Source organism: Filicampus tigris, chromosome 16, assembly GCF_054856515.1.
Source record: "Filicampus tigris isolate MCC_2025a chromosome 16, RoL_Ftig_1.0, whole genome shotgun sequence".
Taxonomy (NCBI): domain Eukaryota; kingdom Metazoa; phylum Chordata; class Actinopteri; order Syngnathiformes; family Syngnathidae; genus Filicampus; species Filicampus tigris.
Window position 1 is genome coordinate 16,506,349 of NC_141232.1, and position 72,089 is coordinate 16,578,437.

A 72,089-nucleotide genomic window follows, 5' to 3' on the forward strand; every position below is an offset into this window, starting at 1 on the left:
AAGGCTTCAAAGTAGGTACGCTTAAAAGTAACCGTATGTGTCGTCGTGTACCACGTGTTTACTCACTTCAAACACTTGAGCGGTCGTCATAAGGGCTGCATAATAACAGTAATACTAACAATAGTAACAATAATAAATGAATAATAATCATACAACGGTAATTACGAAACAAAATTCTAGACCAGACATTATCTTTCAAAGCACCCAGAAATACAAGCCTAATATAAAACTGTACTTTACTGTCTTTTACGAACCTATTCTACCCCACTCTGCGATACACGGTAAGAATCGATATCTAGTGGAAGAGCTTTGTCAGTCACTTTAATCAACACAATCTGAGGTGTGGTGTACATTGATGTGTACACTGAAAGGCGTTACAAATATTTTAGTTGCCTTAAAGCAGAGATGTGATTAAGTCACGTGAAATTAAGTCTTTGGCAAGTGATCAGTCATAGTGTTTTACCTGCAGGTTCTGGTCTTAAAGCAGATCAATGTGGTGAAATATCATTGGCTAATTTATCTGACCGAAACAAACTGAATTTCATTTTAAAACAATGCATTCAAATTTAACAGCACTTCAAAAAAAAAGTATATCTGTGAAAATCGATTTGTTTTACACAATTTTAGCTTGCCCCCCCCCCAACAAAAACTGTCATCGAGACTCCAAAACATATCACATATTACAATCCGAGGTCAGGTCACAGACACGGGCAAGGCGTAAGTAGGGTAGCTCAGACTTCTCTCTCCCGAGCAACTTTCAGCTTTCATACTGGATCGCGAGGAGTTCTTAGGCCAGTATCTTCTGTGGGAAATGCCCAGAACACCTCTCCAGGAAGGCATCCTAACCAGATGCTCGAGCCAAGTCATGATGTGATGGGGAGGAGCAACAGCTGTCATTTTTCATGCGGGTCAATGTCTAAATGTCAGTAAACCCTGAGCTTTGTGTCAAGCTCATCAGCAAACTGCTGGTGAACAGAGATAAATAGATGAGAATTAGTCCTTTGAATTTCCTCAGTATGAACTTGTACATTGATTGCACATAAAATGTGGTAAAATGTGAACGTCCTCTCCTTGAAAATAGTCAGTTTACCACATTCTTATCATGTGCAATGTACAATTTCAATTTAAGTAAATTCAAAGGACTTTGATAGGTTGGAAATAATGACTTGTGCTGTATAATGAAACAATTAGGAAATGTAATATTTACAAAAGATTGAGTAGTGTACTCCTGTGTGTGTGATGCAGTACAGCAATACACTGGCATGCCTGCATATGTATGATCAGGTTTGGAGTGTGCAATTTGAAAGTATGCGAGTTGAGTTTCCCATTCAGTCATTATAATAAGTATCAGAGCTGGGCAATCCGCCTATGTGACGGACCGGTCCGTTTATCCGCCTATGACAGATGCCCATTTTGTAGGTGACAAAATACACTAACCTTAAAAAAACCCAACATTTTTTCAGTCTATGTAAACGTCTGTTTTCCCGGTGAGGCTTGAATGGCCACGGCGAAGCTTTTGTTTACCGTTGGCCGCGGCTTTTGGGTCCTAAAAAGAGAAATACTTTGTCCGGCCGCGGTGAGGCTTTTGTTTTAAAAAAAAAAAAAAAAAAAAAAAAAAAAAATGTTGTTAGCCAGAAACGGTAACAGAGGCCCATTCAAAATGGTAAGCCAGGTTTCGGCAATCTTCTACACTCCAAGAGCCATTTTGACCCGGTTTCCACGGAAAATAAAGCTCTGGGACCCGCAAACACTTTTTGACATTAACCTCCAAAATACGCCAGCTTTTTTGAGTTCCCAGGCAGGCACTGCTAATTGCTATTGCACACTCACGTCCACATAATACTACCTACAAAATACATTCAATCGATAATTTGACACTTGAATTGATTAAAAGTACAAAAACCAAGCCGTGTAGCGACATCCGAGTACTTCAAAGTCCGCGCTCATGAAAAGTCCCCCATCGTGCCCCCAGCCTTTGAAACGTCACACCAGCAAACACACCTGCCCAATATAATACATTTTCATTATGGCTCCAACGCCTTCACAAAATGCCTTCTTTCAGGTTTGAAGCCAATTGTATAAAAAATACAGACAAAGTAGGGAAGTACCATTAGAATTGATTTGCAATTTTAAAAAATAATAATAATTTGACCATTTGGATGTCCGAAATGTTTGGCAACACTGACTATATAATTTTATTTTAATATTTTGAGGTCAAAATAATCTTACAATTTACAACTCCAATTAAACAAACTAACCCACACAAATAAAATACTTTGTTCAGATATTGTGAAGTCTTGGTGTCGCTAGCAGCAGGTGTGTCATGCCGGCTGTTTCCTGTGCGGTCAAACGTCTCTGAGGAAGGCGAATGATGATCACCGAAATTGCACAATGTCTGAAGAAAGAAGTTTAAAACTTTGACTTAAGACATGATACATGTTTTTGAGACAAATAAAATACTGTAACATATGGATGTGGGTTTTGCTAAGAAGTTGTGTTGTTTCCGAGGTTCCTGAATGCATCACGCGACCCGCTGTATGGGATAGCGGTGTGCGAGTGAGAGGGGCGATCATTCGACGAAGGACCAGAGATCCGTGTCTACTTATGAGGAAATGTTGCGCTGTAGTTGGCGTCGACTACGGCCCGCAGTAGCCGTGTTGTCATAATAAAAAGGGAGATAACCAAGATACGTCTGACGTCGTGTCTTTGGAAGACATTACAATACACTTCAATCGGACACTTCTAATTTAACTTCCCAAGCCACACAGAGCTGCAACATAAGGATGAAAGAGCCGCATGCGGCTCCGGAGCCGCGGGTTGCCAATCCCTACGCAAGGCGGACCGGCCTACAGGCGATTACTATATGGTCCGAAAAAGGCGGATAGACGGATAGCGGAAGGGTACCCCAGCTGCAGGGAGAAGGCCATAAACGGACCCGGAAATTTTAGTAAAATGCCCAGCTCTGATAAGTATAATAAAGCACACGAAGAGGCGTTCTTATTGGAGGATGTATAACCCTTAAGTTTCATCCACACTAAGAACATGTTACTCTAGGATTATAAGACTACAGCACAAATACTACTTCTAAATCAACACACACATTAAGACTAGGATGGAAACATTACAATAAGGGTTTCTAAACAAAAGGCTAAAACGCAAACTAAACAAGTTTGTTCGAACCATTTATTTAAGATATTTTTCAACTGAAATGGTCTTCAAGAAAAACGTGTACAGAACATAAAAATGTATACTGAGGTGCATCAGCCTCAACTCTTTAACTTCGGTTGATTGGAATGGCCCATCAGCGCTTTTAGAGTTCCTGTTCTGGAACATCCCCATTCCCTCCGTTGGATGGAGGGAAGGTAACTTCGAGGGAGAGGTGATGAGAAAGGTGTAAAAGGAAGCTGAAGATATGAGTGTTTCTAGATTTACATGGCAAACAGAATAAGGAATGCCACCATCAGACAGAAGAGACCCATAGCCTCAGATAGAGCGAAGCCCAGGATGGCGTAGGAGAAAAGTTGCTGCTTTAGGGAGGGGTTCCTGCAGAGAACAGAGGAGATATTTTGTGTCAGGGTTACAATCAACCAAATTACATTTATGCTCATATTCCATATAACAGGGCTGGACGATTAATTGAAAGGTAATTTTGATTTCTCTCGGCCTTTAAAAAGTAATGAATCGAAGCAAAACTATTAAAAAGAGGAAAATCAACTCAAACATTTTTTTTTTCAAGAATATGCTCCCAGCAGGCCCACTAGTTGAAACACTGCATTCTGATTAATATAGTCTTTGTGGAATATGAGTTATGCAGCAAATCCACCCCTTTTTAGCCATCTGTGGGGGCAGCCATTTTGTCACTTCTGTTTACTGAAAATGACATCACAACTGCTCAGGGCTCAGGTAACGACCAATCACGGCTCAGCTTCAGGAAATAGGTCAGCCGTGATTGGTCGTTATCTGTGCCCTGAGCAGTTGTGATGTCATTTTCAGTCCACAGAAGTGACAAAATGGCTGCCCCCACAGACGGCGAAAAACGGGTGGATTAAAACTCTTATTCCACAAACGCAATATTCATCAGAATGCCTTGTTTCAACTAGGGGGTTTGCATAGAACATATTCTTGAAAAAATATGTTTGGGTTGAATTCCACTTTAATGTGCAGAACAGCATGGTGCTTTTACAAGTTCCACACCCCAATAATACACCATTGATATGCTAATGTATATAAGCATCAACTTCAGGAGTAATATTCCTTCACACAACGAATATTCACCCACAAAAGCGGGGGAAACACACATATATACACACACACACACACACAGGTAAGAGAACTACTCAAATGCATAAATTCTTCACAATCTCTGTAAAACAAGTTCTATTAATGGAGTTTAATCGCAACTTTTTAAATTCTAAGTGTGTATTCCATCCATGCACAGCACCACACTGCCCCCAAGAGGCCAAAAAAACATGCAGGAACATCTGGTATTTAATTATTTTGGTATATTTTTAGTTTATTCCCAATTTTCTCGTCATTTCTAGTTATATTTTAAATTCAGTTCAAAGAACATTTCCTCAAAATTCAAGGAAAAAAAGAGCCAATGACTTTTTTTAATTGACATGCCAACACACATTTCCACATGACATGGCACGAAATACAATCCCCGAGGTCCCAGGTTAGCCCAGTAAGCCTCAAGATCAAAAAATAAGACAAAATATATATATGATAGAGATGAGGATAATTGAAGGATTCACTGTGTAAAGATGCAACGTATCAAAGGTGTGGACATAGTAGAATGAAAATGCAAGTGAGGCTTGAGTTTCACATGTTTACAAGGTAATTTTGTACTTGACAAAAAGAATAGCATTCAAGCGTAACGTTTTCAACGTGCAGGGATGAATGGGTATGAGACTATGATGATAGTTTTGTAGGGGAGTTTTTGTAGTTTTAGGTTTTTAAATTTAATGAATAATCATTTTCTTAATCATTATTTCAACCCTCCCGTGTAAAAGTTTGGCCTCCAACGTGACATTTTATTTTGACTCCATTCGCCTTTGAGTGCTTTTCTCTGTAAAAAGTTACAAGCAGTGACCTAAAGTACTTCTGTTTTAGATGGTCCTTCAAGATTCATGTACTTGCTCATCTCATGTCAGGTTGGTAATTCAGGGCTTCAGACTAATTTTTATGATTTCTCAGTTAGGTTTACATTTTGTGAAATAGTTCACAAAAAAAAAAAAAAAAAACTGAAAAAATAAAATAAAGTTGAAATTGTTCTCCTACATGTGCATTAGTTTGTTAAAAAGTATGTAGCTGTTTTACTTTTAAATCTGGTCAGCCACACCACTTTAAAACATCCATTGTGGAGTGGCAAGAGTTAAATCAAATGTTTACTCTTTACTTCTCTCCCACAAACAAAAACATCTTAATCAGTCTATAAAACAAATAAGGAAGGTGGGCATTCTTCCGCTATCAACACCTGTCCCCTCACTGATGACTGCTTTTCCGATGGGTAAGTCCGTCTCCAACCGCATGTTTGCATCAACACACCTTCGCACGCTACTGAATGTGCACGTGATATAATAACACAAATGGCTATTTGATTTGCGGCAGGTAGATTAGATCAGTTAAAATTGGCTTTCATTTCATGAATACGAAAAGGCCTCCAATAGATATTGACTATTTTATTTGTAATAAGTATAACTAAGCCTGAACCAAACACCTTTTTTCAGAGTTCAGAATACTTTTGCTACGAAAATAAATTACAATTGCACATTTTTTGTTGCAGCTCATTGAGTTCAATAACGCACCTTTTTTCATACATACAGGTACTAAAAAAAGGAATTAAAAAAAAAAAAAATTGCGTCATAGTCACTTTTTATATCAAAAGGGTTTTGTAGCTCCCAGTGAATATTATCCTGTGCAAGACGGTCCAAATGACTGAGTATTTAAAGTTGCCCCTGATCTACAATGAAAACGTTTTTTGTTGAATTTACTCCATTTTTTTTTTTCATCAATTGGTTGCACAAAGTTAAATCATCTGGATACAGATACATATAAATTGACTATACATCTACTTAAAAAAAAAATGCAAGTTGACTATACATCTACTTAAAAATTATCTGGATCTAGCTGATTTTTTTTGGGTGCAACCACTTGACAAAATAAAATTGAGTCAATTCAACACCATTTTCATTGTATGTGAAGACATTGATCAAGTTAATGATTTCTCACAATAATTATCAATTATTTGACAGGGTGGTAAACAATTTAACACCTTCTATACACATTTTAAAGTGTTAAGATTTTCAAAAGCTCATTTCTACTACATTCTGAGAAATCAGGTCAAATCTAACCTTTAGGCCACCTTTCTTGGATTAAGTCATCAGGTCAAGGGAATATGAAAAGGTGCTTTCTTTCCAACATAGGAAAATGGAGCTGGAATTAGTTTAAAAAAGTGCTTTCCTTTGCTAACTGACATCATTGCGCAATGGCTCATATTATGACGCAAGACTCTAGCTTGCGGACGCTACTTGCAAAATAGCTTAAAGGAAGTCAACCCAAACATATTTTTTCCAGAATATGTTCTATGCAGGCCCACTAGTTGAGACGAGGCATTCTGATTAATATTGTGTTTGTGGAATATGAGTTAAGCAACAAAATGTACCCACTTTTAGCCATCTCAGGGGGCGGCCATTTTGTCACTTCAGTCAACTGAAAATGGCCAGAGAAAGAGTGGGCTGTCCGCCTGGGTCCACTATTGACAGGGAAGGCACGCAGATCCTTCGTTTTGATGGATATTTGTGACTGACTATGATAAGGTTAATTCTTGCTGGATATGAAAAACTGATGAGATCCATCCTTGACGATTCAGGTCACTGAAAATTGAGCCAAATGAAACACCGCGGAGGCTTTATGTGCAATTGAAAGACTTGTTTAACCGATGGCTCGATCCTGACAAGGCAGGGAAGTCAGACATTTTGGAGAAGCTGATCCTGGAGCAGTTTCTCTGCATGGTCGCTCCAGAGCTCAAGGTGTGGATCAGGAACCATGCTCCTGGCAGTGCAGAGGAAGCAGCTCGTCTGGCGAAGGCCTTCCTGTCGGCGCAAAGAGGGTCCAGGGCTGGCTACTTTGGACAGAAGCCTCGCTTCACCCAGTCAAGTAAATCCTTTGGGGGCTCCTTTGGGCTCAGTGCCTGGTGGTAATGTCAGTAAGTCATCTCTATAAATCCAGTCACGCTAAAAACCCTCAAATAGGATGCCGACTCAGGATGTTCGATACTATAATTGCAACAACTTAGGCCATACACCACTTTTGCCCAGCACAAAAATCTAAACCATTTTTATATGCTGTACCAAGTCCAGCTGCGGTACCACATTTTAATATAAGAGGGAGTACAGCACCTGCGCATGTTAATGGCCAAAAAGCGGAAGCATTGTTAGACTCGGGTTGTCTTGTCGATTCTAGTTCCAGAAGAAAGGTGGTCTAGGTATAAAACGCCAATGACTTGTATTCATGGGGATGAGTGTTTGACTTTGCTGCTGCCTACTTGGACGATGTGGTGGTGTACAGCAGCTCATGGGAACAACATCTACACCAACTCCGGGTGGTTTTGCAGAAGGTCATAGAATCTGGGCTGACTATTAATCCAGGAAAGTGCTCTGTGGCCCACCTAGATGTGCAGTGCCTGGGATTCATCATCAGTTTCGGGAGACTCAGACCACAGGTTGGGAAGATAGATGCCATTCCCTCATTTCCAGTCCCCACCACAAAAAGGAAGGTGAAAGGATTTAACAGACATGTTAGCTGGTACAGAACATTTGTGCGAATTTTTTCTGATTGCCATCCTAACTTGACTAAGACTACAGCACCTAATCGGGGGCACTGGACACAGGGAATGCGAGCAGACCTTCAAGGATCTGAAGAGGCCATCTGTACAGTGCTGACTTCAGTCAGCCCTTTATCCTTCAGACTGACGCCTCACAAATGGTGCTGGGGGCCGTCAATCCAGGAGGAGGAGGCCAGATGTTTTCCCTCAGTCGGAGGCTGTTGGATCGTGAAACCGGGTACTAGACAGTTGAAAAGGAGTGCTTGGTCGTAAACTGGGCAGTCGACTCTGTTCGAATGTCACTGTGTTGGAGACAGGCCATCATGCTCTTCAATGGTTGGACAGAATGAAAGACTCCAATAATCTAATCACCGCATGGTAGAGGTGGGCGATATATATCGTTATCATCGTCAATCGTGCTTTCACGATGTGTAATTTTACATTATTGAGTATTATTACTGCCCCTGACACAAGTCAGTCGACGTCCGCAAAGTATGAGGAAATGCTGAAAAATCAGCGCGCATTGACGGCAGCGGAGGAGGAAGTGATAATCATTTGCCGAATCAGCTGGCAGGACCCGGTCACGTGACACTGTCCGCAATGCAGCCAAGCTACGTTTCAAGTATGTAGGAGTGTCCAGCGGGGAATAATAGCAAGGCGCGAGTCTACGTCGTCCGTAGTCTGTAAATGGTTTGGGGTTGACAAGACTGACGTCGGTGGGAGTAACGTTGTTAGATGTGCCAAAACGGTCACCGTGAAGCGCAATTCTATTGCACCACGAGCCATATGGATTACACGGAAAACTTTGCGACCGCGCAAGCACGCTAAACAAAAGCTTAACCAAAAACACACACACACACACAGAAAAGATTTGCCGAGTTCAACCAACAAATATAAACGCATGCACGCACATACATAGTCAAACGTGACATCCTGGATGATCAGGTAACATTCAGTTTACACACTTTTAGTCCGCATCATTCATAATTAGCCTGTATTCCCGAGGCATGTTGCACAAACTAAGACGGTTTATTAGTGTGACGCCAGCATACACCCTAACATGAATAATGTGACAAGTCTACATATCACAGCGATGAATCAATGGGAAAATGCACTTTTCGGTAAATTGCAGTTTTGTTATTCAACTTTATTCTGAATATGTTGGGCAATGTATGAATATGGGTGTTGTCATGACGTTTTTTTTCTGTGAAGCAAGTGCAGATTTAAAATATTTTTTGTAGAATATCATCAAATTATCATTACAGAGTTTTTGGGAAAAAATAGAGATATTTTTTTTTTTGCCCAAATCGCCCACCCCTACCGCATGGTATCTCTCACTGCAACCATATGACTTCATTGTCCAATACTGTCCCAGAAAGTCAAATGTGGAAGCGGACAGTCCCTCCAGAAGGAAGGAAGATGGCGGCTTCAACTTAGGGAGGAGGAAGTGTAACAAGCACACCTGTGGCGGTCAGATTCCCCGAGAGGACCAGACACTGGGACGGGACCATGGAGAGGAACATGTGGGGGATGGTCACTGGGGCTTTTATTCAATTTGAGTATTTGGTTTATTGTTTAGATAGTTTGGGGATACAGGCTTTAATGTATTAGCTTTTCTTTATTTTTGGGTTATGGTTGAGTGTTGGAGGGTTTTAACTTAGTTAACGAGCTAATGTTTTACACCTAGGGAGTTACAATGGTCTTACCCAATTGACTAACATATTTAAGGTCCCAAATAACAGTCTTAAAGCAACTGCCGGAGAAGCCATACTCCATTTTAATCCTCAAATGCACTTTGTGTTTTTGCATATTTGAAAAATAAAGGGGAACAAGAAAATTGACCACCACCTGATGAAAACTGCCTCTGCCCCTCTGTACGTACTATCAACCACTCATGCCTGTCCTGGTCACACTGCAGTAAAGAATTGTGGGCAATATCCTTTCCTAAAGGTTGGTCAGGTGTAACCTATGCCAAAGAGTGGTTAAAGGGGAAGTCAATCCCAAAAATTCTTTACAATATTATGTTCCAAATAGCCCCGCTAGTCTGAAGAATGTATTCTGATATTTGAACAAGTCAAGCAGTAAAATCCACCCGTTTTTGTCCATCTTGACACTTTCTGGCGTCTGGAAATGACATCACAGTTGCTCAGGTATCAATCAATCATGGCACAGCTTCAGAAAACAGGTGAGCCATGATTGGTCATTACCTGAGCCCTGAACAACTGATGCCATTTTCAGATGATAGAAAGTGACAAATGGCCACCCCCTGAGACGGATAAACTGTGGCTTTTGCTGCTTAACTCATATTTCACAAACACAATACTAATCAAAATCCAGTCTTTAGACTAGTGGAGGCACATAGAACATATTGTCAAGAGAACTTTGGGGTTGACTTCTACTTTAAGGTTGCATCCAGGACCCTTCATAAGAATTTGAACAATCCTATCTTCCAAGTACTATCTTCCACTGCATTGCTAAGGAGGTTACACACTTGTTGTCATTCTACTTGAGCTCAACAATCCCCTCTGAAGATCTGTAGTCAAATTCTCCTCAGCCTTTCTTGTTCAGCTCATTGTCCTTCATCAAGGGAACTCCACCAGTGCAATTTTCATGAGCTGTGCTGATGCATTTCACACCAAAACTTGATTCCAGATCCTTGAACAGGCTGTAACTCGTGAAGAAGTTGTCGCAAAAGACAACAGACAGTCTTGGCTTAGGGATGGTCTTGCAGAGAGTCCGCACCACTTTGGCTCCCAGCAGAAGCTTCTTTTCTTCCCCAGTGTGACGTTGAAGAAGGTGAAGGCTCCTTGGTAGAGTAGCGGGTCGTGGATGATTCCAGAGGTGCTGGCTCGACTGTAGATGTTGAAGTCAAAACGATGAGGTTTGTTTCGGATGAACTGACGCAGATTTCCTGCTCTGGTGCCTTTGTAAGGAACTATGACCTCATCCACTGACTGCTTGAAAGTAGATGGGATTTCGAGGCACTGCTTTTGCAACATGTCAAACAGTGAGCGGATCTTGTAGAAACGATCAGGGCTCTCTGCAACTTGCTGGTTGACATTGAAATGGATGAAACAACGTAGCATCTTGAAGCGGTTCCGTGGCATGATTTCCACAGTCACGGGGAATGTGAGTCTATAGCCCAGTAGTCTTCAATGGCAGGAAATTCAAAAACTCCCATGAATAGTAACATAGCCAGGAAGTGTTCCATCTCTGCAAATGCTTGTGTTGATTGGATTTCCCATTTGTTGAGCAGAATAGATATTGGTGTGGTAGACAATGTGCCTGATCAACTAATTCGTGAAAATTAGAAGTTGGCGAAAGGTGTCTTTACTTCTTTAGGGAGGTCAAATATTTTTTCTGGAACCAGGAATGACTCAACTAGATACTTGATCTACAGGCAAAATGTGTTGTTGATATTCAACAAGGCCCATCAAATTGCCTTTGTCTACAGAAGTCAGAAAGGTTCAGTGACTAATTTACACAAGCCATGCTTTGGTTTAGACAAGACAATAAGGCTCGCTACAAGGCTTGCATTTGAATGGTTGAACATTTATGTCAACAACTGGATACTGCATCTAGATGCAAAGGAGTTGTTGATATTCAACAAGGTCCATCAATTTGTCTTTGTTTACAGAAAATCTGAAAAGTTCAGTGACCAAGTCACACATGCCATTCTTTGGTTCAGACAAGACAATAAGACTCGCTACAAGGCTTGCATTTGAATGGTGGGACAATCATGAGTCTTTAGAGTCACTGAAACACAAGAAATGAATGCTGACGCTACTTTGTGTCTGCAAATGCACCTATTGACTGAAATAACCATGCACAGAATGTTTGCAGAGGCAGACAACGTGTATGTCCTGTTGCTACATTCTAATGGCCAACTCGTCCAGAGTATCCGTTTGGCACAACTTGTTTTTGAAAAATTATCGCTTCCCTATTATTTATTTTTTTCTTCAACAAGTTACCTGATTATGTTCAGTAGTCATTCATAAACCACAATATAACTAAAAAACATTCCAACCTTTGAAAAACCAACCAGAAATATGTTATAAGCGAGGGGTGGGTTTAGGAAAATGTCCATCTTGCTGGGAACCCTAATTAAAGTGCATAATGCCTATACCCAAAATGTCTTTAAGTGTTCTTTTTGTGCATAACCCATGTATACCAAGTATAAGAGAAGGCTTAATGATTTAATGTTCACTTCCAAGCAAATGTCTACATTTTAAAACAATCTAAAGTTAGTGTGCCAAACGGATACGATGGCCATTAAAGGGTTAAATAAAAGATGAACATTGTCAGGTGGTTGCATGCATTTTAAAACTCTGATTTAGTGTGCATATAAATGCACCAGGTTTATTTACATTATCAGAGGACATGGGCTGTTACCAAGAACACAATGTTGACTTTTGAAAAAATTACCTAGCATAGCCAATGATGAGGCTACCAAAAACTGTTCCAATTCCAGCTCCAGAACCAGCAACTCCCACTGTGGCAGCACCGGCACCAATGAACTTTGCAGCAGTGTCGATGTCCCGAGAGACCGCGCTGGTCTGGAAAGAGCGAGTCAGGACTGCTGACTGACGTATTGGCAACAGAGCCTGGAGAGGACAGAAGGGAGTAAGTGGGTGTATCAAAAAAAAAAAAAAAAAAATCTCAGTTACCAATTTAAGGGACGAAGACTTTTTTTTTTTTTTTTTTTACTAAAATTGTGTCATTCAGTAGGCTTTGGAGAAGTCAGAAAATCATGCATAACATTCAGCCACAAATTTCCTCTCAAGGAATGAGACTAAATAGAAGTTAGCTTTAATCAAATACTGTAATGTGCTTCACCATTTTAGGACAAATGGTAAATCTGACAATACAGTACATGAATAACATTTTCGACACCGGTTATCCATTCAGGGTTGTGTTGCTCAGTTTGCGTCGAGCAATAAGGAACACTACACCTGGCTGGACGGTCACCATTCAAGGCTGACATATATGGCTCTGCTATTTAAAGTGATAAAACTGGAAAATGGGGGGATTTCCTGCACCACACCGCTACATTAATTGACAAGTGTAATTCAGTGGCTCTGATTAAATGTTTCATCTCCTAGTGACAATACAATTAAATTGATATGCACCTTCTCTTTAAAGTGGAAATCAACACAAAAATGTTCTTTACAATACTAATGTATGTTCTACGCACCTCCACTAGTCTAAAATAGGCTTGGAAAAAATAGATACTTCGGTACTTACTCAATACTAAACATTTTGAACGGATACAATACTAGCTTGCTGTGGCATCGATATTACCGATACCAAACCAAAAGTGTGCGCGCACGGCACGGCGCGCACGGCACGGCGCGGCGCGCAGCCCTGGGCTCCTGCCGCCGAAGCAGATTCGCAATAGCACGGACGCTCGCCCCCACTCGAGCTGCCGTGGTCCTCTCGGTCAGCCCCGGAATTGCGAATCGGAATTGCGAATCGTTAGGAACCAGAATTGAATCAAAACGTCGGAACCGGAATCGTCCATATTCAAACGATGCCCAACCCTACCTGCTACTGTTATGGATAGCCAATAACTGAAAGTATTTTAAATTATTTTCTTTTTTTTATTATTACTATTGTTATTATTATCTGTGACTTGTTGGCTTGCCTTGATAAACATGTGGGTCTAGATACTCAGACAACTTACAGATTTTGTTGTCAATTTATGTTACTGTAAGTGGTGGGTGTTATTCTTTTTCACTACCTCAAACAATTTGAAAATGATGTGCCATTGGTGTTGCACAGTATGGTTATTACTTTGCACTACCTCTTGAAAAAAAAACTATTGTATTAATGATCATTTAAGTTTTGGGCGATTGAAAAAGTTTTACAGTAAAAAAAAAAAAAAAAAAGCCTGTGCTTTAATTTGTTCTGTGTGGTATCGAAATGGTATCGAGTCTTGATACTGAACTGGGTATCGGTATCGAAGTTGAAATTCTAGTATCGTGACAAGCCTAGTCTAGACACAGCATTCTGATTAATATTGCGTTTGTGGAATATGAGTTAAGCAGCGTTTTTATCTCAGGGAACGGTAATTTTGCCATTTTTTGTCAACTGAAAATTACATAATGTAAGAACCAAACATGGCTAACTCATATTCCACAAACACACTATTAATTAGAATGCTGTGTTTAGAGTAGTGGTGGCACATAGAAATTATTATTGTCAAGAAAATTTTGGGGTTGACTTCCTCTTAAACAAGGTAATTTTCCCACAACTAGAAATTTGATGCAAAAACATGTATACTACTTGATCCTTGGGTATTTTGACGAAGCATGTCGGTGTGCTGACATACCATGTAAAATTGGTAAATTAAGATTTAGTAAATAGGTGTGCATGATTACTGGTTCTTACCTGCTGCTGCTCCACTGTAGCTTCGGGTCTGTTAAAAATGGAAACAGAGACTGGCCGGGCAAAGACTCTGGACCCCCCACGCAGCTGCATCACATTTAATAGAAGTTAAAGTCATACACTCAGAAATCATGACCATTTAATTAGTACATTATCAACAATTGTACTTGATAAAGAACAAATGTGATGTCTAATCTGAGATCTGTAATCAATGAGTCTAGATTTTCCCACGACCTGTCAGCAACCACGTAGGGCACTATTAATTCAGATGCAAAAAGTTTGCAGTCTTCAAAATATGCCAATCCAGAAAAACCTAACATGAGAACAACATGATTTTTTTTTTTTAATCCATTTGACACTACTTTCAACAACTGGCCTGACTGTCCTTATTTGCATATTGCCACTAAGCAGTTTGACATGCTAAAACATCATAGTAGTCTGTATTTAAATGTGAAGAAATTTAGCTAGGAGGTTCCCATATCTGATCTCACATTGTCATATTTAGACGCAAACTTGTTGAAATCAAATTAACACCCCCTCTGTTGGTTGCAGCAAGTAGCGCACTCAATTTGGCACCTTAATCGTAATTAACTTTTCAACAATTGAGTAGCCCTCTCTTTAGTGTATTGAAGAGTCCCATCATCACTTTTTTTGTTTAAACAATGCAGTTTACAAGGTTTGTTTGAATGCAATTTCTTATTGGAATAAATGTCTTTGAAGAAACCTATTCCACCATATTTTTAGAATGCATCAACAGAAACTAATACAACATTTGATAACTTACAATGATCATTTTGGGGAAAGGTCTCCAAAGCACCAATTTTTATTTTGACGACCATGAGCCAAGTAACCGTGACAGATGGAAAAAAATTAAGTGGATTACAGTATCGTTTTAATCTGTAATAGATTATTAATCCTGGCAGACAAAAAAAGGTACTGTTGTGCCTGACTATGTTAAACATGGCTATACTAAAGCCTGAGTCAGGTTTACACATCTCAGGCAAAAATATGGAACTTTGCCCATGACAGTGTCCTGCTGCAAAATCAGATGACATTGAAATAACCACAGGCCAAACATCTGCCATTCACACTACAACTACAAAAACAACTATTTTGTCTGTGAGGTTGGTTAAATAAATTATATATATATATATACATATATATACATATATATACATATATATACATATATATACACATATATATACACATATATATACACATATATATACACATATATATACATATATACATATATACATATATACATATATACATATATACATACATACATATATACATATATACATACACACACACACACACACACACACACACACACACACACACACACACACACACACACACACACACACACACACACACACACACACACACACACACACACACACACACACACACACACACACACACACACACACACACACACACACACAATGTATTCTTGCAACTTACCAAAGCAGGAGAAGTGACAAACTTTGCACAGGAATACATGGCTAGAACCTAAGAGAATGAGACAATTTGCAGTTTTAGTCAATATATGCAGGGCCTCAGCATGGAATTTACAACATTGCGTTACGCCCAAAGTTAAGTTTATTACCATATTTTTAAGGTAATATATATGAACATAAATACTTGTGCATGCATGGGTTTGCACGGTCATTCTGATCAAATACCCGAATGACATTTTGCAAACAATTCATAAAACTAATGACGCCAATAAGTAAAGCAAAGTAAGGAGGACGAAAATAAGTGTGGAGAACCACATGAACATGTTGCAAGTCAAGTCAGCGAAGAGTTGCACGTTGCTAGCCAGTTCGTCCAGGTTTTGGGTAATACAATTGTCAACAGACGACTGTTGGTATCAACTGGAGATTAAACTGGAGCTCTAAAGTCTACCGATGAAGCGTGATGAAAGGGCTGCAACTCCCCTTGCTCACAGGCGCCATTTCCTGAAGCCTGGAAGACACTTTAGCCCAGGCTATCATCGGGAATTTTGATTGGAATACAAGCCGTAAAATAATACTATATTCAAAACACTAATCCGACGTTAAATCGGAACACTGACTCATTTGCTGGTCTATAAATCACAACTGGTTGTCCGGGCACAGGGAGTGGAACACACCGCCGGAGCTAGCCAGTCCTAATATCAAGTTGCTAAGCTAACCACCGTACCTGAAGGTCAAAATGAATTACTGATGAACAGACACGGCCAAGAAATCGGTTACAGCGCAAATCCATCAAAACCAAACCTTCCGCGCAATGCAATGCCAGCAAATCTGATGATGAATTTGTAGTTTAACTTGGAACAGCAGGGTCGTTGCAGGAGCTGCCTGAACGAAGCACGGAAGGCCCGCAGACGGAATCAGACATCTTACATCCAGGCCATGACAGTCAGTGCAAATCGGGCCGCGCAGTTGCGTACGTGTGACCGATAAGATCATGGAGAAACAAGAAAACTATTTTGTATGTGTGCACAATAGGTAACTAATGATAAAACGTTATACGCATTAACACAACTGACATGCGAATCAAGTGACATCCATTGGCCGTCATTGGTATGGTGCTACTACACGGCGTAGTCCAGAAGCGATTCCTGACAGATCACACAGAACTAATGCCATACAGTGTATACATGCATGCATTATAAATGGGATTACACCCAGTGTCTACACGGAAGAATAATATACGGCATTTATTACCGGTTAGTTACGGTTTCGGGAGGGTCCGGGATTAGCTTCTCTGGCACCCTGCGGTATTCAATGAACGTAGAACGCAAAAGACTGTCACCTTGTCATTTATAAGAAATGTGCGTACGTCCTAATCGCCCATTGGACAGAGGCTCTCGGCAGCCCAAGCAATATCATACGTCATTAAGTAGTTTCCGTTATTGTAGCCTATTGGAGAGGCGTTTGTTGCTTTAGTAAGTATTTAATTGGTTAAACTCAGTGTAGGTGGAACCAGTAAACCGCGTGAGCATTAACTATTACTATTGGACAGCCTGGTTGGGTGACGAGGGCGACCTTTCAAACACATCCCGTGTCCTATACGGCTATTGGATACTCGAGAGGAAGTCCGGCCCACAAAAGAACGTTACAATAGATATGACTAATAAATACACACCACTGTAGACCAGTGATTTGAATTAAAAAACTAGATGTACCTACGTGCCTAGTGGCAGCTACGTTTTTTTTTCATTTTTTATTTTTTATTATTATTCAGAACATTTACATACAAACCAATGAGGCACATATTGAACTATAAATCCGAACGGTTGAAATGGCATACAAGAAAATAAAGTAGTAATAAAAATGAATAAAATTAAAATAAAATGAAAATAAATAAATTGTTAGGGTTTCAATCAAGAGAGCAAAAAGGTCCATCAAAGAAAATAGTCTCTGGACATTTTTGTTTGACATGTAATACAAGGATTTTTTGAAAAGCATGAGATCATTCTTCCAACTGTTGATGTGAGGCTTCGTTTTGAGGAATTTACACCTATGAATAAAATGTTTCGCAAGAGAAAGCAAATTGTTCATCAAAAAAGTCCTTCACCTTTAACTGAACTCCCACTTTAAAGGGACGGTGGGGCCAGGATGGTCATGTTTTCACTAACAAGTTCATTTTATGTATTTTTAGATCAGGAAAATGAAAAGAGTTGTCATTTTCTATTTCATCAATAAATTTGGGAGAAATGAGGAAATAAGTGACTCCATGAATAACGCCTCATTTTAATGAGGAGACTGGCCGCGCCCCCTACCGTTCTATCCTTGTTTGGTCGGAGTCACTGGAGGAACCGATTACAAATTCTCCATTGGAAATCATTTTACTTTCATTGCTTATAACGTCAAAAAACAGTGATCATTTGGCACCAAAATTGATGTGGACATCCTTACTAATGACCACTTCAACATATCAAAAGGGTTAACCTCTCCGTGGCTTATTTATATGAGAATGAGGAAATGTGGAAGTGAGCAGAGCTACATAGATTTATGCTGGGACGAGCGCACACTGCTTCTTTGCTAAAAAGAAAAAAAACACTGCTTCTTTGCTGATCACAGTTAGGACTGAAGTGGGAATGAGTGGACATGCACATTTATTTGGATGAGGAATGCCCCAGTTTTTCGACTGACAACACGCCATCCAATGGAACGTAACAGCCGAAATGGTGCGTTCCAATGCGGCCACACTCGGTTGTGGAGTCGGATGCGCACTTCAAGACACTCCTGGTGTTCGATGAGGTCTTACCTCACTCTGACGCCGCTTCACTCTCGCGGCTGCAAGCGGTGTCGGACAACGTACGCGACTGCTTGGGAGGCAACCCCGCGACATGAAGACGCAGGCTCATGATCACCTCCACACGCAGCGCGGACAGTAAGGAGCTAATGTTGTTTTAATGGCCTGAAGCTAGTTGTTGCTATTAGCTGTACCGTTATTCTACTGTTAGCCGGGGACGGAAGGGGGTGGGGAAATAAAGATCCATGCTTGCCTGATTGCTTGCCCGCCGCCAGTCGGCAGCTGCCTCCCGAGAGTTGACACGAGTTTAGCGTCGCTAAATGTCCGAAATTAACCAGTCGGGGTTCGTGTGCGCATTCATGCTCTTGTAATCTCTTGTATTTTTGATTTTGTGGAGGTGATCATGATGAGATCACGTTTTATGTCAATAAATCCAAACTATTGTGCAGAACACTTTTATACTTTCACAGGTTAAAGTGGACAAGAGTAGTAATGTGCATTTGCATTTTGGTGGCGATCGGTCGCGGCTTTAGACAACAGAACTGACAAAGCGAGCAATATTACCACGCTTGGCTCCACCCGTGACGTAGACCGCTGAGACCGAAAACATAACATAAGCCACGCCCCAAAAGGGGGCCGGGCAGTTTGTCGTAAATCTAGTCACAAAAAAAGACCTTAAATCACGACAGAGTCTTTTAAGGGGGTGGGGGGGGGGGCACTTTAGTACTGATGTAATTTTTACATGCAAACCTATTATATAAGTGCTATTATGTATGTTAAGCTCACCCAAGTGTCTATTGGACATCCAATTTAAAGGGAGCAACACAATTTGTTTGGATACCAAACAGCTCTGTAAGGCTAACCAAAATTCTGACACAAGTTTGCATTCAAAGAAAACATGGTCCACTGTTTCCACATCATTTTCACAAAATCTGCACAAGTCATTGTCCCAATTACATCTTATGCGTAAGAAATGCTTAGATGGATAAATATCATTCAAAATGTAAAAAGAGACTTCTTTAGCTTTGTGAGGAATCGGATAAGAAAAATAACGTTTTCAAATTATTTTAACTTCATCAGGACTGAAATCACATAGCAAATATTTTCTTTTTAACAAGAAAGGAAAGTATGTTTTAGTTAAAACACCCCTAATTAACTTATTACAAAAATTGTGACTGTCGAAGTTGAATCCTTCCACACAGAGTGAACTAATTTGTGGAGCATTAGAATGAACAGTGGCAGCTACCTTGGTGGGGGCAACTTCATCATCTTCCAAACCGCTTATCCTATACAGGGTTGCGGGGAGTTGCTGGAGCCTGGGGGCAACTTTCCAATTAAAAAAAAACAAAACAAAACATGAGATTTACTTTTGCATGTGCTGGTTTGAATATATATATATGTGCAGAGGTTTGTCTTTGTGTGCCCTGCGATTGGCTGGCAACCAATTCAGGGTGTCCCGCGCCTACTGCCTGAAGACAGCTGGGATAGGCTCCAGCACACCCCGCGACCTTTGTGAGGATAAGCGGTATAGATAATGGATGGATGGATGTATATATATATACACCGTTCAAAAATGTCCTTATTTTGAAAAGAAAAGTAGTTTTTTTTCAATGAAGATAACTTTAAACTAATCAGAAATACACTCTCTACATTATTTATGTGGTAAATGACAATTTTAGCTGCAAATGTCTGTTTTTTGGTGCAATATCTACATAGGTGTATAGAGGCCCATTTCCAGCAACTATCATGCCAGTGTTCTAAAGGTACAAGGTGTTTGTCCATTGAGTCAGAAGGCTCAAAGATTTAAAACATTGAAAGAGTCCGGTTTTAACATTATGTTAAAGCAGGACACCACCCTACCGACGACAAATGTTGGCTACTTGCCTCCTGTCATTGATGCCAGAACATCAGATCTCAACAGTGTTCATTCTCTCTTGGTACTCAAGTACTCTGGAATGCCCTACCTGAGGAAACTAGAACGGCTTCCTCTGTAGAAATGTTTACATCATCACTTGAGATGCTATACTTCTACACCAACCAAGCTACCAGCCTAGTATGCAGCAGGGCTGTACAATTAATCAAAATTCAGTTACAATTGCTATTATTACACTCCACGATTACAAAATTGGCATAATCGTAATAAACAATTATTAATATGCATTTATATCCAATGCACTGTTTGTTTGGACAAGGAATTCATACTTGAATTTGCTTTTGCAATTTCCTTGCACCTTTTTTATCAAAAAGAATGTTATTAATTTTGTTTGGTCCAAAAGGAACTGACATAATTAGAGTGTTTCAAAGAAAGGTCATGTCATGTCATCTTCCAAACCGCTTATCCTGTACAGGGTCGGGGGGAGGTGCTGGAGCCTATCCCAGCCATCAACGGGCGAAGGCAGACTACACCCCAAACTGGTCGCTAGCCAGTCGCAGGGCACACACAGACACCGTCACTGAGCAGGAATCGATCCCACGCTGCCCGCACACAAATCAGGCGTGTGTACCACTACACTATCAGTGACCGTCAAAGAAAGGTATTTGTCATAATTTTTTTTACGTTTGAACATGTTCTTGTTTTGTACCAAAAAATAAATGATTGTTTGAATAATCGTGATTTCAATATTACTCAAATTATCGTGTTTAATATTTTTTTTCATAATCGAGCTGCCCTAGTATGCAGCTTGTTTCTCGCCTTGTACTCTTCTAGTCTTGACCCTCTGAAACACTTTGGTTACTGATAGCAAGGGCGTGTACAGTTTAAAATATAATATAAACAGATCAATCACTTGAACTCATTTGTATTTTACGCACATATCTTTTGGTATGTGGACATTGTGCATGTATGCCTGTGTTTGTTTAGATGCTTGATATTGCTGGGTTCTGTTTGTATGTGCGTATGTACATGGACTTGTGTGTGTTGTTCCATTTCATTTGTATGTGCATGGGAGTGGCTATGATAATTTCACAAGCAATCTCATAATTACTTTGTGTGGTACACCAGCTTTTACAAGCCTTCCACAGTAGGAAACAATGAGACTACATACTCACTCATACAGCTCCAGTAAGGACGTTAGAAGGATATGAGTGGAGCATTGTATTTTCTTTGTATCACTATATGAGGGAACAGCACTGAATGTAGCGTTGGAGAATAAAAGTGATTACATTAATTGTAGTCAGGTTCAAGTCGCATGTCACTTAGATACTACGTGCAAAAGGTCCAACCAATCCTTATACGATCAGTAATTTTTAAAATGGGATGAACAGTTTGAGCAGGGTGGTTTCTATTGGTTGACATTAGAAATGATAAAGGTATGCTCTACTACTGGAATATACCCTAGGCAGAATTTATTTCCTGAACCTAGCCAAGAGCTATGTTAGCCTCACAATAATTAAATGTGAAACTGAGTTAAATTAATAGTAATAATAATAATAAATAAATTAAAATGTGCATTTGCCCAAAATGTCATGTAAAGACTACTAGCATATCTGAACTTTATTTGGGGCTAATCATGGCACTTTAAATGGGGGCAGATGTGTGCAGACTACCATTTAATATGAGTTTGAATATTACTGTTTATTTCCATTTGAATAGGTTGTGCGCACTTGTGCAACCCCCTTATCTCATTTGTTTATTTTTTAGCTCCCCTCCTGAAAATGCCTTTTTTTCTTCAAATTGAGGTACATAGGTCACATTATGATGGAAAGCTTTTCCATCATAATGTGACCTGTACAACTTGAAATATGTCATAACCATTGATTTTTCTTGACACAGAAACTTGACATCTTGGAGATGAGGCTCGTTGGGCCAAAGGGGTCGGGTGCCCTGTGAACTGGGCAGCGGTAAAAAGCAGGGACCTTGGCGCTACGATCCGCGGCTACAGAAACCTACTCTTGGGACATGGAATGTCACCTCTCTGGCAGGGAAGGAGCCTGAGCTGGTGTGTGAGGCTGAGAAGTTTAGATTCCAACTAGACATAGTCGGGCTCACCTCCACACACAGCTTGGGCTCTGGTACCATTCCTCTTGAGAGGGGTTGGATACACTTCCACTCTGGAGTTGCCCAGTGAGAGAGGCGCCGAGCAGGTGTGGGCATACTTTTTGCCCCCCAGCTTGGCGCCTGTACATTGGGGTTTACACCGGTGGACAAGAGGGTAGCCTCCTCCTTGTGTGGGGGCTCGGGTTCTGACTGTTGTTTGTGCCTATGCACCAAACAGCAGTGCAGAGTACCCACCCTTTTTGGAGTCGTCGGAGGGTGTGCTGGAGAGCGCCCCCACTGAGGACTCTATCGTTCTGCTGGGGGACTTCAATGCTCACGTGGGTAACGACAGTGAGACCTGGAAGGGCGTGATTGGGAGGAATGTCCCCCCGATCTGAACCCAAGAGGTGTTCTGTTATTGGACTTCTGTGGTCATGACGGATTGTCCATAATGAACACCATGTTCAAACATAAGGGTGTCCATATGTGCACTTGGCACCAGGACACCCTAGACCGCAGTTCGATGATCGACTTTGAAGTCGTATCATCAGATTTGCGGCCGCATGTTTTGGACACTCGGGTAAAGAGAGGGGCAGAGCTGTCAACTGATCACCACCCGGTAGTGTGTTGGCTCCAATGGTGGGGGAAGATGCTGGTCCGATCTGGTAGACCCAAATGTATTGTGAGGGTTTTTTGGGAATATCTGGCAGAATGCCCTGTCAGAAGGAGTTTCAACTCCCATGTCCCAGGGGAGGCGGGGGAAATTGAGTCCGAGTGGACCATGTTTCGTGCCTCCAATGTAGAGGCGGCCGATCGGATTTCGGTCTGTGGTGAAGAAGGAGCTGAGCTGAACGGCGAAGCTCTCAATTTATCGGTCCATCTACGTTCCTGCCCTCATCTATGGTCACGAGCTGTGGGTCATGACTGAAAGAACAAGATCTCAGATACAAGCAGCTGAAATGGGTTTCCTTCGCGGGGTGTCCAGGCTCTCCCTTAGAGATAGGGTGATAAGTTCGGCCATGCGGGTGGAACTCAAAGCCGAGCCGCTGCTCCTCCACCTTGAGAGAAGCCAGTTGAGGTGGCTCGGTTATCTTATTAGGATGCCTCCTGGATGCCTCCCCGGTGAGGTGTTCTGGGCATGTCGCACCGGCAGGAAGCTCCAAGGACGACTCAGAACACGCTGGAGACACTACGTCTCCCGGCTTGCCTGGGAACGCCTTGGGATCCCTCCGGAAGAGCTGGAAGACGTGGCTGGGGGGAGTCTGGGCTTCCCTGCTGAAGCTGCTGCCTCCGACCCAACCTCTTGACATTTGTACGTGTCTCACAAAAGCATTTCATTCATTGTCTACCTTATCTTTCAAACCTCAGCCATAAAAAGGCTGCCTAATTATGGTCTTATAATTTATTCCACAGTGTATGTTGACAAAAGATACCTTGTTCCCTTAATTTAACCTCGCCCTTTATCCGTGCTCTACTATTACACAAAGCCTCATTCTGAAGTTGATACTGCAGAAGACAGCACAAGTATCGCTGCCTTGATGAACACCTGTTGAGATCCATGCAGAGTCTGATCTTTAAAGACCTGCTAGCTCCCAAGCTTATTCATTTTTGGACACATGTCGCCATGTGGTCTAAGATGCAACAGCACCTGAATTTTAAGATCACTTATAAAGTAGAAGTGAGTGTGAAGTGTGTTCTTAGAAGATGACTTAGTTCATCAAATGCTAGTGGTAGTTTATCAAATTGGTTAGTCAGAATCGCTAACGGGAGCCTGTTTAAGACATTTCAGACCCTCTTTTACTGTCACATTTCAAAAAATTTGAAAAGAATATAAATCAATTCCTGGGATTGAATGGCTGCATTGTGAAAAGACAGATACATATGTCTGTGGCAGTGAATGAGTTAAAATGATAGTCGGACCGGCCTATAGGCGATTTCCATCCATCCATCATCTATACCGCTTATCCTCACAAGGGTCGCGGGCATGCTGGAGCCTATCCCAGTTGTCTTTGGGCAGTAGGCGGGGGACACTCTGAATTGGTTGCCAGCCAATCGCAGGGCACACAGAGACAAACAAACATCCACACTCACAATCACACCTAGGGGCAATTTCGAGTGTCCAATCAACTTACCATGCATGTTTTGGAATGTGGGAGGAAACTCACGCAGGCACGGGGAGAACATGCAAACTCCACACAGGGAGGCCGGAGCCAGGATCGAACCCATGACCTCTGAACTGTGAGGCGGACGTGCTAAGCAGTTGACCACCGTGCCGCCCTAGGCGATTTCCATTTGGTAAAAAATCATTAAAAATTCAAATTTCATTATACCACAAGCAGACCAGTTGTAGGGTACACTAGACAAACCCAGATATCCAACCAAAGTACTTTCGTTGAGATCTGATGTTACATTTAAAAATAAAACTTCTCTGAATTCTGCAATTTCTACCATTATCAAAAAATCATTAAAAACTAAAATTTTGTTATCCCGCAACCAGACCAGTTCAACAGGACACTAGGCCACCCCAGTACTCCAGCCAGTGTACTCTCTCAAATCTGATGTTGCATTTCAAAAGAAAATTTCTCTGAAATCTGAAATTAAAACCATTACACAGATTAAATTAAAAAAAGAGTCATCAAAAAGTCAAATTTCGTTATCCCACAATCAGACCAATTGTAGGACGCACAAGACAACATGTGGGATTGGTAACCAAAAATGCTTGTAATATCTCAACGTTTTTAAAAAGTGAAGACAATTTGCAATTTTGGTATTTTAGCAAGAAACACAAAGTCAATGTGCATAATTTGCTTTGGTGGGCCTCATAAAATTCTGTTGCAAGCCAGATCTGGCCCCAGATCTGGTCTTGAATTGACGCCTGTGTTCAACAGTATAGCACTTGTCCATCTCCCCAAATCTTTGCAGATCACTGTTGTTGCATTGACCTAATTTTTCCGTTGACATCTTTTTAACCATATATCAAGATCAACTGGTTCCACTGGTTCAAAGTCCACAAGCACGTCATCTACAGTACCTGAATATCACGATTGTCACTTATTTCAGAGCTCCGGCGACTGTCTTCATCCGCCATTACTGCTCAAACAAATTCCAGGACATCCTACAAAGGCTCATGATACGTCACGTGTATAATTTGATGCCCTTTATTGGTTAAGAGACAGAGAATTGGTTAAATTATTATTTTAAAGACAAGACAATTTCCAATTCTCTCTCTCTCTCTCTCTCTCTCTCTCTCTCTCTCTCTCTCTCTCTCTCTCTCTCTCTCTCTCTCTCTCTCTCTCTCTCGCTCTCTCAATACCAGCTTTTACCAGTCCTGGAAGACTGCACTTCTAAAATATCTTATGGCAGCCTTTATAAGACCTCACCTCACGTTCCTTCTCTTTCATAAATGACCCTGAGGTAGTTGACAGAAAGGTGGGCACATTTACTGCGTATTAAATTTGCTGCCTTGGGCTTCTGGGCCTCAGCTCAGACTCTGGGCAATGATAAACCTGTCACTCTTCAAGCTTTCATGATGATTTTTAACTACAGGGGCAGAGAGAAAAGGAAAAGTCAATCTCAATTTGACTTGCACTTCAACTTGCTTTTAGGTTTTGAATGAGGTATATGAGATAAATACCAGTTCTGCAAGGGATTCACTCTTCACTGAGGGTTATGCATAGGGTTGCCAACCGTCCCTTGAAAAACGGAATCGTCCCGTATTTAGAAATGTAAGTATGCGTCCCGTATTGAGTTGTAAACTTTGTCCCGTAATATCGTGAGAGTCAAAAATAGTCTGTAAAATGTCAATGGAATTAATGAACAAAAGTTCCCTATATATGACAACTTACGGTAACGGTCGTAGGACATCCCCTGCACTGTGACCAAAGAGCTGACAGCACATTCATACACGAGTATGACGATACAGATTCCACTTATCTTATTGGTCGAGGTACTGTCGCAAGCTCTGCAGCCGCCCCCCGATTCTGCTTTGGCGCCACAAGCTCTTAGTAGCAAAAATACAGAGAGGACTGGAAAGCAGAAAACAACACATAGGTCGAAAAAGTGTGAGAATTTGCCCCTAGACAAATTTGTTGTCCACCAGGTAATGCCAGAGCTAGGTATGGTGTGTTAAGAATGATGTTTTTTTCAGAGCTGTCCCTGCGCTGGAAGGGTCGGACCCTCCAGCCCGGCCTGATGCCCATTTTTGGGGCGGAGCGGAGGGGGGAGACAAATTTAAAAAAATGGCTGGACTAAGCATGGCCGGAAGTGGATTTTAGTCCGGCCCACTAATAGGCCCTCATGCGTGTGACGTGCTCGCGAGGCGGCCAAATTTCATCTCAGCCTACTTGGTGAAAGGCTTCTTTTTAGCCTCTTTCAAAACAATTTGTGTCCAGGAGTATATTCAAGCTGCGCGCAGCACTCAAGTATGGCACATCATGCACTTTCCTACTTCCGGAAATACGCCGTAGCAAAACTGCTGTGTAGTGGTTTGCTGGTATGCTTTTATTTTGAAGGCCGGGAAGTGTGAAGGAGGGGAAGTGTGGAAAATAAGTAACTTGTTGAATGCTTACAGACTTGCCGTCTTTTGGACGGTGAAACAATCGCACACCACACACCACTCCGCTTGGCCCGGCACTTCACAGCACGGCTTCCGTTACTTTTACAACAGGCGTGCGGCGGGATGGAAGTGTGCGCGTTAACAACACGCTAAACATGTGAGCAAACGTGTAGCCTAGCAAGCGCTCTCGCTTTGCATCCACATCGCCTCCTCCTATCGTTATGCCGTTTGCGTCTCCTCTTCCAAGAGATGGTAAACCACAGGGCACTGGGGATCCTGCCAATGTCTACTGGGGTGTCGCGAGAGTGAAAAAAACTCCACTCCACTCCAACCTTTACTAGATTGTCTCAAGGATTTTGTGATTCCCCTACCATTTTTTCCAAGGCCATCACACGCTGTCTAGCCTCCTTCCTTGCCCCACAGAATATTCAGGTTCTGTCTTATGTGGATGACATTTTGGTGGCTTCCATGTCTAAAGAGCAATATAAGACTGATACTTTGGCATTGCTCCTTTACCTGTGTGAAAAGGGAAATAAAGTGTCAAAAGATAAAATGCAACTTTGGAAAAACAAGTGGTGTACCTAGGTCACACTCTCTGAGCTGGGGCGCGTTGTATGGACAAACAAAAGGAAGCAGTCGCTAAGGCCCCAAAACCACAGCCAAAGAAACAGATAGTCATTTTTGGGCTTGTGCAAATATTGCAGGGCGTGGATTGCAAATTATTCAGAAATCACCAGGCCGCTGCTAGACATCATCTATGACAAACCTATGGCGATGCAAGACCAAGTAACATGGTCACTGAGTGCTGATATCGCATTCGAGGAAATAAAGCAGGAATTTATAAATTCATCATTACTTGCTTTGCCAAATTATGACAAACCCTTTGAGCAAACAGTAACAGCGAAGCAAGGTTTTATGACATCAGTGTTGATGCAAAAATATGGAACAAAAATTAGGCCTGTAGCTTATTATTCACAACAACTTGATCCTGTGGCTAGAGCTACTCCTGAGTGTGTCCAAGCAGTGCTGCCCGCAGTATGGCCGGTCGAGGCATCAGCGGAAGTAGTGTTGTTCCATCCTTTAACGTTGAAGGTCCCACAGGCACTCTCTGTGCTGCTCTTAGAAACGAACATGACATTTTTGTCACCAGCATGACACCTACACTGCACCGCGCTTCTCCTATCACAGGGACACATTAACATTGTACGGTCTGGCGCCTTAAACTCAGCAACACTTGTGCCCACACCAGTAGATGGCACGCCACACGACTCTGGTAGCAAGTCCAAATTTCCACCAAACTGCAACCTGACCTAACTGACATTCCTCTCGTGACTGGAGAAGTTGTTTTTGTTGACGGGTCAGCTAGCAAAGGGGAAGACGGCCACAATAGGGTGGTATATACAGTTACGACACTGACCAAGGTTTTATTCCAAGAAACGTTGAAATCAATGTGTTCTGCACAAGCAGCTGGATTATCAGCATTGATCCAAGCTTGCAAAATGTTTCAAGCGAAAGATGTAACCATTTGGACAGACAGCCAATACGGCTGGGGTTCAGTGCATGTGTTCTGTCAACACTGGGCAAACCGAGGGTTCAAAACCACAACAGGAAAAGAAGTCGCCCACAAGGCATTACTTCAACAGCTACTAGAAGCAGTGCAACTGCCTCAAAAAAAATTGCAATTTGCAAACCACTTACCCGACAGAGCGGCTAAGGAAGCAGCACAGGAGATTTCCCCAGTTGACACAACATTAGCACATGAACTGCTTACAGCAGAAACACAGAACACAACACAAATCATTTTGAAGTCACGACAAAAACAATCACCACATACAGAACAACAACATTGGGAAAACAAGGGGGCCAAACCAGATGACACAGAAATAGGAAAATTGGCCGATGGTAAACCATGGCTACCTAAATTCTTATTTGAGTGGGCAGCAAAATTGACACATGGATAAAAAACAATGCACAAGGTTATTTGAGGCCACGAAGGGGACGATTTCCAGATCCACCAGAACCATTTCACATGATACACTTAGATTATATTGAATTGAACAAAACACAAGGGAAACGATATTGTCTTATTGTCGATGTGTTTTCAAAATGAGTTGAACTGTTTCCGAGTACCCACAATGATGCCAAAGGCTTTGTGTGAACGCATAATTCCAACATTTGGTATTCTGTCTGGGCGGCACGGTGGTCGACTGGTTAGCACGTCCGCCTCACAGTTCAGAGGTCGTGGGTTCGATCCCGGCTCCGGCCACCCTGTGTGGAGTTTGCATGTTCTCCCCGTGCCTGCGTGGGTTTCCTCCGGGTACTCCGGTTTCCTCCCACATTCCAAAAACATGCATGGTAAGTTGATTGGACTGTCTAAATTGCCCCTAGGTGTGATTGTGAGTGCGGATGTTTGTCTCTGTGTGCCCAGCGATTGGCTGGCAACCATTTCAGGGTGTCCCCCGCCTACTGCCCAAAGACAGCTGGGATAGGCTCCAGCACGCCCGCGACCCTTGTGAGGATAAGCGGTATGGATAATGAATGAATGAATGAATATTCTGACTAAATGCTTGATAATTAAATGAAGTCAAATTTTAATCAAATGCTACTTTAGTTTTAGAATTACAGTAGCTCTTAGCTTGTTGCTTGTCAGCTTTATTAGCTATTATGACATATCAAAAACAAACTTGGCTATATAATAAAAAAAGAAAAACCTTGATATTAATGTCTTCTTTTAATATGATTAAAATGGTTACATTGGGTTGTGTGACACATTGGGTGAAAACATTGCAACAAAAATTGCAATCTACAAATAAAAATAAACTTAGAGCGGACCTACTTTAGTTCTACCCAAGGTCAGAGCAATTAGCATGATGAAATAATTTCTGCTGAAGCCAAGCTGTTCATTTGTTCCCATGTTTTAACAATTACAAGGTACTGAAGTGAGGCATAACAAAACCATCTGTTATGTATTTGATATTTAAATTGGAAATGATCAAGAGCGATGGTCAAGAGAAAAAATGATTTTTTTAGCTGGTGTCTAATAGATTTTAAAATACTATTTAAGATTTACTTTTGCTATTGCTAGGGAAACTTTTTCTCTCGCGATAACTGTAATTTACACAACAAGGCTTTATTTTGTGCATGTATTATTTGAACTTTCATGGGGTATTAAAGGGACATAAAATGTCATCAATTTCTCGATTTGACCAACATGAGTTACATATATTGTCTCTTCGACAGTTTTCAGTTCCAAGCTAAAATGAAGACATTAGCCACAGTGTTGTTTGGAAGGGGACTGTATTCTCATGTATATACTTTAAGCCAAAATCAAATGTGGCCATTAAAGGTGCAGTAAGCAATCTTAAAGGGACACTTTATTGAGGTATCACCTCCACAAAATCAAAAATATTGTGCTGATCATTTTTTTTTTTTAATTACCGGATAGAGTGGACAATACCAGGAATGTGCATATGAACTTTAAAGACGATTGTAGTTTTCGCACATTTAGCGATGCAAACGCTTTGTTATTTTCCCATAGGCGGCGAAGCAGCTGCCGCTAGCCCCGGCTAGTCGAGGCAGAATTAGCTTTCAATTTCTAACAGTCAAAGTTAGCAGAAGGAGATCTTACATCTCATCGATGAGTGAGCTCGTGTCTCGGACGAGCTGCCCGCTTATGCACTCGCCGCTAATGGGACGAGCTGCCCGCTCATGCACTCGCCGCCATCGGTCAGCCAGTAGTTGGTGTTCTGCCATACATTTTGCTCGGCATCACCGGCGCGGCGAGTGATCGCTAATAAATGGCCGATTTGAGAAAATGGATGGGGGTATACACTTGGCAGCCAAGATGCTCTGTGTCTACCATCAGCCATGTTTGCCATCGCTGGTCAACCAGCCAGCAGCATCGTGTTTGCTACAGAGGATGTCTGTTGTGGCGTACGCTTTAATTTTGTCCAGCCAGAGATACAGCGGCATCGCCATGCGAGAAGGGCCAGCTTGTGTGCGTCAATTTCAAACAAATACAAACCCTGTAGGTTAGCTTGTTGAAATGTTAAAGTTGGACTTTAAGAGCACCGGACCACGCGCAGCGGTGGACCTCTGAGAAAAAGTAAGTCAAGTTAACAGTTTGAATGTAATCTGTAACAATCTATGAGCAATTCAGCTAACGAAAACGTTTCTCGGAATGCAATGTGTTTGAGTATCTTGGTGACTACTTATGACATGAAACGACATATCTCACAAGTGCACCTCAGCTGCATGTACATACGATGCTCATTTCTTGCTCTTTTTGGTCACACATGAGAAAGCTAATCGTCTTGTGATCTTTTCAGCGGTTGTAGTGGGCCTAAGTAGAGATGTCCACATGTATTGGGGCTGATTGATCCCCGTTATTTTGACAATATTAGCGATGTTATTTATAACGACTTTGAATGGCAAAATGTAATCGCTCCCCCTCGTGACGTCACACAAGGCATGCAGGGAGGGTCGGGGTTGTGGCCAAATGGTTCATTATTTGTGGGTGGTTCTGAACTCGTTAGTTTTTTATTGATTTCTCCAAATCAAATTGACAAAAGTTAACATTCAAGCTAATATAATTTTCCTGATAAAAAAAATACATAAATTGAGTTTGTCATTGAAAAATGAACCATCCCGGCTGGATGATCACTTTAAGGAGATCATTTGTTCGGAATGGTCCATTTTTCTCTATCAAGCTCAATTTATGTACAGTGGGTACGGAAAGTATTCAGACTCAATGAAATTTTTCACTTTCTGAGACATTGCAGCCATTTTCCAAAATCAAAAAAGTTAATTTTATTTCTCATTAATGCACACTGAGCACCCCATCTTGACAGAAAAAAACTGAAATGTAGAAACGTTTGCAAATTTATGAAAAAAGAAAAACTGAAATATCATGGTATACTTAAAGCAACACAGCGTCATATGTCAGTTTTTGTTGATTATGGTGGCGCCATGTGGACAAAAGCGGTAGTGTTTTGACAAAAATCAACCACATTTCCCATGCGTGCCAGCGCGTAGTGTCGTGAAATCCTGAGCCATCCTTATAGCGAAAAGAGGAAGTGAGTATGCCGTAAAGCAATTCAGGACATTTGTATTTTTTTCTGTGGCAGGGTTGATCCCATCCTCCTCAAAGTTGCTTTGTGCCAGTAAAAACGATACTGACCCCCTCAGGGCATGATGTCTCATTCAACTACTGTACTTGTAAGTCAATGTTTCATCAAAAGAGTTGTGAACATTTTTAAGGTCGATTTCTTGCCCAGTGCTGCTTTAAGCATTCAGACCCTTTCCAGCGACCTTCATATTTTACTCACATGCTGTCCATTTCTTCTGATCCTCCTTGAGAAGGTTCTGCTTCTTTTTTGGGGTCCAGATGTGTTTAATTAAACTGATTGGACTGGATTAGGAAAGTCACACACCTGTCTATATAAGACCTTACAAATCACAATTTGTGTCAGAGCAAATGAGAATCATGACGTTGAAGGAACTGCCCAAGGAGATCAGAGACAGAATTGTGGCAAGGCACAGATCTGGCCATCTGGCCATACAAAGCAAATTCTGCAGCACTCAAGGTTCCTAAGAGCACGGTGGCCTCCATAATCCTCAAATGAAAGAAGTTTGGGATGATACCTGGCCGTTCAGCCAAACTGAGCAATTGTGGGAGAAGAGCCTTGGTGAGAGAGATAAAGAAGAACCCAAAGATCATTGTGTCTGAGCTCCAGAGATGCTGTAGGGAGATGGGAGAAAGTTCCACAAAGTCAACAATCACTGCTGCCCTCCACCAGTCGGGGCTTCATGGCAGAGCCGGAGGGAAGCCTCTTCTCAGTGCTAGACACATGGAAGTCCGCATAGAGTTTGCCAAAAAACACACGAAGGACTCCCAGACTATGAGAAATAAGATTCTCTGGTCTGATCAAACAACACAATTGCCAAGTCCACTTCCAGGGGATACGCCCTCCACCGCCTATCCCAAAATGAGGCAATCTAAACAGCCACCAGCCACACTCGGCTGGAGGGTTGGCCTCATTGATGGATGTCCAGTGCTCTTAATTTTTCAGTACATCCAGCCAGCCAGCCAGCTAGCTAGCCATCCATTCATTTTCTGCACTGCACTATCCTCATGTGCTGGATTTTTCAAGTCAACTTTGAAAATTGGCCCAGCTGACCTCTGGGGCTTGTCGCTCAGCTGCATATATGAAATTAACGCACTAGAACAGGCCACTTGTATGGAAGTTAGCCTTCTCCCTGCTATGGCTGCATGAATGACGGGCGAACAGAACGCAGATGTCCGGTAGGAGGGTGACTGCGAGGCAAGCTCCTTGGCTGCCTGTTCGGCTGCAAATGTGGACCTACTCTGGACGGTGGGAGTCCCCGACACTAAACCTCATGTGTGGCTGGTAAGAGGCTGATTTCGTCCTTCTTACCTGGTCTGTTTAGCGACCGAACGCTACTTACAATGAAATCGAAACTATTGTGGCGAGTCTATTTTCACAGTTTGGCCAAAATGCATTCCCTCCGAAGGGTGTCTCTCTCTCCTAGAGAAAGATTGACAAGCTTGCTCATCCAGGAGGGGCTCAGAGTAGAGCAACTGCTCCTCTGCATCGAGAAGAGCCAGATGAGATGTCTCCTGGATGCCTCCTAGTGATCCGGGCTTTTCCCACCGAGAGAAGACCTGGGTAAGACCCAAGACGCACTGAATGGTGTCCTGGGTGTCCTTTAACAGTAGTGGGGATCACTAAAGTGTTTCAAATGCAGTTGTTAACAAAACTATTTCAGATCTCCTTCATAAAAGAGAGGGACCATCCAGCATCAAGACACACCTTCATGTGGACTGAGGAATTTCAACTGGAAATTGCAGTTTTAAAGTTTTTTTTTCATAATTCCATTGTTTAACTTGAAATAATTCAACAACGTAACTGAGAACTATGAAAATAAATAAGTAAATAAGTGAATTCACCCAGAGATGTAAACCTCCATTTAATCATGTTAAAACAATTCATTGTCTCACTGTCACAGATGACACACGACATGAGGAACCAATAGAAAAATACAAAGTAGAACAAACGCAATCCAATAGATGAACAAAACAGATCATGACAGTCTGTACACAATGAATGCCGATGGAAGATTCCATCCGGAAAAAAAGTCTGGCTGGAACAAATAGTAATCACATATTGGCCAGTCAGCCTATCATTTTATACAGGCTTCCGTTTGCATTTCCGTCTACAAACTTCGACCAACTTCCTAGCCTTTCCATGGTGACATAAAAGAGAATGAGGAAATGTGAGCCTGCGTGCATCTGTCATGTCTTATCTGTTTTCTTTCATGAGTTGCTAAGACACGCAAACTCAACGCGTTCCGAGAGGCTTTTGGTAAGCTTAATTGTTTGTAGGTCGTGGTATATTATTTTTTAATTTAGAAGCTTTAGCTTGAGTTAATTTTTCCCCACAGCCACCTCCTGGGGGTACGCCTGGACCACTCGTCCGAAAATGACGTGTGGAATCGGCTGTCGAGTCGGCCTTCTCGTTGGAGCGTAGCTGCTCCAAATTTTTCCAAGTCTCTCCATCCATCCATCCATTTTCTGCACTGTATATCCTCACTCGGGGTATGCAAAGAGGCGTGATGGATTTTTCAAGTCCAACTTTGGCTTGTCGTGCAGCTGTTTATCTGATATTGCCACACTTGGCCCACAGGCTCTCACAGCGATGCCTCTGCATCTCTGGATGGACAGAATTAAAGCGTTTGCACTGCTACAGCTGTATGGACGGCAGGCGTCCTCGACAGGGAGATCCGGAGAGGGCGACTATGACGTGACCTTCTGACTGCCTGATTGGTGGTGAACGCGGTACTCAAGGCTACCTTAACGGCGGCGGGCACAGAGCTTCGTCTGGTTGGCTGATCTTGTTCTGCTAACCTTGTGTGTTTAGCGGCCGAGATGCAGTGTTGTTAGCCACGGGAGCTAGCGCGAGCTAATATCCATGGCTGCCTGTCTGTCTGCTAAGTCCAAGAAAACTTTAGCATCGCAAAATGTCCAAAAACTACGTCCAGTCGCCACCATAATTCATTTGTACATTCCTACTGTTGTCCACTTCAACCAGTAAAAATAAACAGCACAATATTTTTGATTTTGTGGAGGTTTTTGCTCATAAGAGCTCACATTTGATGTCAATAAATCCAAAGTATTTATATTTTCACAGGTTGAAATGAATTGAGTTAAAATGTGCATATGAATTTTGGTGGCAATTAATCACTGTTTCAGACAATAGGCAACAGAACGTGACAAACCAAGCCAGCAGGAAACAATATTACAATGCTTGCCTACCTATGATGTGGATAGACTGAGATGGAAAAAAACAAGCTATGCACCAAACGGGGGTGTGCCTATCTGTGGCTTTAGTCATCACAAAAAATGTTAATCACTACAGATTGTTTTAGGAGGGTGAATGTTAGTGCTGACATCATTATTACTGTACAAAGGCGACAGACTTATTATATACCGTACATGTTTAAGTGCCAATGATCAGACCATCTAAATGTCCCTTTAAGCATTATGTATATACTTCAAAGTTCCAAGTTTTAAATTAAAGATCAATATTGGACAACAGTCTTATTGGTGAAGTGTCTTGTTCTGTGAAAATAGTGAAGCATGCTCACACAGTCTTGATCATTTGTTCCTTGTGCAACATGTTTGACATTTGCAACTTGGGAGCACACGATTCAAATTTGTTTAAGAACTAAAAAAAATATGCATGTTGTCACCATGTTGTTTGTAAAATATTATTAAGGGGTGCGTAAAATGCTCAAATCCTCATCAAAGATTTCTCAACTTTATAGCCTTTTTTTTATCGTATAACATCAATCAGTGTGAGCATTGTGTATAAGCGGTTCAGAAAAAGGATAGATGGATTGAAACCTCATGAATGCTACTGTATACCATTAAATAATGTTAAAAGCGGAGTGATTATGTTCTTAAATAACTGTTGATTAATGGTTACAATTGTGAAATTTAATTGCCCAACAAAATTCCCTGTAAAATTTCAGTTGACTATTTGCAGCTGGAAGGGTCAGCAATATTTCATTTTCCTGAACAAGTAGTTAGGGACCTGACCTATCCCTAAATTGTGTGTTCACTGCATGCTATTAGATTGCGCTGTTGGCAACAGGTGTAAAAGTGGTGGCGGCCACCATATTTAAAATACTTTTTTTTCACCTTACTGATGGTTTTCACAAGGAACATTTGGAAGAGCACCACAAGCGTAAAATGAAGTCCGGAAATTGGAATGTTATTGAAGAGGCGAAGAAACACATTACTGACTTAAAGAAAACAAACAGGTGATCCAACAATTTGGAGGAACCAGCAACCACATAAAAGCATTATTTGATATGACTCGTCACGAGTGTGTAGCAATGGGATGAAGGATACAGGTTTGTTCTCACCCTGCTTAACATTCCATTTAAAACTTGGGACAGCACATCCATTTTCACAGTGAGCTGAAATGACCCAGAAACGCGGAAATTCAGAGATGAAAGAAGTTTTGTCACAGGGGATATACTCCTTGTCGTTACTGGGTCACTTAGATCTTTCAGAAGTTTCAAAATTCTATTGCTGAATCGATGATATTATGCAATCATTTTTGTATTGTTTGATTCAAACATAGCACCACTATGGCATGCATTCTAGTGAATTTTCAGAGTTAAAATTGTTACCACATTACTGAATGACGCATTTTTTTGCACTTATTTTGTATTCAAATAAAAAAATGATAATATTAATAAAATAAGGCTGTCACTGGATCATAAGAGAAAAAAAAACTGGATGGGGACAGCAAAAAACAAACATACTGAGCCTTAAAGCATGGGATGTTAATCCACAATCCCAAAGCAAAAAGTGACTTGCAAGCACGAAGTGCACAGAGTCTGGGGACAGAATTTGAATGACCATGTAGCAGAACGGCTACCACAACTTCTTCAACGAACGTGACAAAAATAATCATGAAAAGTATGATTTAAGTTGGCCTGTTGAGACTATTGGTATGTAGTTGAGATTTTGCACTTCTGACAGAAGTTTGAATGGAAACTCTGCAAGTTTCTGCAACTCTTGCCTCTTGCTTGGTTTGCGGCGCGTAGCCGCCTGAGCTACACAAGGGGGGCGGGCCTATGATAGTTTTGCGAAGGGTTTAAAGCTGTGCAGCGGGTGGGATGAAGAGAGGGTGCCTTGTTCAGTTGAATAGCTGAATATTATTTGGCAGCAAACGGTTGTACCCCAAATCTGCGAAATAAAAATACCGGGATGTATTTTAATACCAATGTAAAGGTATACCGTCGATTCCTTGCAAAGACGACAAACGGCACACCGTGCGCGACAGCTTTGGATTTTTGAGAGGTGCATGCCAAAGTGGCTGCATGTAGAGGTGTAGAGCGCTCCGTGAATTGGCCAACTCGTCACATTTTTGCTACGCGCCGCGAATTAACGTTACATGCGGTATCTACGGTCGCGACCCGATTTTTTCTTTTTTTTTTTTTTTTGAAGGGGGGAATTTTATCTTATTTTTTAAAAATAGTTTTGTTTAAATTCTCTTGAAAAATTCTTGGTTGGCCATCTGTTTAATTGGATTGGATTTAATAGATGCTAATCATTACTATGTTAATGTCAAGTTGTATCGCGAATATCCTACCACCCACTAGTGGAAATATAGTGCACAGATAAGAAACAGAATCATTCAAATGGTTGTATTTTATATATATGTATATATGGGCCATTCTACTGAATTGGTTCAAATTCAGAGTTGGAAAATGAGTGAGTTTTTAAAATGAGTGTATTTTTATGAATTAATATACATTGTTTTGACATCAAAATCAATCTAAATGAATTTTTAACAGAATTTAATATTAGTTTTTCCGAAATAAATCAAAATGTATATGCTATTTTTCATTGTAAAATGTAGAAAGTTGTTCATATTGACTTCAAGAGTCATCATTAATTAAAACAAACATACCCTTAAACAATCATTATCAAAAATTGTTGATAATTCAATACTTTTTATTTTTGTTAAAACATCAGTATTTTTGGTAGTGACTGCAAAATTTCAGATGTGACCATATTGTTGCTGCTGTTGCAGTAAAACTTTGTGTGAGGGTAGCATTGCAATCACTTACCTACTTTTGCTATATTTTACCTTTTAACGTGTATTATAACTATCCATCCATCCATTATCTGTACCGCTTCTCCTCACAAGGGTCGCGGGGCGTGCTGGAGCCTATCCCAGCTGTCTTTGGGCAGTAGGCGGGGGACACCCAGAACTGGTTGCCAGCCAACCGCAGGGCACACAGAGACAAACATCCGCACTCACAATCACACCTAGGGGCAATTTAGAGTATCCAATCAACTTACCATGCATGTTTTTGGAATGTGGGAGGAAACTGGAGTGCCCGGAGAAAACCCACGCAGGCACGGGGAGAACATGCAAACTCCACACAGGGAGGCCGGAGCCGGGATCGAACCCACGACCTCTGAACTGTGAGGCGGACGTGCTAACCAGTCGACCACCGTGCCGCCATATTATAACTAATGAAACATTATTTTTTCCATTTTCTAGTGCTTTGTGCTGTAATCAGGGTTGCGGGGGGTTGGAGTTGATCGCAGCTGACTTAGGGCAAAGGGTACATGCTGGACCGGTCACCTGTCCATCACAGGGCTCTTCATCATCAAAAAACTATGGTTTCACCTTCCAAATGAAAATTCAATTGGAATGACAAACATTTTTGTAACATACATTTCCCTGTAGGGGCGGCACGGTGATCGACTGGTTAGCACGTCCGCCTCACAGTTCAGAGGTCGTGGGTTCGATCCCGGCTCCGGCCTCCCTGTGTGGAGTTTGCATGTTCTCCCCGTGCCTGCGTGGGTTTTCTCCGGGTACTCCGGTTTCCTCCCACATTCCAAAAACATGCATGGTAAGTTGATTGGATACTCTAAATTGCCCCTAGGTGTGATTGTGAGTGCGGTTGTTTGTCTCTGTGTGCCCTGCGATTGTCTGGCAACCAGTTCAGGGTGTCCCCCGCCTACTGCCCAAAGACAGCTGGGATAGGCTCCAGCACGCCCCGCGACCCTTGTGAGGAGAAGCGGTACAGATAATGGATGGATGGATGGATGTCTAAATTGCCCCTAGGTGTGATTGTGAGTGCGGATGTTTGCCCCGCGACCCTTGTGAGGATAAGCGGTATCGATAATGGATGGATGGATGGATACATTTCCCTGTATGTATGTTCCTTCTCTCTCTGTTTTTTGAGAGACATCTGGTGGTCTTGTCTTTTGCTCCATGCTCTTCTGACTTTCCTTTGCTCTCTGCTGGATACATCATTGGTAGACTTCAGCTATCCTTCTTCCTTCCATCTCTTATTTCTTTATCTTTCCTTTATTAAATATTCTTTGGATTTCACTGGGTCATTCTAACCCTTCGCCTGTACTCTGTCTCTGCTAGGCTTTTTGGCATTTTGGTGTTTTTCCCTTCAAATTAAGATAAAATATGAAATAGAATATTGTTAAAATCAGAGAGATCTATATATGACATATGTATCTATGTATTATATTATTTAAAACTTACTTCATTCAAAAATAAAGATATTGTCACTACTGAAACCATTATGTCACTATCGAAACCTATCTGTATGTTTCGGTAGTGACTGTTTCGGTTTGATTTTTCCCTTCAAATTCTGATAAAATATGAAATAGAATATTGTTAAAATCAGAAAGATCCATGCATGACATATGTATCTATGTATTATATTATGTAAAACTTACTTTATTCAAAAATAAACATCGTATTGTCATTAAAGAAAACATTAGGGCACAACCGAAACCTTTCTGTATGTTTCGGTAGTGACCGTTTCGGTTTTATTTTTCCCTTCAAATTAAGATAAAATATGGAATAGAATATAGTTAAAATCAGAAAGATCTATGTATGACATATGTATCAATGTATTATATTATTTAAAACTTACTTTATTCAAAAAGAAACACAATTTTGTCACTACCGAAACCATTATGACACTACCGAAACCTATCTGTATGTTTCGGTAGTGACTGTTTCGGTTTTATTTTTCCCTTCAAATTAAGATAAAATATGGAATATAATATTGTTAAAGTCAGAAAGATCTCTGTATGAATTATGTATCTACGTATTATATTATTTAAAATGTTCTTTATTAAAAAAGAAACATCATATTGTCACTACCGAAACCATTATGTCACTACCGAAACGTTTCGTAGTGGCAGGTGTAGTGGGCAAACGTTTATTAATGAGCTCTTGGGGGTGGGGCTCATGAGGTGGCTGGCAACCGTGATGCAGGCAGAATGGGAGGCAGGCGAGCAAAGAAGGTCGAAGTACAGAGTAGGGTGACCTAGAGGAAACGAAGACGAAGATTCCGTGAGTACAGCAATTTCTTGAACACGACAAGAAGGGGGCTACGAGGTACAAACTTGACTTGGAGTGAAGACGATCTAGCAAGTGGTCTGCATCCCAGAACCGCTTAAGTAGGCGCTGCCTTAATTGGGAGGAATGGATCACAGCTGCTGCCAATCTCCGTGTACCTGCTCTCGGATGCACACGCACACACATACACACACACACCTCAGGGCGCTGAGGCAGCGGCCCGGACAGTTTCGGTAGTGACCGTTTGGGTAGTGACATTTCATGATAGTTGTTGACAATACTCAACAATGCTAGGCACGATGTGGCTACCACAGACAGTTTTGAGCATGTGTACTGAGATAGAAAACAGTAGATTTAGCATTAAAATCAAAAGTGCTCATTTTATTGCAGAAATTAGGTGTTCGGTAGTGACGGTCCTAAAAAACACATGCTGATTTTCAGACTTTGGAGGGCACATAACTTAATAATGCTGTCAACTAATTAATCGCCATGTGGCCAGTGATGAACATGAAGCTAATGTCTCTTACTGGTGACATTTCTGGGGATGTGGCTAAACCAAGCCCTGCCAACAGACAAATACTCTTTGCGTTTCGGTAGTGACATGAAAAGTTAGGACAGGTTTTTTTACATACAAACTTCTAATTTGAAAAAAATCCATGTAAATCTTTCACAATACATTTAAAAGAAACCAAAATGTTCTATTAAAGTAAAGTATTTTGTAAATTGGCAAAAATCTTCTACATTTTTTTTTTCATGAATTGAAATTCAGGAGTTAGAGATTGGGACAGCCACCTCCCAATGGAAAGTGACATACAAAACATGACTTTTAATACATTCAGTTTAATAGTTTCTCAATTAATGCCTTGTGGTAAAATAGATCAAAACAAGATATTACTAAATATGCAAGGTCTGAACACTTCATTGTTATTTAAAATTAGATTTTCACTGTATGACTGCAATTTCAACCAATTCGGTAGAATGGCTCATATACACACACATATATATATAGATAGATAGATAGATAGATAGATAGATAGATAGATAGATAGATAGATAGATAGATAGATAGATAGATAGATATGATATATATGATATATATAGATATATCGGCAATAGCAGAGGAAGCGAGCGGCGGCAGCAACATCAACGGCTAAAGACATCGAACATCGACGGCTAAAGACATCGAATAGCAACGGCTAACGGCACCGAAGCAACTACAAGGACAATGGACGACATTGAAGAGCAAACTCGTAAGCTACAAGCAGAAATCAATGCAACGAGAGACTTGTTGTGTCAAGGAAATTCAGAAAGCATGTCAAGACAGAAATTAAAGGACAAAATAGAATGTAAAGAACGTCAGTTAATTGAACTGAACACTATGCAAGCTACAGCAACCGAGTCAGCATTACGAGGCGGTCAGAGCGAGCCCGTGTGCTAACCGAAAAAATGTTAGCTTATCAAAAGGACGAGATGATTAAAAGGGAAAAAAGGACTGCTTTGTGTCTATGAGATATGGAAAGGACTTGTCAAGACATCCAGAGAAAGCCTGAAGATCGATTTATCAGAGCAAAATGTATGTACGATGGCTGATGACATTGAAAAAGGAATGCAAGACATGATGAAGGTAATGAAATATGAGAGCGTACTTCGCCATCTCCTTGCGCAACATGCAAAATGGACGCTTGTGAAGCAGTAACTAAAGATATAATGAAAATCATTAATGAACGCATAACAGCAATGGATGGTGACTTTGATCCAAATAGAGAATTCATCAACTCCTGTCCCATGAGTATGCTTATTCCATCTACGGTACAGCTTAACAATCAAGCATCAGCAAACAGTCAAACACATCAAGCATCAACGCTCAAAGGATTGAGGCAGCTGCGGAATTGGCGGCGAAAGTAGCAGAATATAAAATCGTGCAAGATGAAATCAAGCAAAAGGAGAAAATAAGACACATAGAGGAGCAACACAGAAGGGAATTGGAAGTCCAAAAATCGGAACTTGAGCGATTAAAGTCAGAAAATGAAATGCTAGGTGCTCGTGCTAAACTTGAAATTTATGACAAAGAAATCAGCAGAGAAATGGATATGGGCATTCAGCAAATGCAGAACACTAGTGACCATCAATCAATTCATGAAGCACTAGTACCCCCTAGTGGCGTACCTCGCCCATTTACTTCACAAAACAATGTGTCTATCCCCACATACTCCAATGTATCTTATCGAGGTCCACAAGTTGCCACACCAGCAGGTCCACTAGTTGCCACACCAGCACCTTCTACAGACATTTCCCAATTGGCCCAAGCAATCCAAAACAGCATAGCTATTAACAGAATCCCTGTGCCGATGCTCACAGTTTTCAGCGGCGACCCAATTACCTACATTCAATGGAAGGCATCATGCGTTTCACTTGTAAGCTGCAAAAGCATTCCACCATCTGATAAGCTTCATTTGCTAAAAAGATACGTCACAGGCTCAGCACAAAATTGTATTGGGGGCACATTTTATTGCAATGATGAAGAGGCATATAAAGATGCATGGCAAAAGCTTGATCAACGTTACGGACAACCCTTTCTTATCCAACGAGCTTTTAGAGACAAATTAGCAAAATGGCCTTAAGTAAGTCCAAAGGATGCAGAAGGGTTAAGGAAATTTTCAGACTTTCTAAATGCGTGCCTCCAAGCTACACCACATGTAAAAGGCCTTGAAATATTAATTGACTGTGAGGAGAATCAAAAGCTGTTGCAGAAGGTCCCAGAATGGTTGGCAGCTCGATGGAATCGCCTGGTCACAGTCACACTTATGGATGGCAAAGATTTTCCTTCTTTCTTGGACTTTGCACAGTTCGTGGCTGTTGAGGCAGAGATTGCATGCAACCCTGTCACTTCTTCATACGCCCTTCATTCATGCAACTCATCCTATGAGAAAAGGAGCACAAAGACCTTTAAACCAAATAGATCTACTCAAGCCTTTGCAATGCAAACCATGGAACACAATGACAAGGCAAGGACAACCAGCACAAAAGTAAAGGTACCCTGCATGCTTTGCAAAGATGAAGAACACCAGTTACCAAAGTGCACAGACTTCTCAAAAAAGCACCTTGAAGAGAAGCGAGCATATATTATGGACAATAGACTGTGCTTTGGATGTTTAATGGTGGGCCATAATGCCAAAGATAGTCGCCATCGCCACATTTGTGACATCTGCAAAAGAAGGCATCCTACTTGTATGCACAATGACAATCACAAGACTACAGAAAAGTCTTCAACTCCTGTTATCACCACTCCAAGCGCTCCAAATGACACACTCGCAGCCACCGCTCTCAATATATCTAAGGTGGGTCAATCAAATATTACATCCATGATAGTTCCAGTATGGGTGTCTACGGCTCAGAATCCATTCAAGGAACTCTTAGTGTACGCACTATTAGACACTCAGAGCGATAGTACATTTGTCAGCGAAGAAGTAAGCAACCGGTTACAAGCAGTCAATCACCCTCTAAGGTTAAAGTTAGCTACCATGCTTGGTGTCCACTCCATTGCTAACAGTAACAGAGTATTTGGTCTGTGCGTGAGGAGTTACAACTCAGACATTCGCATTGACCTTCCTCCCTCATACACAAAGGACTTTATTCCCATCAATTATGACAATATACCCACTTGTGACACTGCAAAACAATGACCACACCTCACAGAAATCGCTGAAAAATGACCACCTCTACTGAATTGTGATGTTGGAATACTCACCGGATTTAACTGTCCTAGAAGTTTAGCTCCAAGACAAGTTATGCTCAGAGACATCAATGAACCATATGCAATCCCCAGCAGTCAGAACCCCACTCCCGCTGGGAAGAGCACACCTCAACCCCCGTCAGGAAAATCTACCCCGAGTTCCAGTGATGTACAGCTAACAGAAGAGGCCTAAGGACTAAGGACCTGCTGAAGAAATTCCAGACCAAGCGCACAGGCCTGAGCAGTGAGCAGACTGTCAACGTGCTGGCGCAGATTTTGAAATGCCTCAATCCGGAGCGCAAAAACGTTAACGATAAAATGCACTTTTATCTCACGGAATAAACGTGGGGGCTAGGATGGGCTCCAGCTCACTGGTGAGCTTTTTGAACAAAGGCGCTGTAAAAAATTGATGGATGGTTGAAACAAACATGGACAGAAGGGGGAGGAGGGAAGTGAGGGAATCATTTTATAGTGTTTTGTTATTGTAATATGACACCAGATCTGGAGCTTAACTGCTCCAAATGAAGTGATTGGGAGGTGATATTTTCTCCTAAATTAACTTCATATATAGTAACAGAAATAATGTACTGAATTAAAAAAAGCTGTTCATAACTGAGAACTTGCTTGATAGAATCACATTGTTTTCTAATAAAATTTGATCATACAAGGGTAAAAAAAAAAAAAAAATGTGATCTCGGGTGGAGTATTGTTGGCGGTTCCACCGCATTGCTCAATGAAACTGAATCAAGTTTGTGCCACAGGGTTACTATAAAAGAACTTCCATTATGTAACTCCCATGGATGTAATTAATATGCCAGAGTCCGTTTCACAAGAGGATCGCGTATTTCTGAACAAGCTCAAGGAATAAGGAAAAATGAGCAAGGACACTGTGAGATGCCTCTACCATTCAAACAAAGGCTGCACTTACCCAACAACAAAAAGTTTGCTGAAATCAGACTTGCACACTTAAAGCGAAAATTCAACAAAGATGAGAAGTACAAGAACGACTATATAGCGTACATGAAAAACATTTTTGAAAGGGGTGATGTCAAAGAAGTACAAAATGACGGAAAGCAAGGTGAACAATGGTACATCCCCCATCATGGAATTTATCACCCCAAAAAGCCCACTAAACTACGTGTTGTGTTTGATTGTTCTGCTAAACACACGGGTACAAGTTTGAATGATCATCTTCTTCAAGGGCCAGACCTAATAAACAATCTAACAGGAAGCTTACTACGGTTCAGGCCTCATCCTATTGCTCTAATGTGCGATATAGAGAAGATGTTCCACCAGTTTCATGTCCAGCAGTGTGACAGAGATTACCTGCGTTTCCTGTGGTGGAAAAATGGCAATACAGACATCCAGCCACAGATCTATGGGACGAAGGCACATCTTTTTGCTGCAGCATCCTCACCAGGCTGTGCAAATTACGGACTAAAGTACTTGGCCAAAGAACATTGTCACTCACACCCAATTGGATCGGAGTTCATGGAAAGGGACTTTTATGTGGACGACGGAGTCACAAGCACAAACACTGTTGAAAAGGCAATACAACTTGCACAAGAGGCCACAGAAATATGCAAGCAAGGAGGGCTTCGGCTACATAAATTCATCTCAAACAGTCATGCTGTTCTACAAAGAATTCCACCCTCTGAATGTGCTGTAGACACAACAACAAAGGACCTGACATTCAAAGACAAGCCACATGAAAGAACCTTGGGCATTCTGTGGAGTATTGAAGAGGATACTTTCAGATTTGATAACTCTTTAAAAGATCAACCAGCAACACGACGAGGCATTCTTTCAACTGTTGCATCCATCAATGACCCACTTGGCTTCTTGGCACCATATGTGCTCAACGGCAAAAGGATCTCACAGGAAATGTGCCACCAAGGTATCAAATGGGATGACACCCTGCCAGAAACATTAAGACCAAGGTGGGAGAACTGGCAACGTGACTTTGTCAACCTTGACAAAGTCCATATACCTCGTTGTTACATGCCGGCTGGTTTCGGAGAGCGCAAAGAAATTGAGTTGCACCACTTTTCGGATGCGAGTACAAGTGGTTATGGACAATGCACATATTTAAGGGCTATAAATGTTAAAGAGGAGATTCACTGTTCACTGGTAATAGATAAAGCCCGCGTTTCTCCTACTAAACTGACTACAATCCCCAGACTTGAGCTATCTGCAGCTGTAGTTTCAGTCTCAGTTAGCAACATGTAGAAAGATGAGCTTTTGTACGCTCAAGTCAAAGATCCCTGGTATGAGCAGAACTGTTGCTTCTTTTATCCGCCATTGTGTGATTTGTCGCAGACTTCGCAGAGCTCCAGAGGGCCAGAGAATGAGCGATCTACCGGCTGAACCGTTAGAGCCATCTACGGCCTTCACATATTGCGGCATGGATTGTTTTGGTCCTTTTGTCACCACTGAGGGAAGGAAACAACAAAAACGGTATGGACTTTTGTTCACTTGCTTTTGCTCCCGCGCCATTCACGTTGAGCTGTTGGAGGACTTGTCTACTGATGCATTTATAAATGCATTAAGGTGTTTCATTGCTATTAGGGGTGCAGTCCGCCAAATTCATTGTGATCAGGGAACAAACTTTGTTGGTGCACAAAATGAGTTTAAAGCAGCCTTAAAGGAACTAGACACTCAAAGATTGACTATGTATCTATCATAAAAACATTGCGACTTTGTGATGAATGCACCCCACTCCAGCCCTGCAGGTGGAGTGTGGGAACGCCAAATAAAGACAGTCAGAAGTGTATTGAGTACCACTCTGTCGCTTTCCCATGGTCGACTCAACAATGCTTCTTTAAGGACTTTATTCTATGAAGCCATGGCCATCGCCAATAGTCGTCCATTGACTGTGGATAACCTCAACAACCCTGACAGCTTGGAGCCACTCACTCCTAGCCACCTTTTGCACCTGAAGTCCAGCGCAGCACTCCCTCCTCCTGGTGCTTTCCCTCAAATGGACCTGTACGGAGCAAAGAGATGGCGTCGTGTACAATTCTTGGCTGATCAGTTCTGGTGCAGGTGGAGACTCGAGTATCTGCACAACATTATTGCCAGACAGCGGTGCCATTAACCAAAAAGAAACTTCAAAGTAGGCGATGTTGTGTTGGATGTTGATGAACAGTTACCCAGAGGTGAGTGAAGACTTGCCAGAGTCTTGGAGACTGTCATTGGCAAGGACGGACTCGTGAGAAGAGTGAAAATCTCCTTTGGAGACAAAAAACTGAATAACAAAGGTCAACGCACGAGTAAGCCTTCTGTTGTAGATTGTCCTGTGCAAAAGCTAGTTCTGATACTGGAATGTTCACAAGGTAGCAACTAGAAGTAGTTGTTAGTTGTAGAAAATTATTCGTTACAGTTCTTCGAATGTACTCTGAACTCATAATTTTGGTGGGAGCGTAAATATTCGTTATCATGTTATTTCAACAACATTAGTTAATTGTTTAATTTTGAAATGTGCATCGAAAATTGTCACTTCCTGTGTAGTGTTTCCTGTTTAGCGCAGTGCACAAATTAGCAGCTTGATTGTATTAACTATGTTCATTCTTGTCAAAAGCGACGCCGACTTACAGAGACACAGTAAACGGTCTCACGTTACACAGGCAACCCCTCCGAAGAGGCAAAAAGTGTGTAATTTGATGCAGTTAATTATTCGTGTTTGTAAATATTGAGTGTTGAATGTGAAAGGTGTTTGCTAATGTTTGCACGTGTTTTGAAATGTGTTTCAGCTCTTACGGCGATTTAGGCTACGGATATGGTGATTACGTCATGAATGAATTCCACGGTCATGGATAATTGTTGCTCAACAAATAAAAGCCAAACATCATCAGTAAAGTTTCATCCTTGGTCGGAGGGAATGCTACATAATATACAGTGTGTGTGTGTGTGTGTGGGGGGGGTATGTATATGTATGTATATGTATGTATTTATATATATATATATATATATATATACAATAATAGTAACTAACTATAAATAAGATGATAGGAAAAAGTTATTATTTTTTTGACAATAATTAACATCTGAATTCTATGCTCAGACTGTCACTATGATTTCAACTTGGTTGTTTTGTTTTTGGCAGTGTTTAACTACAGGAAAGTTCAAGTGCAAAGTGCAATCTAAAACCTGACTTTTCTAGCCTTCTTTGATGCAAAGGGTTACATCAGGGGTGGTCAAGTCTGGTCCGCAAGAGCCCCTTTCCATCCTGTTTTCCATCTCTCCCTGCCTGCAAAATACCTGATTCAAATGATCACGGTTGAAAATGAATAAATATATATATTTAGCAGTAGACGGGAGACACCCTGAATTGGTTGCCAGCCAATCGCAGGGCACACAGTCCGCACTCACAATCACACCTAGGGGCAATTTAGAGAGTCCAATCAACTGACCATACATGTTTTTGGAATGTGGGAGGAAACCGGAGTACCCGGAGAAAACCCACGCAGGCACGGGGAGAACATGCAAACTCCACACAGGGAGGCTGGAACCGGGATTGAACCCACGACCTCTGAACTGTGAGGCAGACGTGCTAACCTAACCAGTCGTCCACCGTGCCGCCGTTTGCATTTCATTTACATTTAAATGAATAGCGTTTTTTTTAAATGAATGAATATTGAAAGATCTAAACATTCTACATACTGTCCCATTAAATTGACAGTGCGGAAAATGCACTTACCTATATATTTGTTTTAATGATTCGGTTAATAGTTCGGTCCATACGTAATAATATAGGGAGAAATGTTGATCATTGTTTTCCAGAGTAAAAGCAGATGTTTGCAAATGTATTTTTTAGATTCAACACAATGATATTAAATCCGATTAGAGGACTAAAGAAATATAAGAATATTTACTGCTGAGAAGCTGACATATTGAGATTTTGGAAAATTTTAGGTCTCACAACAATTAATTGATTATACAAAATAATGATTGATAATTTGATTATTGATTAGTTGTTGACTAATTGATTACTCATTGCAGCTCTAAAGAGTGTGTGTGTGTGTGTGTATACATTCACCTTTTGTTGATTGGGAGTTCAGTTTTGAAATTGCAATGTCATCATGGTGCACTCGTGTTGTAAATATAAAATGTATTGCTTCAGAAAAGAGAGTTTTAAATGCAATATTTTACAAATCTGAGAAGGGCTTCATAAATAAATGTGTAATTTGTATAGGTTCCATGTGACCCATCCCACTATCCACCATACGATTTATTAAGATAACATGCATTGTAAAGTGAAAATATAATGAGTTCCTCATCCTTTATTATTATTATTACTATTATTATCATTATTATTATTATTAATATAATATATTTCTACACACACACACACACACACACGGATGATGGATGGATATTATTACATTAATTTAGTTATTTGTACTGACTGCGTGAAGATATGCCGTTATCTCCCTGCATGAAGTTATTTGGTGAAATGAATAGAATGCTTGGAAGATAAGATATTCATTTATTTATATAAATTAAGAAAATTATGAAAACGTTTGCTGAAGTTCAAAATGTTTTGTGAAGAACCAGAAAAACAAAAAATTATCGGAATCAGCCGTCTTTGTTGTTTATATTCGTCTCGAACGCTTTGAAGTCGAAAGTGGGACAAACTGATTTCCCACCTTCCTCGAATGCGAATGCGGTGAGTTTTGCGGTAAGGTAATCTTATGGAGGTGAGGGAGGGGGCAGTCATCATGAAGATGGGGTGGGAGGGGGGGGGGTCATGACATCGGCTCCCATGTGTGAAGGACAGAAACACTAGACCTCCCAAAGCATCAGGGTTGCAGTTTGTTTTTTCCACACAATTTAGATGCAGGAAACGGTGAAATTGTGAATGGTTTAAATTATAATGACACGAAAGAGGCCTTGACAAGAATTGTGAAGTCTAGCTGTACAAATCCACTGAATCATTTGCCACTTTTTTGTTTGTTTGTTTGTTTGTTTGTTAAAACTACAGTTTTGGACAACAACAATCTCTGGATAAAACTGATAAAAAACTGATCGTCGGGATGGATGTTTTAGAAAGTCAATTTTGTTTAGTTTTTATTTTTCACGATTTTGCAATAGATCTACTGATCTAAATTTAAAGAACTACAACCCTGACATTTCTCTCAGACAATGCGTGTTATGTAATGGTGCTTGAAAAAACACACTATATATATGCCACATGAAAGTAAAGGTATCATACCGACACAAATATTGTGACTAACATCATAATGTTCTACTGGCGCTACCAAAAAGGAACGAAAGAAACGCTCCAAGGAAAGCCCTCAACTGTGTATTTAAAATAAAACACAACAAACACAAAATTTTATTTTACAAATTGCGTTCTTGAGTTCTTTCTTAAATATGGCGATGGCGAAAGAATGCTAAACAAAATGCGAAAAAAAATTGAGTACAGGTCATATCTTCTTATACAATGTGAACGCAGAGTATGCATTTTATAAACAGGTGCGCTTTTAAATAAATCTACAAAAGTGTTTTATTTTATTCTCATATTTCACATAATTCACAACTCGTCCGACTGCCATCACTGTATGAATGCAACACGCGCGCAAAAAAAAAGGAGCCCATGGTTACACACCTTACTCGGAGGCATCTGAAGTCGATATAGAATACTTAAAAATATATCTTCTCGCCGTCACAACTCAAATTGATTGAGAAACAATAGTTGCACATTTTCTTCATAATGACAACAAATCTATTGCGAGTGGACGTCCATACTCAAGTCTTCATTATTTAAAAAAAATTGTTGTGTCTCGATGATAGTAATAACAAAATGTGTGGAAATCTTCCCGATAAACGGTAAAGGTGAGTTTGATGAATACAAACGATGCGCTCAGGTTGATGTACTGTATGTTGGGAACTTCCGTCTTGATGTTTGTCTTCATACTGGATAAATACTGGTTATATTAGGGCGTGTGATGACTCATTGAGAGAGCGTCATTGAGACAGAGTGGCGTCTTCCTGGTCTCCTCTTGCAAGCAGACGCGCGCGCACCTACCCGCACACGCACACAAACACACGCACGCACATATAAAGCTTTGAAAAGGTGGCGGTGGCCTTGAACTTGATCTTAGTACATCTGTCTGCCCCCGCCCCCCACTCTTTTTGCGTCAAACTTGACCTTGAACCTCCGAGGCCCGTCTGAGTGCAGACCACACTGCGGGAGAGCGCCACTCAAGGCTTCTGTGTGTGGCCTCTGGCGAGTTGCATGTGATGTGCCACATACTGCAAATGAAGGTGCTTGCCTTCAGGGATTGCAAGAATTACGTGGAATGTATTTTTCTTCTTATTGTAATTGAAAATGCCAATTGAAAAAAAAGAAAATATTTGTCTTCAGGAAAATACCATCATCTGTGTATCATATTTATTGAGGAAATATTCTCTTCTGCTTATGGGACCAGGTCAGAGTAAATAACATGAAATATGCCTCAGGTAATAAGACACGCGCAATGAAAAACAATTGATCTGGTACGTCATACTTTGACATTCTACAAAGACGCATGTTGGATAATCTGAACAACATTAGGATTTGTTTTGTTTTTTGGACCCGATCATGTTAGAAAAATATTTATATGACAAATGGACCAATGGAAAATACCGCGTCTGGTATTTTTACTTTTTAAAATACACATAGAAATGTTTTCACAGGAGTATAATGAAATATTGTACATCCATCAATTTTCCAGACACCTTATTCTCATCATCAGTTATAAGGTGGAGCTTCCAGATGACTTTGGGCGAGAAGCACGGTACAATCTAATATCCATCCATTATCCATACCGCTTGTCCTCACAAGGGTCGCGGGCGTGCTGGAGCCTATCCCAACCATAGTTCCCGGAGAAAACCCACGCAGGCACGGGGAGAACATGCAAACTCCACACAGGGAGGCCGGAGCCGGGATCGAACCCTCTGAACTGTGAGGTGGACGTGCTAAACAGTCGCCCACCGTGCCGTCTACAATCTAATAATTATTGTAAATGTTAACATATCTTATTTTGCTATGATTCAAAAATTGACGTAACTGATCCATCCATCTCTATCTATCTATCTATCTATCTATCTATCTATCTATCTATCTATCTATCTATCTATCTATCTATCTATCTATCTATCTATCTATCTATCTATCTATCTATCTATCTATCTATCTATCCATCTATCCATCTATCCATCCATCTATCTGTCGGTGTTGCAAATTAGATTTTGTTCTCAGATGCCTTACCTGATAAATAAAGATTGAGTTAAACGAATAGAATATTGATACTGCTATTATTTGGGGGTTTGTCAATATTTCCTGCGGCATAACATTTATGCTTCGTATTTTTACACATGTTGTGACACACAGTCATAATTTTCATTGTCTAAAACCACTGCAGTTGGTGGTTTGGCACACTGCATTGCGCTTTCTTTACGCACGGCGCAAAACCCGCATGCTTGTCGCTGTGTTGTTTTTATTCGCGGTTATCGAAACAGGGAAACCTCCTTGTGTGGATTACATGAGCGAAAGACATCAGATTGACAAATTCTAACTATACGATCAATAGCTCCCGACACATGTAGTTAATATTCTTCACTGCCAGCTCGAGCTCCATTAAAAATATTTTCCTTGAGTGACAATCCCGAAACACATCGTCTTTTCCGTTTTTGTGTGTGCGTGTAGTTCTTCCTATCACGTGACTGCTCTGGCTCATCCAATGGACACCCGACCAACCCCATCTTCTCCTCTCAAAGCGGTTTGCGTCAAGATATGAAACTGGATGACCGGCTGGTTAGTGACGGTCTTTTCCTCAGTCTGTAAGCACTCCGCGTCACGCATGCGATGACTGTGTGCGTGAGGACAATACTAATCTCTTATACCTTACTTGTGCGTGCACAGCAGTCGGAGCAGATGTAGGCGCGCTTTACGTTGCATGTAACAAACCAAAGCAGAGCGTGATCGTGGGTAAAGAGTTCATATGACAACCTCATTGGTCCTCAACCCTCGCTGGTCGGCGGAAACGGTAATGTTTGTTTATGACAATAATCTGGACGAGTTGAACAAGAACATGGAGGGGTTGGTGGGCAGCGGGAACTTCACCACCACTGCGGTTAACCAGTGCCGCAACATCATGGCTCATTCGGCGGCCGCGGCTGCACTCAGCGGCCATCCGTCGGCTTTAGTGCATTCTTCAGCCGGCTACTCCACCATGGACGTGTCGGTATCGGGTCCCAGTGATGCATCTGCATCGTCGGTGAAAACGTGCGCGGCGGGACCGTGTTCAGCAGCGGCCGTGCCCCACCAGAGCACTTCCGCAGCACCTGCTTTACCTTACGGCTACTTTGGCAACGGCTACTATCCGTGCAGGATGGGGCGTGGTCCAGTCAAATCGTGCACGCAGGCTACTGGAGCCGCGCTCAGCTCTCAGTACATGGACACCACCGTGAGCTCCGACGAATACCCCAACCACAGGCCAAAGGAGTTCGCTTTCTACCACGGCTACCCGAGTCCATACCAATCCATGGCAAGCTACTTGGATGTGTCCGTGGTCCAGACGTTGGGTACTGCTGAGCCGCGCCATGACAACCTCATCCCCATGGACAGCTACCAGCCATGGGCTCTCACCAACGGCTGGGGGGGACAGATGTACTGTTCCAAAGACCAGGGGCAGAGCCACCTCTGGAAATCCGCGTTGGCTGGTAAGAATTCATTAATTGCCGCACTGGGCTATAATTAACTGATCGGATTCAGGTATTTCCTCATTTGACAAAACAAACAACAAGTGTCGTGCATGTCTGCGTGTCTCATGTATCATTAGCATTTTGTTAACGTACCATATTTAGCATTTATTAATGCATCGTTCAAGCAGACAATTATGTGCATAATACTGTCTTATTCGCACAACTGTATGCAGGGCTGTAAACTGAATGAGTTTAAAAACATATTTCAACAGGCCTACCACCGTACGTTTGTTCGAGTAAAGTTTTTTTTAAACCATCAGAGTAACCAGAAACGTTTTATGCTTTTCACATCCTGTATTAGGAAATCTATAAATTACATATAAATATAACCCCTGCTAATATGAAATGGTTACTGAACAGAGCGTCATTATCTTAACTGATGGATTATTAACTAAGAATATGAATTAATTTAAAGTTAAAGCACCCATGTTGCACACAATGCTGCATATAGGCGTATAGTACAAAAGAGATCCACTTAAAATTTGGTTGGTTCCATTTTACTGGTTCTTTATTATTTGATAAATATGATTTTTATTTGATGCTAAAAAATGCGTGATGCAAAAGAGACTTTTAAAGTAAGATAAAAAAAAATCAGTAAAATAGAAGAAAAAAAAATCAAAATCAGAAAGAAACGCTAATCCAATAAAAAAATGCAGACAGTGCAACATATATTGCATTGCAAAGCAACAACACAATATGCTTCACAATAATCTTAAATGTAAATGAGTTCCAATGAGTTATATATATATATATATATATATATCCATCCATCCATCCATTACCGATACCGATTATCCTCACAAGGGTCGCGCTGGAGCCTATCCCAGCTGTCTACAGGTCGGCACTGCAAAGGTGAAACTGTATATATATATATATATATATATATATATATATATATATATATATATATATATATATATATATATATATATATGTGTGTTTTTTAATGAACAAACATGGCATAAATTGATGGTCCATCTTGGTATCATGATAGACAATGAAGCAAAATGTGGCAAAGCGTTTCTTATGGTGTTTCCTCTGTGATTGTCATCAGATGTGGTTGCCCACCAGCAAGAATGTTCCCCTTTTCGCCGAGGAAGGAAGAAGCGGATACCTTACACAAAGGTGCAGCTGAAGGAGCTCGAGAAAGAATATTCCGCCAACAAATTCATCACGAAGGACAAGAGAAGGAAGATTTCGGCCGCGACGAACCTTTCGGAGAGGCAGATCACTATCTGGTTCCAGAACAGGAGGGTAAAGGAGAAGAAATTTGTGACTAAAGTGAAAAACAGCACGCCTTAGCATCATGCTCATTTGGACCATAACTGTTGGAATTTGTGTTAGCATAAACATGACACCCAGGTGAGGCATTTGGGTGATTAATCATGAAATGCTCCAACATGCTGTGACTGATCTGGTCTATCACAAAAGACGCATATTGTATCATGACATGTAGGACATGTGAATGAACCAAATAAGCCCTCGATTAAACTCAATTTCAGGCATTTTGTAAATATGACATCAACTCAATTTTAACGATCTTGTCTGTTTTCATTTGCTATTGTTGCCTGTGTGTCAAGTGATGTTTATAACGGGTTCAGATTTTATTACAGTACGAATGGGATTTTTTTTAAATGCAGCTGTCCAGTGCATTTTAAAGTAGACCTTGAATTGAATAATTTACTGTGCCAACGTGCACGAAGCTCCGGGAATGGTTGTAATTGGCTTGGATAGCCACTTGAAAGTGCTGATAGGCAAGGACATTAGTTGCTCAAGCTACTGGAACAATACCCGACTGTTGATACTGTCTGTACACTTATGAATAAAAACTCGTTATGAGCATCTCTTCATTCAAATATGTAAAAGCATGACAATGAAACATATACAATAAAATGCATTTCAATATAAGGAAATATTGTCGTTTTTGTTGTGTTTATAATTAATTTAATTTGTCACAATTCATTTGATAAAAATATACATGACGTGAAGGTTAAAAATGTGCTTTCACCCCACACACACACACACACATTATATATATATATATATATATATATATATATATATATATATATATATATATATATATATATATATATATATAAAGTACTTGGTTTTCGGTTGCACACTATTAAAATTGTAAAACGAATACATACAATTTGTTTGTTTTTTAGGAAATCACCGGAAAATCACACTACATTTTACATGCTGAAATGATATATATATATGTATGAACTAAATAGGGATGGACCGTGAAAAGTTTGCCCTTGACATTCACAGTAAATGGCCACTAATATATCAGTGGACTGGACTCTGTCCATTTTACAAGAGGAGAAAACTGTGTTGACACACACACACGCGCGCACCCAAACGCACACACACGCACACTCACAGACACATGCACGCACACATTCACTTGCACACACACTTACACGTGCACACACATTCAAGATTTGTCTTTCCTCTTCAACTGCGTCAGCATTTCATCGACACGTGTCGATGAAAAGCACGTGATGATCTTTAATTTAATGTCTCTTGGTCTTGAAATCTACACTGATAAGCATCACGCAAATAAATTGCAGGGGTTGCAGTGTCCACAATCAGCAGTGAGCTCGGCGGTGTCCGCTGCTGGCTTGTTGACACTCTTTACAACGCAGCCTCTGTCCGCCCTTAAAACCAACAATACTGACGGAAGTTCGAAGGCCCATAAAGTGCCTTCTGCGCCTTTTTGTCTAAATAGCAGAGAAAGATGAGGACGAAAAAAATCTGCAACATTATCGCATGCTATCGCATTATAGCAAACAATTTAATTTATCCATGGCGTGCATTTGATTAATATTTTTGCTTCACTTACATTTGTACAGCAATAGTCTGAATGAAAACAAATAATTAAATATTTTGAGGGACAAATACATTGAATAATATAATATAATTGCATGATGAGGAATACCGTATGTGAAAAATGAATCTTCTTGTACGTTTAAAAATGTTACGAGCATAACATGCAAAATATACAAAAGGTACAATAGCAAGGGGACATGAAAAGACAGAAGCGCGTTTCGGTTCTTATTTCGATAGTGATTTAAGAAAACATGATAGCACATAGTATAAAACAAATTCAATATGGATTTATGTGCAATGTAAATATTTCATATTATAAATACATTGATAATTGGCTTGCTTAATCTGGAGAAGTAACATTAGATTTGAAAATTCTTAGATTAAAAACAATTAAAGAATAATGGTTTAATATATCGTCACCCTATTAAAATAATACCTAAATCAGTTTTTCTTTTTTTTTTCAGAAAACACTTGAAACCGAACCACATACCGATGATCCTATATGTATTAATAATTTCATTTCAGGCGTAAAATTGAATGATCTGTTGAACTAAGGATGCAGCCGATTTTCCCAGAGGTGGCCAGCATCCTAAAGGGATGTTTAAGGTAAAAAAATTAAAATTGTCAAAATATGATTTAGGCGTTTATTTTAAGAGGCTGACGAGATGATATACTGTATAATCTAGACTCTAAGAACGGCTGTGTTAAAAATAACACAATTTTGAGTAAAAAATGGACCGATCCACATATTGGGTCAATTTGACCCACCTTTTTGAGGTGTTTTGTACAAACAGCCCAATTTTTCGGTTGTTTTGGACAACCCCGAGCCCCCAAACACACACATTTTTGGGGTTGTTTTCTGAAAAATAACCCAGAAAGTTGGGTCGTGTAGTTGATCGGTCCATGTTTGACCGAAAATTGTGTTATTTTTAACCTAACTCTTTTTAGAGTGTAATGAGAAATATTCACTCAGTCATTAAAAATACATTTTCAGTTGTAATAGCCAAAACATAAACACCAGCTGACTTTGGGCACGAGGCGGGTACACCGAGAAACAGTCGACAGCCAATTACAGGGCAATGGATTATTATTATTATTATTATTATTATTATTATTATTATTATTAATAGCTGCAATATAGCCGCGGCATATTGCTCCAATAAGGCAAGCAGACATAATCGTCTGGTTGTTGAAAGAATTAGTCACACTACGTTGGCGGCTCTGGATAAGAGATTTAATAGGTAATTAAGATAGATTTTAATACATCGTTTACGCTCACATCTTTTGGAACAGGCCTACACACTATTTAAAATTGATTAAAAGAAAGAAGACAAGTTAACAAGTTTGTGTGCCTTTTATTTTGTGACCTCGCTGGAATAGCATTGAAGGACAGAAAGAGAAACATTTACTTGACTAATTTATCGTAAACCCCGTTTGAAATCAAGTGCCAATGAAATAGCACTGCCAAGGGACGTGGTCAGCCTATATCATCAATACGCGATGCAACAAGCCGTGATTGAAGCAAGTCTGCGCGCACGCAATAACGCGCACACGCGCGCGAATTGATAAATAATAAGGACAGAAAAATGCCAGATTGGCATGAACACAATTCTTTTAAATGTATCAAACATTTGATTTTAGCAACTCACGAACTTCAAACCGCACACTCTGCTGTATATTTGTGAGTTGCACACGTAGCAGCAAATCACACACATGCAGAAACGCAAGGAGAATGAAAGGAGTGGGGAAACAGTGCCGTATCTCTTGAGCAAGGGTATAGGTAGGGGGGCACCTCGAAAGTAGCCATGGAAGGAACCAGACTAGCTTCTTTCTCACAGCTATGTTTGGGCATTTTCGCATGTGTCTTCAGCATGACTTGAACCGCGGACTCTCGAGGCTCCATTGTCCATGTCATTATGCATGAACTACTAATAAATGATTAAAATCTGCAATCCTCTCCACCCATTTTTAAAAGAACCATTCCTATACAGACAACTCTTGCTTCTGCTAAAAAAAAAGCCATTTTGATAATGCAACATTAAATACTTACACCAGGGTGATGATTTATACAGGCGGATATGTAAATGTATTGAATATGGGCCATTTCATTATGAGGAGCACATCTGTTGGCAGATGTCAGTGTTGTAAAGTGTGGAGCCTAGTGGCCGACTGTACAACATAAAGCGGGACTGGTTTATTGTCAGTGTACAGTCCAGATGGCTCCTTTCTTCCTTCCCCTTGAATCACTGTTTTCACATCCAACCATCTATTCATCCGTCAAGCTTCTAAAACCTATACTACATGAACTGTTGTATTCTATTCTATTCTATTCTATTTATTGTATAGTATTGTATATTACTCAAAGAGACAGAAAATGCTCACACACTTGGCACACGTACACACATGCCCTCGCACACACACACGCACACGCGCACACACGCACGCGCGCACACGCGCACGCGCACACACACGCACACACGCACGCACAACACACAGCTCCCTTGAGTATACTTCATGCTTCAGACCAGGAATGCAGCGCTATGAGCTTGTTTTTCCCAAGTTCATGTCTAACAGTGACCACCTCCTTCTACACGCATGCATGTGTGCGCACACGTGCACACACACACACACACACACTCACACACCCTACCATTTTACCACCTTTTCCCCACTCCACCCCTCCTCTTTTGTCTGCATTGCGGACTGTCTTTTTGTTTCCGAGGTTGGACTTTGCTGTTGAACTTGAGACAGACAGACAGCTTGTAAACTGTTAGTAGTCTGGCCCATGTCTCGTCTGAAATTGTGTGGAATGGCCGGGAGGGGGTAAGGGTGGGGGACAAAAGGGCAATGACAAGGACACTTGACCGACTGGTTGTCTACAACGTAAACATTGCACTTCCACCATAACATGCTATGCTACATCTATCTATCTATCTATCTACCTACCTTTTGTGGTGAACATGTCTCGAATCAAAGACAATCTGATATGTATCTCAAAACATGGTGTAAAACACGATTAAAAAACAGTAGATTTTCATGTCAAACGATTCTATTCAGTTCGATTCAGTGGGATTATGATTAGATTCAAAATCGCACGGCTGTAGCTTTTGCCATGGTTATTAACAGAGCCGGACATTTTACAAAAAATTGAGCATCCCATATTTGTCTGCAGCATGAGTACCCTTCCATCATCTGCCTTCTTTTCCTGGTGGAAAAAATCGTACGCATCTATAGGCCGGTTCGCCCTCTATTTTTAAACGGGCATCCGTCGGCGAGTCAGACGAAACTTTCACCACTCGCTAAGGCCTAAAGCGCCTGGTTCAACAGCTTCCCAAAACCTAAAGTCGCCTTTGGAATTACCTTTGAAAACCTGAATTTTCCCCAGAAATTCAATACTTACAAAATAATTAATATCTCAGCCCCTGTAGCAGACAGAAACATAATTTAAAAAGAATTAGAGAGCTTAGACATGTGGCTTTCACACAGGCAGGGCTTATTATTATTTACTGTTTCAATCGAAGATGTAAAAACAACGTGTCAGTGCAAGAGAAGCACTATTTTAATTTTAAAAAATCGAGTGGTAATTACTATCCTCTATTCTGTTACAAAGAAGTCAATATCGTCGGTCTACAAACCATACTGTATCACGTTCGACTGGTTCCACTGGTTCCACTTGTTCAAAGTTCACAAGCGCGCCTGTTAGGGCGCTGAGAGTGTGGATTGCAGAGAGGGAGACAATGTGGCACAAAAGGTGATTGTTTTATTGAACCAAAGCTGTAGCAGAGAGCAGTGGTCCAAAAGTTGGCAGTCCCAGATCAGGGAATGGAATGCAATCCAGTTGGTTGCAGGGCACAAGGCTGGCAGGCAAAGAACAGGGAAAAAAATGTGAAGAATGCAGGGAACAAGACAGAGTCAGGATTTGCAAAACTATTTGGTAACTACAAAAATGGCTGGATGCACAAACTCGTGAGTTGATCTGGCGACGAGGTGGAGTCAGGGACCATCTTAAGTAGCACAATGACGAAGATTGGTTTCACCTGGCCCTAGCACCACTCGTCTCCTTGCTCCTGACAGATGACACGCACACACACACGCACACACAGGGAGGGGCTCAAGGCCCAGAGCTAGGAGACACAACAGTACCCCCCCCTCCTACGAGCGCCACCCGGCGCATGACGCAGGCGCCCAGGATGCAGATGGTGGAAATCGCGGATGAGTACCCTGATAACACCTGACGGACAGGGACCCAACCATGCTCCTCTGGCCCATATCCCTCCCAGTCCACAAAGGAGTCTGGAGACCCTGGCCGCGACGACGCATCCAAAAGCCTCCTAACCATGTAGGCCGGCTGGCCATCGACTACAAGGGGGGGAGGAAGAGGGGAGGCACCGGAGGGGACAAAGGGCTTGATGACACCGCTTGACCTGAGAGACGTGGAGAGTAGGATGAGAGAAGCAGGAGTTCAAGGCGGACGGCACATGGTTTCACCGAAGCGACAATCTTGCAGGGACCAATGAACTGGGGTGCCAGTTTCCTGGACTTGACCTTTAGGGGAAGGTTACATGAACTAAACCAAACAATTTGAACGACGCTGTAGTTTAGGGCAGGGGTGCGCCGGCAATTGGTCTGTACCTGTGACCTTGACATGGCATGGAGCAGAACAGAACAGAACTTCCAGACCTTGGTACACTTAAGCAGGTGGCTCTTGACAGAAGGGACAGTGCAGTCACCCTACTGCGATGGAAACAAAGGGGGTTGATAGCCCAAGGAACATTGAAATGGAGACATATCCAGGGAGGCACTTGGCAACGTATTGTGAGCATATTCAACACAGGCAAATTGGAAGCTGCAAGAAGTCGGGTTTGAGTGGGTCATACAGCGTAGAGCAGACTCCATTTGCTGGTTGACGCACGCCGCTTGCCGGTTAGTTTGTAGATGGTAACCAGACGACAGGCTGACTCCGATGCCCAGCCCAGCACAGAAGGATCTCGAGACAGACTCAATCTCCCAAGTAATGGATGCCAAAAAACAGGTCGGAGACAAAATGGTTTCAGGTTCCGACTCATCGCACACAGGGGTGAATTGATGAGACAGAGCATCAGGTTTAATGTTCTGGGACCCTGGGCGATATGATAAGGAAAACACAAAACGGTCAAAGAACAGTGCCCACCTTGCCTGCCTGGAGTTAAGACGTTTGGCTGAGCGGATGTACTCCAAATTTTGATGGTTGGTCCAAACGATGAATGGATGGTTCGCTCCCTCTAACAGGTGTCGCCACTCTTCCAGGGCCAGTTTCACCGCCAAAAGTTCCTTGTCCCCGATGCTGTAGTTGCATTCAGCTGGGGAAAGTCTGCACAAAAAGAAAGCACGAATATGCGCCTTACCGTTTGTCAACCGCTGTGACACCACAAAGCATAACCCCATATCTGAAGCATCCACTTCCACGATAAATTGTTGAGTTGGGAATGAGAACCGGAGCAGAAACAAAATGCTTCTTCAGGTTACTGAAGGCCATGTCTGCTTCGTGGGACCACCGGAAGGACTTCAATGACGATGTGAGGGCGGTGAGAGGGGCTGCAACGCGGCTGTAATTCCTAATGAAATTCTGGTAGAAATTTGCGAACCCAAGAAAGGGCTGCAATTGCTTACGGGAGCAGGGTTTAGGCCAATTAGCTACAGTGTTCACCTTCGCTGGGTCTATTTGGAGCTCCGCCTCGGCAATGACGTATCCCAGAAAAGTGGTTTTGGGGACATGGAACTCACACTTCTCCGGCTTTACGTAGAGCTTGTTCTCAAGAAGCCTTTGAAGAACTTGGTGCACATGGTGCTCATGTTGTGACTGGGAACTGGAAAATATCAGGATGTCATCCAGATACACAAAAGCAAACACACCAATCATGTCTCGTAAGACGACATTGACCAGAGCATGAAAGACTGCAGGTGCATTGGTAAGACTGAATGGCATGACAAGGTACTCGTAGTGGCCCCTGTGAGTATTGAAAGCCGTCTTCCATTCGTCCCCTGCCTTAATGCAGACCAGGTGGTAAGCCTGACGAAGGTCTAGTTTAGTGAAAATGGTGGCACCATGGAGTGGGGTGAAAGCAGAGTCTATGAGTGGCAACGGGTACCTGTTTCTGACAGTAATGCTGTTCAGTCCTCAGTGATCCAATGGACGAACCTAGCCTTCTTCCCGGCGGCAGAGGACAGTTGGCAATAAAGTGCCCTTCTCCCCCCACAGCAAAGGCATAGATTGGCACTGCGTCTGCGAGTCCTCTCATCCTCTGAGCCGGGCACGTTCCAGCTGCGTTGGCTCACAGTCACCGCTAGAGGGCGGTGTGGTAGTCAAGATCCATGCCTCAGGGAAGGCAGAAGTACGCTGGCGTGAAGAAGGTGTCATTGGCGGTGACCGGAGCCTGGAATGTTCCCTCTGGCGCTCGCGGACACGACAATCAAGCTTAATGGCAAGACTAATAAGTTGGTCAAGGCTAGGTGGCTCATCTCTGGAAGCTAGCTCATTTTTTAGTGTCTCGTTTAACGCCCCCCGAAACATTTCCTGGAGGACCGCGTCATTAAACTTGCTCTCAGCTACGAGTGTTCTGAAGGTAATTGAAAATTCAGCCACACTGCGAGCACCCTGCCGCTTGGCAGCCTCCCTACCACGGACAGGGTGATCAAAAACCTTCCTCATCTCCTCCTTGAATCCCGAATATGACGCACAAACAGCAGAAACAGCAGAAAAACCACGCAGGCACGGGGAGAACATGCAAATTCCACACAGGTAGGCCAGAGCCGGGATCGAACACACAACCTCTGAACTGTGAGGTGGACGTGCTAACCAGTCGACCACCGTGCCGCCTAACTAAAACAATATTATATATTCTGAAGACATTAGAAAAATGAAATATTGGTATTACATACTCTGATAAAATCAGAGGCTGTTACAGCCTTATTTTTTTAAATTCTGCTCAGCGGGTTAAAAATAACATTTTAAAATTTTGCCTGTGTATCTATTTCCACCACAGTAATTTAGTAATATAAACATTATTTTAGAAAGCATATTTGACATCTCACAGGCCTTATCTTTCAGCACGTACCAGATTTATTTATGTAGCCCTTATAGTTTGGGAAATATACTCATTTATGAACACGCACATTGTTTTAGACAGAATTTGCCTGAATTCAATTAAGACTTATGATTAATTAATCAAACGCAAGGAGGCAGGGGAAAACTTGAAACCATATACAGCTATTTATTTGGTGTGGATCTTGGACATGGTATGTGTGGGAGACATCCAAGGTCAACAACGGCCAACAGCTCACCTTTCCTGAGGGAGCTAAGATACACTTGGAACAACTGGAGGATGTGATTGCAGGGATTACAGAGAAGCCAGCCGATCCCCAGCCATCAGAAAGAATTGAACGACTCACCAAATCCATAGGCAGTTATCAGGTGTTTATCGTCACCGGTGGTCAAACCAAACCACCAAAGCACATTTGCCTGCTTTTTGCAGTGACGTCTCTGACTGGAAATGCTGAACTGATTCATATTCTGAATTGCCTAGGCCATGGTGTTTCATATACACTGGTTGAGGAAATTGACACCGCAATGTACCTTCAAAAACTGGAGAGGTCCCAGAGAGGAGTGTCACTGCCAAGAAACATCTACCGGGGTGTCTTCAACACTCTCTTGCCTGGGACAACATAGACCAGTAGGAGGAGACAACCAGTGCTGAGGGTACATCATATCAAGTAAATGGTATTGCTGTACAGCCCAGAATCGTTGGACCAATGCCACATTATGAACAGAAGACATTTCAAAAGGCCAAGAAAAGGAACATTTCCCCAGCACCAGCATTACTCCCCATGTACAATGCTGGTCAGAGAGTTGAGCCCCCCATCACCATCAGCCTAGATGTGGACGCTGAGAAACAGGTCTAGAATTCCAGATTTAATAACATGATCTGGTTGCCCACCCAGTTAACTAACATTGAAGACCAAACTATTACCAGTTGGACTGGGTTCAACATCCTCAGGCGCAACATGTATGTGGTGCAAGAGACAATGGGTTACAAGCCAAAAACGCTTAACATCATGGAGGCCCTTGGACTGCAGAAGATAATTTGTGTCTTTGACCAGGCACTGTATGCCAAGGTAGCGGAAATCAATTGGAAGGAAAATAAGTTTCAGAAAATCATACAAAACAACTTTATTTATATAGTGAATTTCATAACAGCTACAGCTGTAACAAAGCACTTGACAACAACAAAACAGCAATAATATTACAAGTGAAAGCCATTCCATTTTTTTTCATTGCCATCCATTATCTCCCGCTTATCCGAAGTCGGGTTGCGGAGGCAGCAGCTTCAGCAGGGAAGCCCAGACTTCCCTCTCCCCAGCAACATCCTCCAGCTCTTCCGGAAGGATCCCAAGGCGTTCCCAGGCAAGCCGGGAGACATAGTCTCTCCAGCGTGTTCTGGGTCGTCCTCGGGGTCTCCTGCCGCTGGGACATGCCCGGAACACCTCACCAGGGAGGCGTCCAGGAGGCATCCTAATCAGATGCCCGAGCCACCTCAACTGGCTCCTCTCGACGCGGAGGAGCAGCGGCTCGACTCTGAGTCCCTCCCGGATGGCCGAACTTCTCACCCTATCTCTAAGGGAGAGCCCGGACACCCTGCGAAGGAAACCCATTTCGGCCGCTTGTATCCAAGATCTTGTTCTTTCGGTCATGACCATAGGTGAGAGTAGGAACGTAGATCGACCGGTCAGGGGGCTCGGTACCCCGTACTCCCGAAGCACCCCCCACAGAACTCCCCGAGGGACATGGTCGAACGCCTTCTCCAAGTCCACAAAACACATATAGACCGGTTGGGCAAACTCCCATGCACCCTCGAGGACCCTGCTGAGGGTGTAGAGCTGGTCCACTGTTCCACGGCCAGGACGAAAACCACATTGCTCCTCCTGAATCCGACGGACCCTCCTCTCCAGCACCCCTGAATAGACCTTGCCGGGGAGGCTGAGGAGTGTGATCCCTCTGTAATTGGAGCACACCCTCCGGTCGCCCTTCTTAAAAAGGGGGACCACCACCCCGGTCTGCCAATCCAGAGGCACTGTCCCCGATGTCCACGCGATGTTGTAGAGACGTGTCAACCATGACAGCCCCTCAACATCCAGAGCCTTTATGAACTCCGGGCGGATCTCATCCACCCCCGGGGCTTTGCCACCGAGGAGCTTTTTGACTACCTCGGTTACTTCAACCCCAGAGATAGGAGAGCCCACCTCAGAGTCTTCAGGCTCTGCTTCCTCAGTGGAAGGCGTGTCGATGGAATTGAGGAGGTCTTCGAAGTACTCTCCCCACCAACCCACAACGTCCCGAGTTGAGGTCAGCAGCACCCCATCTCCACTATAAACAGTGTTAATGGTGCACTGCTTCCCCCTCCTGAGACGTCGGATGGTGGACCAGAATTTCCTTGAAGCCGTCCGGAAGTCATTTTCCATGGCCTCCCCGAACTCCTCCCACACCCGGGTTTTTGCCTCAGCAACCGCCAGAGCTGCATTCCGCTTGGCCAGCCGGTACCCGTCAGCTGCCTCCGGGGTCCCGCAGGCCAAAAAGGCCCGATAGGACTCCTACTTCAGCTGGACAGCATCCCTTACCGCTGGTGTCCACCAGCGGGTTCGGGGATTGCCGCCACGACAGGCACAGCTCCGATCGGCCGCCTCAACAATGGAGGCACGAAACATGGTCCACTCGGACTCGATGTCCCCCGCCTCCCCCGGGACGTGGGAAAAGTTCTGCCGGAGGTGGGAGTTGAAACTCCTTCTGACAGGGGATTTCTGCCAGATGTTCCCAGCAAACCCTCACAATACGTTTGGTTCTGCCAGGTCGGACCGGCATCTTCCCCCACCATCGGAGCCAACTCACCACCAGATGGTGATCAGTTAACAGCTCCGCCCCTCTCTTCACCCGAGTGTCCAAAACATGCGGCCGCAAGTCCGATGATACGACTACAAAGTCGATCATCGAACTGCGGCCTAGGGTATCCTGGTGCCAAGTGCACATATGGACACCCTTATGCTTGAACATGGTGTTTGTTATGGACAATCCATGATGAGCACAGAAGTCCAGTAACCGAACACCGCTCGGGTTCAGATCGGGGGGGCCGTTCCTCCCAATCACACCTCTCCAGGTCTCACTGTCATTGCCCCCACGTGAGCATTGAAGTCCCCCAGCAGAACGATGGAGTCCCCAGGTGGAGCGCCCTCCAGCACACCCTCCAAGGACTCCAAAAAGGGTGGGTACTCTGCGCTGCCGTTTGGTGCATAAGCACAAACAACAGTCAGGACCCGTCCCCCCACCCTCAGGCGGAGGGAGGCTACCCTCTCGTCCACCGGGGTAAACCCCAATGTACAGGCGCCAAGCCGGGGGGCAATAAGTATGCCCACACCTGCTCGGCGCCTCTCACCCTGGGCAACTCCAGAGTGGAAGAGTGTCCAACCCCTCTCGAGAGGACTGGGACCAGAACCCAAGCTGTGCGTGGAGGTGAGCCCGACTATATCTAATCGTAACCTCTCAGCCTCACACACCAGCTCAGGCTCCTTCCCTGCCAGAGAGGTGACATTCCATGTCCCAAGAGGTAGTTTTTGCTGCCGGGGATCGGACCGCCAAGGTCCCTGTCTTCTGCCGCCGCCCAGCTCACACGGCACCCGACCCCCTTTGGCCCCACCAGTGGTGAGCCCATGGGAAGGGGGACCCACGTGTCCTTTTCGGGCTGAGCCCGGCCGGGCCCCATGGGTGCAGGCCCGGCCACCAGGCGCTCGCCATCGAGCCCCACCTCCAGGCCTGGCTCCAGAAGGGGGCCCCAGTGACCCGCGTCCGGGCAAGGGAAAACGTGGTCCGTTAATTTTATTCATCATAAGGGGTCATTTTGAGCCGTGCTTAGTCTGGTCCCTCACCTAGGACCTGTTTGCCATGGGTGACCCTACCAGGGGCATAAAGCCCCAGACAACGTAGCTCCTAGGATCATTGGGGCGCGCAAACCCCTCCACCACGATAAGGTGACGGCTCACGGGGGTACAAGTGAAAGCAATAAATTAAAATACAAAATACTATATATAATAGACACCGGAAAATGGCAGAAAACCGTCAGTCTCATGTCGGATAAAAAGCCACAGAATAAAAATGCATCTTCAAATGGACAGAGGGGGGGCTTGCCTAACATTTAATGGAAGGTCACTCCAAAGGGAAGGACCAGCAACAGAAAAGGCTCGATCCCCTTTGGGGCACCGCTTAGTCCTCGACACCTCGAACAGTGCCTGGTCTACAGCTCTGAGGCACCGGTAAGGTGCGTAGGAGTGGAGGAGCTCAGAGAAGTACGCTGGGGCGAGGCCATTTAAAGACTAGAAAAGACTAAAAAATAGAAGCACCGTAAAATGCACTGGGAGCTAGTGCGGGGAGGACTCGATTGGTGTTATGTGTTCTGTCTTCCAAGCTCCAGTTAGGAGGCGAGAAGCAGTATTTTGGACCGACTGGAGACGCTTGAGAGATAACTGGCCGACTCCAAAATGAAGTACATTACAGTAATCTAGCCGAAATGTAACAAAGGCATGGATTGCTGATTCTAAGTGCTGATGAGAAAGGAGGGGTTTTACCTTAGCCAGCTGTCTAAGATGAAAGAAGCTGGACCTTAGAGAAGCGCTGATTTGTTGGCCCAAGTTTGAGACTGTTAGCTTCAGATATGAAGCCAGGAGGCCCAGGTTAACAGGGTGGGATGTATAAGAGCCACTGAGACCAAACATAACTTATGTTTTACTTTCGTTGAGATTTAAGAAAATTAGTGACATCCAGGCTTCGATGTCCCTACACAGAACAAAAGCGGACTTATGGAGAAAGTCTTTTTTTGCTTAGTGGGACATAGATTTGAACAGTCATCCGCATAGCAGTGGAAGGAAATACTGTGTTTTCAAAGGATGGAACCCAGGAGCAGCAAATACAACGAGAACAGCAAGGGACCCAAAATAGAACCCCGTGGAACACCATGCGATAGCGTGGCAGAGCGGGACTCAGAGGAACCACGGCTAACAGAAAGAGTCCTGCCAGCCAAATAGGATCTAAACTACTCTAGAGCGCTTCCACTAGTGCCCAGTTGGTGCTGCAAACGAGCCAAAAGAATACCGTGGTCAACCGTATAGGATGCTGCAGTCAAATCCAACAAAAAAGACATACATAGTCTGCAGTGTCATTTGTCAGGAGAATATCATTAAAAACACGTAACAGGGTGCCCTTTTAGAAATAAAAGGCAGCTTGGAAATGGGTCGATAATTTGACATCACACCTTGATCAAGGCCAGGCTTCGTAAGCAGGGGTTGCACTGCAACATGTTTAAAATGTTGGGGGACTGCACCAGAAGACAGGCTGCTGTTGATAATGGCCCAAACCGATTCACTAATTCTCGGCACAACCTCTTTAAAAGAAGAGAGTAAGAACGGAGTCATAAGTGGAGCTAGATGGTTTCATATGGCAAACCACATCCTATCCTCCCAAAATGTCAAGGAAACCACCTCAAAGGAATCCAACTCAGCAGAACAAGGAACATGGACAGAGGGGTCAAATGTGGCATTCGGAATGAGAGCTGTAGCAACCTTGTCAACGAAAAACTCCAAAAATCTATTGCACATTTCAGGGGACGAGTCCATGCAAATCGGTTGATGGGGTTTAAGTTCAGAATCAATTATTTTAAATAGAGGACGTGGATCATGGCGATTTGCCTGAAAGAGACGACAACTGTTCCCTCTTGTTCCCTAGAGTTGGGCACCGAGAACCGTGAATCGAGTGGAACCAGGACCATCATTCCGATTCTCCCGGAACCGTTCATATTTTAGAACGTCGATGCTAAGTTTCGATTCATAGTTAGCCTCGTGGAAGAAGCAGAAGAAGTAAGACTGCTAAAAAAAAAAGATTAAAAGTGCGCACGTTACGGCACACATTCCCTCCTCTATCCGAAGCTGCATAGTATTAGCATGGTAGCTCGCCCCCACTTGAGCTGCCGTGATCGTCTCGGTCAGCCCCTCGCTTCGTACCGGCCGGCAAGCATGGACCCGGCGGCGGCGACTCTGGGCGTGTGCCGGGCCGTTCCCACTTATCTCCACAGCTGCGGCGGACGCTGGGACACCACGGTGGCAGCAGTCGCTCTTCGCAGGTCAGTGAACCTGCCTGGGCCGGCCCGACTGGCTCATCTAGCTCAGCGGTGAGGGGCAGGGGCGGAGCCATGGGTGGGCCTGGGTGTGCACAGGCCCACCCAGATTGACAGAGTGCCCACCCAGTGAGATTCATTATTTTTATTAATATTTTTTAAATATCATTGAATTATTATTAAATTATCTTTTAATTTGCGTTTTGTGTTGTTTTAATTTTTATTGAATATTTAGAATGGCATAATTGTGGTTGTCTTAGGAAGATCTGAACTTCATATTCAGTTTGTCATTTTATTTGAATATATGAGAGAAATATTTAGGCCCACACAGATTTTTCCAGGCCCTCCCATGAGCCATGTTCTTGCTCCGCCTCTGGTGAGGGGGTTAAAAACCCAGCGCCTGCACTCACTAGCAGTAGCTCTGACAGTACAGGAAAACATTACATCAAAGAGCACAGTCATATGATCAGAACTGTGAATGGGAGCATTCAATGCAATCGGCAATCTCAATCATTATATAATGTAACCAATTCTATGCTTTTCTGTCCATTTCCGGGTCCTGGCTCATGGACTATTAAAGTTTGGAAAACATAATATAATGTATTGGAACATTTTTTGTGATATTGTTAATGTTCAGTATACAAATAACAACAGCATGATGTTGTTACGCCTCGGTCCCTTTGCATACTAAATATTTAAAGTCCAATTTGCATATCTCAATTAAACACTTTGAGCAGACTGAATTGAAAAAAAAAGAGCATTTTAATTAGCAGGTGAAACATGTGGCTCGGGTAACAAGATTTTACAGATGTTGGAAAAATGTTTTACTGTTGGACTTTAATAGTAAAAGTTTTATACATTTCAATACCATATGTTTTCTTTATTTGTGTTTCTGTTATCGACTCAAAAAAAGTGTCAAGGTAGGTTTAACATTGCAAAAGGATATTAAGATAATAGAAGCACTGGCAGTTTTTATAGAATTTTACAGCCTTCTTATAAGTGTTAGTTTGTAATAAGCTAAGCAGTTATCAATCGGAACACTGTAAAAAAAAAGTTGTACGTACATACATTTTCAAGGCAACAAACTCAATATAGTCTTAAGTTTGACAGATCAACTGGATTGTTTAAGTTTTGTTTTAGTGAAAGTTGACTTTCTTGAATACAACAAAAAAAATATGAGTTTACAAAACTGTTATCCCTTGTATTAAACCCCAACTCAAAGATATGCTGTAAGTAAAAACAATTCAGCAAATAGTTTTGGAACAAACAACTTGTTCTGCTAGCAGTGTTGCTAGAAATGTCAATAATTATAGATTTTCCAACTTCAATGACTGTTTTAGACCAAAACACACAAGGTTTTTTTTTTACTGTTGTGCTCTTGCTCACTCTTCATGTTTTTTTTCCCTTACAGACTCATATGCTGTACATTGACTCATGCAATCCACCACATAAAACAATTCTGTCACACTGTCAGACTAAAAACGTCTAATTTTGTATAGTTTGCAGTTTATATACATTTTATATAGTCTTCAGTCACATTACACAATCGTACCATAACCATGCTTACCATGAGGAACAGAAATTAAAGAAACAATTTGGCAATGTGGTCTTGGCAAACCACCCAAGTCGGAATCTTCTCTAACCTTAACACACTTTTATAGGAACCGCAACAGGGTAGTCAGAGCTGGAAGTAACACAGATCCCACACACATCTGCTATTTGGCTCAAAGTCAGTGTGTGCGTCTTTGCTATAGATCAAATACTGTAGCTTGCACCTAAAGACAAAAAAATAAACATTGTGAGAGAGTAACTGACGAGTGACAAGGCACCTCATCTCTTGCTCAATTAGGTTATATTTGAAAATTCATATTTCCTTGATTAAATAATCACTATGGATAGTGCTCATTAAGTTTGTGGTTGCGCTGAAGCCCTGTTGACTTTTTGCAAGAAGCGGGTATGTTACTTTATATTTCTATTCTATTCTCTTTCATGATATTCTATTCAAGTATTTTCAATTATACTCTAATATCTTCTATTACCAATATATTTTCTGTCATGTTTGTCCTCATTAGGGTCGTTGGTGGGCTGTAGCCTATGCCGGGTGATTGGGTGTGAGGCTGGTTAAACTTCAAGCTGGTT

The 72,089-nt window shown here is 42.2% G+C and overlaps 4 protein-coding genes across 8 annotated transcripts in view; 2 read left to right on the forward strand and 2 right to left on the reverse strand.

Moving 5' to 3' along the window:
• The window catches only part of ube2z (ubiquitin-conjugating enzyme E2Z), a 22,138-nt gene extending 22,061 nt beyond the window's left edge, over window positions 1–77 (reverse strand). Inside the window, exon 1 of one of the 3 annotated variants that reach the window (XM_086054770.1) lies at window positions 1–77. This exon is cut by the window's left edge and continues 98 nt beyond it. The gene's annotated coding sequence lies outside the window, so the exon portion shown is untranslated. The other 2 variants (XM_086054769.1, XM_086054771.1) reach the window with 2 other exon arrangements.
• Window positions 78–3,169: 3,092 nt separating this feature from the next.
• Window positions 3,170–17,090, reverse strand: atp5mc1 (ATP synthase membrane subunit c locus 1). The gene is made up of 5 exons (XM_086055784.1): window positions 16,936–17,090; window positions 15,689–15,736; window positions 14,216–14,299; window positions 12,251–12,429; window positions 3,170–3,543 (listed from the first exon to the last, which is right to left on the reverse strand). The coding sequence occupies exons 2-5, from the start codon at window positions 15,725–15,727 to the stop codon at window positions 3,429–3,431; spliced, it is 417 nt and encodes a 138-aa protein (XP_085911910.1). The 5' UTR covers window positions 15,728–15,736; window positions 16,936–17,090; the 3' UTR covers window positions 3,170–3,428.
• Window positions 17,091–45,303: 28,213 nt separating this feature from the next.
• On the forward strand, window positions 45,304–47,974 carry LOC147135010 (uncharacterized). Of its 3 annotated transcripts, none has more exons than XM_086056031.1 (2): window positions 45,304–46,632; window positions 46,900–47,974. In XM_086056031.1, exon 1 carries the CDS (start codon window positions 45,442–45,444, stop codon window positions 46,402–46,404), a length of 963 nt encoding a protein of 320 aa, XP_085912157.1. In that variant the 5' UTR covers window positions 45,304–45,441; the 3' UTR covers window positions 46,405–46,632; window positions 46,900–47,974. The 3 variants fall into 3 exon arrangements, with proteins under 3 accessions (XP_085912157.1, XP_085912158.1, XP_085912156.1); XM_086056032.1 differs by having other exon boundaries at window positions 47,002–47,974; XM_086056030.1 differs by having other exon boundaries at window positions 45,304–47,825; window positions 47,928–47,949.
• Window positions 47,975–53,014: 5,040 nt separating this feature from the next.
• hoxb13a (homeobox B13a) lies at window positions 53,015–55,390 on the forward strand. The gene is made up of 2 exons (XM_086055760.1): window positions 53,015–53,883; window positions 54,980–55,390. Exons 1-2 carry the CDS (start codon window positions 53,163–53,165, stop codon window positions 55,225–55,227), a joined length of 969 nt encoding a protein of 322 aa, XP_085911886.1. The 5' UTR covers window positions 53,015–53,162; the 3' UTR covers window positions 55,228–55,390.
• The last annotated feature ends 16,699 nt before the right edge of the window (window positions 55,391–72,089 follow it).

Coding starts and splice junctions, on each gene's coding strand:
- LOC147135010 (XM_086056031.1), top strand. CDS start 45,442: ATGTGCGATATAGAGAAGATGTTCCACCAGTTTCATGTCCAGCAGTGT.
- atp5mc1 (XM_086055784.1), bottom strand. CDS start 15,727: ATGTATTCCTGTGCAAAGTTTGTCACTTCTCCTGCTTTG. Junction 12,430..14,215: donor CTACAGTGGAGCAGCAGCAG/GTAAGAACCAGT, acceptor TGTCCTCTCCAG/GCTCTGTTGCCAATACGTCA. Junction 3,544..12,250: donor CTCATCATTGGCTATGCTAG/GTAATTTTTTCA, acceptor TGTTCTCTGCAG/GAACCCCTCCCTAAAGCAGC.
- hoxb13a (XM_086055760.1), top strand. CDS start 53,163: ATGACAACCTCATTGGTCCTCAACCCTCGCTGGTCGGCGGAAACGGTA. Junction 53,884..54,979: donor CTGGAAATCCGCGTTGGCTG/GTAAGAATTCAT, acceptor GATTGTCATCAG/ATGTGGTTGCCCACCAGCAA.